The following is a 68,712-nucleotide window of genomic DNA, read 5'->3' as shown; positions in this document are numbered from 1 at the left end:
ATTATCAATATGCATGACAAACGTAATAAATTCGTTAAGACTCTTTGGTAATTCTTTAGTGGCTATTTTATCTAGTATAGTCTCTGAGAGACCCTTTTTTGAATGCTGAGATTAACCCATTGTACCTCGGAAACTAAGGTACGGAATTCAATAGCATAATCCGAGATAGACCGGTTACCTTGTCTGATGTGCATTAAGGCAGTGGAGGCGTCATCCTTTCTACCCAATGGCTCAAACGTGAGCTTGAATTCTGCAAGGAATTACTGGTAATTATGAGCAATGCTCCGATTACTCTCCCACAACGGATTAGCCCAGACAAGGGCCTTGCCCTTTAATTGATTCATTAGATAACCAATTTTTGCTCTGTCCCTGGGGAACGACCCTGGTGAGGCCTCAAAATGGTACTCCACCTGATTAAGAAAACCCCTGCATTCCTGGATATTGCCATCAAACTGTAGGGATGGCGATAAGGAGATGCTAGGAGTCCTATACAGTGGGTGGAGGTACACAGGGTAGAGGTGCTATAGGAGGAGACACTGCAGGCTGCAGATGCGCCATTCTAGCGAGAAGCGTACTGAAAGCCTGAGCAAATTGATCCATGCGGTGATCATTCTCTAATTTCCTCTTGCAAGCAGCTATGTGCTGACACAGTTCCATTGCGTAGACTATCCCGTACCCTCTGCTTGGGATGCAAAGGAGTTAAGCCGTGAGGAACCCCTAGGCACCCTATATGAAGCCCACATGGTCCAGTCCACCATCACTGACAACCGGAAAAAAACATTGTCAGTTGGTGATGGTCAATGGGAAAACTGCCCAGGGCCTTAGAGACAGTGGTGCTACCATCACCTTAGTCCGGGGGGGCTATTTATTGGATTCCCACTGCCCAAGACAATTTAGACTGGGGTGCTGGAGCTGGCAATGTACATGTGGGAGTCATGAAGGAGTTGCCCGTAGAGGTTGTATTGGGTAATGACATTGGACCGCTAAACTCCGCTTTTGTACCCGCATCTACTCACAAGGCTCAAGCCGTGACAACCAGAGCCAAACGCCATGCTGCCATGAGTCATCCACCTACTACTGAGACCCAGGTAAGCCAACCTACCCCACCCCTGACTGTAGAGCCGCTTCCCTGGGATACCCCGGAGGATTTTGGGAGGGAAGTAGTGGGGGACCACTCACTAAGAAAGTACAGGGAAAAGGCTAGGGTACTCCAAGGGGGGCTAGGAGGGTTAGTTAGGAACAGTTAGTTTGGGAAAACGGGCGCTTTTATAGGCTCACGGAGACCCGGGTCAATGCACCCGGGCCCGACAAAAACGTCAGCTGGTAATCCCGAAATTCCGGCATGAGTTATTATGTATTGGGCATGATGTCCCATTAGCAGGCCATTTGGGGATAAGCCGGACATTACACCGGGTAACCCAGAACTTTTTCTGGCCTGGGGTATCCGATGTTATTGCCAGACCTGTGAGGTTTGCCAAAGATGGATAAAAAGGGGGACAACCGTAAAGCTAAAATGGTCCCGATGCCCATCATTGAAGAACCCTTTACGAGGGTAGCGGTAGATCTTATAGGACCCCTGGCCCAGCCTAGCCGCTCCGGTAAACACTATATTCTTAACGCAGTGGACTACGCTACCCGCTACCCGGAGGCAGTAGCTGTCTCCAACATTCACGCAGAGACAGTGGCTGATGCCCTGGTCAAGATTTTCTCTCGAGTGTGATTTCCCAAAGAGATCTTATCAGACCGGGGTACGCAGTTCACTGCCGAGTTAACTGTCATGCCTTAACTATGGTATCCTCTTACTTCCTGGTTCCACTGAGCTTAGCCACACCCCTTTATGACACGGTCTCCCTATTTAATCCGACCGCACCAGCTGATCGACGCTGGATTATTGAACTACGTTCCGTACTCACGAACCGGCTACAACATCGTTGTGAAAGCCCTCTGTTACCGGACCGGACTGGAAGACTTCAAGTTCCCTTCACCTCTCCTCATCCACGACTAAAGCTGAACTCTCTCCTTCCAGGATAACCGCCTCTGAGGAGATCTCGGGAACCAGTGTTCTATGTGCCGGAAGCTAAGTAAAACCTCTGTGATAAGTGTTGCATCTCAAAGCTGTTATTTCCCGTCTCCAAAGTCCTTCGATAAAACAAACCCGTTACAGCTAACTTCAACTCATACTTTATCTCAGTTAGCTGCATCTGTCTTGCTTCAGTTAAAGTCTATGGAACAGCTATTGTAACTTCTTATCACCTAATTCATTTATAATACTAAGAGACTCTTTCTGATTCAGTGTCTGCTAATTACTACCGTTTACTACTTAAAGCTACAGTGCCTGTAATTGTGGACTTCAGTTATCGTTTACTACTTAAAGCTACAGTGCCTATAATTGTGGACTTCAGTTATCGTTTACTACTTAAAGCTACAGTGCCTGTAATTGTGGACTTCAGTTATCGTTTACTACTTAAAGCTACAGTGACTATAATTGTGGACTTCAGTTATCGTTTATTAATTAAAGCTACAGTACCTGTAATTGGACTTAAAGTCAATACCTTTTACTTTTTATAATAAATATTCAAACTATAAGAAATCTGCAGTTGTGTTCCTTCATAACAAATGTTTAGACGTGACATTAACTCAGCAACTATGGAAGGTCTGCGGGATTAAACCCCTGACAAGCTCCTCGTACCACCCTCAGACTAACGGTCTCTGTGAGCACTTCAACGGAACATTCACGGGAGCCTACAGAGACTGGGAGCGATTCCTGACGCACCTCCTCTTTGCGTACAGGGAGGTGCCCCAGAAATCCACAGGATTCTCACCCTTTGAGCTATTATACGGAGGCGCCTGATCGTGCCCTATGTGCTGGAGCTAAGGGACCGCTTGGAGGAGTTGGCTCAGGCAGTAAGGGAAAACCTCCAGGCGGCCCAACAGCATCAGAAAGTATGGTACGATCGGAGGGCCAGGTACTGGAGCTTTCAGATTGGGCAGAAGGTCATGGTCCTAAGGTCAGTCCGAACTGATAAGCTCCAGGCTGCCTGGCAGGGCCCGTATAAGGTTACAAGCCAGGTGTGCGATACCACCTACACTATAGCCAGCTGTGAGAATGAGGATGTGAAACGGACGTTTCACATCAACATGCTCAAAGCATATATGAAAGGGCAGAGGAGGTGATGGCTATATGTGCCCCAGCAGGAGAGGACACAGAGGCCACGTTCTCCCAGGAACTCGGGTACATCCAGTTAGCGATCCACAAGGTGGACACGCCAGGGCAGACTCCTTTGAGACAACCCCCGTACCGCATTCCTGAAGCCATTAGGGACGGAATGCGGAAGAAGATAGAAGAGATGCTTCAGCTAGGAGTGATAGAACACTCCGAAAGTCCTTGGGCCTCACCTGTAGTCTTGGTACCAAATGAGGACGGCACGACCCGCATTTGTGTCGACTACAGACGGCTCAACGACAAGACGGTGACAGACGCCTATCCAATGCCCTGGATGGACGAGCTGCTCGACCGCATATCTAAGGGGAAGTATCTGACCACGATTGACCTCTGCAAGGGATACTGGCAGATCCCCTTGGTGGAAGATGCGGTCCCCAAGTCAGCCTTCATTACCCCGTTCGGCCTACACCAATTAACGGTTATGCCGTTCGGGATGAAGAATGCGCCTGCCACCTTCCAACGGATGGTGGACCGCCTATTAGATGGTCTCCAGGATTATGCGTGTGCCTACCTGGACGACATCGCTATCTATAGCGATACCTGGTAGGCTCACCTAGAACTCGTAGGGTCAGTGTTAGATAGGATTAGGGGGGCCGGCTTGACCTTGAAGCCTGACAAGTGCCACATTGGCGTGGCGGAGGTACAATATTTGGGCTACCGAGTTGGGTGTGGTAAGCAACTGCCAGAGCCCGCTAAGATCGAGGCCATTGCTAATTGGCCTACTCCCTGTACCAAGACACAAGTCATGGCCTTCCTAGGGACAGCCGGCTATTACAGGCGTTTTGTACCCAACTATAGTGCCCTGGCCAAACCCCTGACCGACTTCACCAAAAAGAAATTACCCCGACAGGTCCTGTGCTCCCCGGAGAGTGAGGTGGCTTTCCAAGCTCTAAAACAAGCCCTTGTCAATTCCCCTGTGTTAGCTTCCCCAGATCCTAACAAATGCTTTATCGTCCATACAGACACTTCAATGTTTGGACTGGGGGCAGTTTTGAGCCAGGTTGGAGAGGAGGAGGGGAGCACCTGGTAGCCTATCTGAGATGGAAACTTTTGCCTAGGGAGGAGAAGGAGCCTGCCTGGCCTTGGTCTGTGTCAGGATCGGGACAGGGATCCAACACGCAGAATACAAACAGGAGCTAGGTACGTATACCAGACCTTAGAATGGCCGGACTAACGTAAGGAGAAAGCAAAGAATGGTCAGAGACAAGCCGAGGTCGAGGGAACGAGAGAACAGGTAAGCGAGAGACGAGCCGAGGTCAAAGGACACGAGAGATAAGCAGGAACGAAAGTACAAGCCGAGTCAGAACCAAAGAGACAATAGTAATAAGAGCACTGAGTGACCAGACAAGCTAGAACCACGACAGGGCAATGAACCATTACACACATCCCTATTTTATACCTAGCTCTTTGATTGATGACTCTGCCCCTGCCGAGCCCTGATTCGTTGTTCGGAACTAGATTGACAGGTCGGGACGTGATTGCCGTCATGACGTCGACTCCTGAGTGCCGCGTCATAAAAGGAAGCGGGGCTATCGCGGCCGGCGTGTAAACGGTTATGAGAGCTGTGAGGATTGGATGAATCTGTCCCCCTGAGAGGACGGCCGCCAGAAAGTCCAACCTCCTCCGAGATAGAGACTTCAGGTACCCTGACAGTACCCCCCCTCTCAGAAACGCCCACCGGGCGGAAGGAACCGGGGCGAGACGGAAAACGAGCATGAAATGCCCTGAGGAGACGAGGGGCATGCACATCTTCCCGGACCACCCAAGACCTTTCCTCAGGACCATAACCTTTCCAGTCAACAAGATATTGCACCCTCCCCCGAGAAACCCGAGAATCGAGAATGGACTTGACTTCATACTCCTCCTGACCCTCAACCTGGACAGAACGAGGGGAGGACACAGCGGAGGAAAATCTGTTACAAACCAAAGGTTTCAATAAGGAAACATGAAAGGAATTCGGGATGCGCAGGGCAGGCGGAAGAGCCGGGTTAATACGAGACAGAACCCTGTAAGGACCTATGTAACGAGGAGCAAATTTCATGGAGGGAACCTTCAAGCGGATGTTTCTGGAACTCAGCCATACTCTATCACCCGGGGAAAAAACGGAGCCACCCGTCTGCGTTTGTCAGCGTGTCGTTTGGACACCGTGGAATTATGAAGAAGAATACGTCGAGTCTGATCCCACAACTTCCTCAGATTGGCAACATGAACATCAACCGACGGTATCCCTTGGGAAGGGGAAACCGACGGAAGAACGGAAGGATGAAAGCCATAATTCATGAAGAAGGGGCTAGAACGAGTAGAATCGCAAACGAAATTGTTGTGCGCAAACTCCGCCCAAGGAATCAGACCGACCCAATCGTCCTGGTGTTCAGAAACAAAACAACGCAAAAATTGTTCAACCTTTTGGTTGGTGCGTTCGGCAGGTCCGTTGGACTGGGGATGATAGGCAGAAGAAAAATTAAATTTGATGCCCAATTGAGAACAGAAGGACCTCCAAAACCGGGAAACAAATTGGGGCCCTCTATCAGAAACAATTTCAGAAGGAATACCATGTAAACGAAAAATCTCCCTCGCGAAAATCGCAGCCAATTCGGGAGAATAGGGCAATTTAGGCAGGGGTACAAAATGAGCCATTTTAGTAAACCTGTCAATCACCGTGAGGATAACAGTATGTTTTTTAGAAACAGGCAAATCGACAATGAAGTCCATAGCCAAACAAGACCATGGTTTCTCGGGAATTTCTAGGGGGTGCAAAAGCCCACATGGAAGCATATGAGGTTGTTTAGTCCTCATACAGACCTCACATGCCCCGACGAAGTCCTCAACATCCTTACGTAACGAAGGCCACCAGAAATCTTTAGAAATCAGAGAACACGACTTGCGTATGCCAGGGTGTCCGGCAAATTTACTGTTATGAAAACACTGCAACAGTTCCAGTTGGAGTTCAGGAGGAATGAAGTACCGATCCCCAGGAACAAGTCTGGGAGCCAGATGCTGTACTTTCTTGATCTCAGCAAGCAACGGGGAGTGAATCTTGATGCTTGTGTTGGCAACAATATTACACTTGGGAACTACAGAAGAAAAAAACCATGTAAGACATAGTAGAAGGTTCATGTTGGCGGGACAATGCATCAGCCTTAGAGTTCTTAGAACCAGGTCTATAAGTGAGCACGTAGTTGAAATGAGTAAGGAACAAAGACCAACGAGCCTGCCTGGCGGACAAGCGCTTGGCTTCCCCTATATAAGACAAATTCTTGTGATCCGTCAAAATAGTAACCGGGTGTAAAGTCCCTTCCAACAAATGTCTCCATTCCTTTAAAGCCATAATGACCGCTAATAGTTCCCTGTCACCAATATCATATCTGCTTTCAGGCCCAGACAATTTCTTGGAAAAAAAACCACATGGGTGTAGCGGTTTATTCAAACCTAGCCTTTGGGACAAGATAGCGCCTATACCCGTCTCTGAGGCGTCTACCTCGATTAAAAAAGGCAAGGAGGTGTCAGGATGAACTAATATTGGTGCTGAGGCAAACTGTTCCTTGAGTGTACTGAAAGCAACAAGCGCCTCAGAAGACCAGGTCTTGGTATCAGCACCCTGTCTAGTCATATTGGTAATAGGAGCAATAATAGAAGAATACCCCTTAATGAAGCGCCTATAATAATTGGAGAATCCGATAAACCTCTGAATGGCCTTGAGTCTCTTGGGCAATGGCCAATCCAAAATAGATTGGAGTTTAACCGGGTCCATCCTAAACCCGTCTCCAGAAATAACGTAACCAAGAAAGTTTATCTGAGATTGGTCAAAGCTACACTTCTCCAATTTGCAGTACAAACCATGTTGTAGAAGCTTACGCAATACCCTTCTGACTTGCTTGTGGTGAGTCTCAGGCTCTCTAGAGTGTATTAGTATATCATCCAAATAGACTATAACACATTCATGTTGAAATTCCCTAAGAACCTCATTAATTAGGTCCTAGAATACAGCAGGAGCATTGCAAAGGCCGAAGGGCATTACCGTATACTCATAGTGACCATAGCGGGTATTGAAAGCCGTTTTCCATTCGTCACCCTGCTGGATTCTCACTAAGTTATAAGCTCCCCTCAGATCTAACTTGGTAAAAATCTTGGAGCCTTTCAGGCGATCAAATAGCTCAGTAATCAAGGGAATAGGATAAGCATTTCTGATCGTTATCTTATTCAAGCCCCGATAATCAATGCAAGGCCGTAAAGTGCCGTCTTTCTTATCTACAAAAAAGAAACCGGCCCCGGCTGGAGAAGAGGATCTCCTAATAAATCCCTTGTCTAGGTTCTCCCGTATGTATTCCTCTAAGACTAAGTTCTCCTTAGTGGATAGAGGATATACAGTACCCCTCGGAGGCATAGTACCAGGCAGGAGTCTAATCTTACAGTCAAAGGACCTGTGTGGGGGTAAAGTATCAGCCCTCTTTTTATCAAAGACTGCCTTTAAATCCAGGTACTGAGATGGTATCCGTAAATCTGTGGGCTGGTTAGAGTTACTTGGTGTGTCAACTACGCAAACCGGTGAGATTTTCTGTAAACAACCTCTCTGGCAACCCTGACCCCAGGAGACTATCTCACCTTGTTCCCAATCAATAATAGGGTTATGCTTCTTAAGCCAGGGGTACCCCAAGACTATTGGAACTGAAGGAGATGAGATAAGCATGAGAGATATACCCTCCTCGTGTAAAATACCAATGGTCAACTTAACTGGTATAGTCTCACGAAAAATAACAGGGTCTGATAATGGCCTACCATCTATGGCCTCAACGGCCAAGGGTGTATCCCTTAGCTGAGATGGGATAGAGTGGTTCGTGACAAAGGCTTGGTCAATAAAGCTTTCAGCTGCTCCGGAATCTATTAATGCCATAGCATTAAGTACTCCCTTTTCCCAATTCAAAGAAACAGGTAACAGAAGCCTATGATCCTTGTAATCATATGTAGAGGACAAAATAGAAACACCCAATGCCTGTCCTCTTGAGAAACTTAGGTGCGAGCGTTTCCCGGACGGTTAGGGCAATTTAGGCGTAGGTGACCTCTTACTCCACAATACATACACAGACCCTCCCTTCTCTTGTATTGTCTTTCACTTTCTGAGAGACAAGTGTTACCTATTTGCATAGGTTCTGGGAGAGCTAGAGTTGTAGATTCAGAATTCTGAAATGCGGGAGCTAGTCTTAAGGAAGGTCTATGAATTCTATCTCGAGTGTTCTGACTCTGTCTCATGCGTTCATCTATTCGAGAAATAAATGAAATTAATTCTTCCAAATTTTCAGGAAGATCTCTTGTGGCAACCTCGTCTAAGATCTCATCTGATAATCCATTCAGAAATACGTCCATATAGGCTTGTTCATTCCACTTGACCTCTGCCGCCAAGGATCTGAACTCTAACGCATAATCCACAAGGGTTAGACTATGCTGTCTAAGACGTAATAGTAGTCTAGCTGCACTGGCCTTTCTTCCTGGAGGGTCAAAAGTCCTCCTAAAAGTAGTGACAAATGCATTATAATTATAGACTACTGGATTATCATTTTCCCACAGAGGGTTAGCCCATCTAAGAGCTTTGTCAATGAGTAACGAGATTATGAATCCAACCTTCGCCCTGTCTGTAGGGTAGGCGCGGGGTTGTAATTCAAAATGAATCCCTATCTGGTTTAGGAAACCTCAACAGGTATCCGGTGAACCGCCATACCGTAAAGGGGAAGTGACACGGGAAGAGGCTCCCACTGTGGCTACCTCTAGGCCTGTATTAACAAGAGAGATGGGTGGTGTACGCATCTCCTCTGATTGATTACTAGGATGGGATAGTAATGCTTGCAGCGCCAGAGCCATCTGGTCCATTCTATGGTCCATGGCTTCAAATCTCGAGTCAGGAGAACCAATCTGAGCGTTTGTACCTGCAGGATCCATTGGCCCTGTTGTACTGTCAGGATCGGGACAGGGATCCAACACGCAGAATACAAACAGGAGCTAGGTACAAATACCGGACCTTAGAATGGCCGGACTAACGTAAGGAGAAAGCAAAGAATGGTCAGAGACAAGCCGAGGTCGAGGGAACGAGAGAACAGGTAAGCGAGAGACGAGCCGAGGTCAAAGGACACGAGAGATAAGCAGGAACGAAAGTAAAAGCCGAGTCAGAACCAAAGAGACAATAGTAATAAGAGCACTGAGACAAGCTAGAACCACGACAGGGCAATGAACCATTACACACATCCCTATTTTATACCTAGCTCTTTGATTGATGACTCTGCCCCTGCCGAGCCCTGATTCGTTGTTCGGAACTAGATTGAGGTCGGGACGTGATTGCCGTCATGACGTCGGCTCCTGAGTGCCGCGTCATAAAAGGAAGCGGGGCTATCGCGGCCGGCGTGTAAACGGTTATGAGAGCTGTGAGGATTGGGTGAATCAGTCCCCCTGAGAGGACGGCCACCAGAAAGTCCAACCTCCTCCGAGGTAGAGACTTCAGGTACCCTGACAGTCTGGGCCCTCAAGAAACTGACTCCTTATCTGTATGACCATGCCTTCACTCTCCTCACTGACCACAACCCCCTAGTCTGGAGGGTGTCCAAGGGAAGTACCCTATACTCGGGGCGGGGCAGAATTAGGCCTTTGCGTATAGATTCTTTGAGGCCTGTTACAAATGCCCCAGATAGCATTTGGGTATGGGCCTTATTGTACATACTGCAACCCAGATCGGAAAAGACTTGGGATAACCTGGTGCGGTATTTCTCCACAGCTTCTGTCTTATCTTGGGTGACATCGTTAATACAGGTAGCCTGGTCAGCTAATCTATCTTCAGCTCACTCTCGGGCTGGTCACAGAATTCAGAGCCTGAGGGAAAATCGGTATCGCTAGTGAGTCGTCACTGGAGAGGCTTTTCTCCATAATGGGCCAATAAGCATCCCTACTTTTATTTTGCAGAGACTAAGTCACGCCATGCGGCAGAATAGGTCTTTTGGATTTGGGCAATCCATCGGTAAAAGGGCATTGGTTGTTTCTCTGGGTCAGGTAGAGAGCCCACCAGATTATTAGAGATTAGGTTAGGATACAGACTGTGATATTAATTATTAGAGGTTAGGTTAGGATACAGACTGTGAAACACTGCTCAAAAAAAAAGGGAACACAAAAATAACATATCCTACATCTGAATGAATTAAATATTCTTCTGAAATACTTTGTTCTTACATAGTTGAATGTGCTGACAACAAAATCACACAAAAATAAAAAAAATGGAAATCAAATTTTTTAACCCATGGAGGTCTGGATTTGGAGTCACACTCAAAATTAAAGTGGAAAAACACACTACAGGCTGATCCAGCTTTGATGTAATGTCCTTAAAACAAGTCAAAATGAGGCTCAGTAGTGTGTGTGGCCTCCACGTGCCTGTATGACCTCCCTACAACGCCTGTGCATGCTCCTGATGAGGTGGCGGATGGTCTCCTGAGGGATCTCCTCCCAGACCTGGACTAAAGCATCTGCCAACTCCTGGACAGTCTGTGGTGCAACATGACGTTGGTGGATGGAGCAAGACATGATGTCCCAGATGTGCTCAATTGGATTCAGGTCTGAGGAACGGGCGGGCCAGTCCATAGCATCAATGCCTTCGTCTTGCAGGAACTGCTGACACACTCCAGCCACATGAGGTCTAGCATTGTCTTGCATTAGGAGAAAACCAGGGCCAACCGCACCAGCATATGGTCTCACAAGGGGTCTGAGGATCTCATCTCGGTACCTAATGGCAGTCAGGCTACCTCTGGCGAGCACATGGAGGGCTGTGCAGCCCCCCAAAGAAATGCCACCCCACACCATTACTGACCCACTGCCAAACCAGTCATGCTGGAGATGTTGCAGGCAGCAGAACGTTCTCCACAGCGTCTCCAGACTCTGTCCCGTCTGTCACATGTACTCAATGTGAACCTGCTTTCATCTGTGAGGAGCACAGGGCACCAGTGGCGAATTTGCCAATCTTGGTGTTCTCTGGAAAATGCCAAACATCCTGCACAGTGTTGGGCTGTAAGCACAACCCCCACCTGTGGACGTCGGGCCCTCATGGAGTCTGTTTCTGACCGTTTGAGCAGACACATGCACATTTGTGGCCTGCTGGAGGTCATTTTGCAGGGCTCTGGCAGTGCTCCTCCTGTTCCTCCTTGCACAAAGGCGGAGGTAGCGGCCCTGCTGCTGGGTTGTTGCCCTCCTACGGCCTCCTCCACGTCTCCTGATGTACTGGCCTGTCTCCTGGTAGCGCCTCCATGCTCTGGACACTACGCTGACAGACACAGCAAACCTTCTTGCCGCAGCTCGCATTGATGTGCCATCCTGGATGAGCTGCACTACCTGAGCCACTTGTGTGGGTTGTAGACTCCGTCTCATGCTACCACTAGAGTGAAAGCACCGCCAGCATTCAAAAGTGACCAAAACATCAGCCAGGAAGCATAGGAACTGAGAAGTGGTCTGTGGTCACCACCTGCAGAACCACTCCTTTATTGGGGTGACTAGGGGTCCACAAACCCCTAGTCACCCCCCTCCCCCAAAATATTAACCCCTACCTACCCTCCTCACTCTAAAAATAATGAGGGGGGGGGACCTTTAACTAAGTACCTGTAAAAATAAAATAAAACTTACCATTTGATGTTTTCTTTCTTCTAAAATTTTCTTTTGTCAGCCCCAAAAAAGGCCAAATAAAAATCCATAATAACCGACACACTTTAAAAAAAAACACAAAAAAAAGAGCACAAAAAACAAAAATCCATCTTCACCCATGGAGGGCTCCACACAGACTGAGCTCTGCAGGGCATAACAACACTCTGATTGGTGGATTGAAAGTAACCAGTCAGAGTGTTATGAGTCAAATTACACAGCGTGGGAAAATTCCAAAGAACTTTCCCACGCTGTGTAAAATGACACAGAGCACTCTGATTGGTGGATTTCAAGCTAACCAATCAGAGTGCTGTGACAGGTAAATGTAGAGACTTACCTGTCAGTCTCTTCATTTACCTGTCAGAGCACTCTGATTGGATGGCTTAAACCCACCAATCAGAGTGCTCCGAGCCTAATTGCAAGGCAGGGCAAGGCTTTATGAGTGGTTGTGCGGTGGTTGTGGTGTCCAGTGCGGTGCTTGTGGTCCTCGGCGCAAGCTAGGAAGCGTCCATCAACGGAAGGTACTCGGTCGGAGTAAGGGGAGTTCCGCTACAGTCGGTTTTTATTTGGCCTTTTTGGTGGCTGAAAAAAGAAGATTTTAGAAGACAGAAAACATCAATTGGTAAGTTTTTTGTTTTTTTTTACAGGTACTTAGCTAATGGTCCCCCCTCATTATTTTTAGGGTGAGGGGGGTAGATATGGTTAATTCTTCTGGGGTGGGGGGTGACTAGGGGTTTGGGGACCCCTAGTCACCTGAGGGAGGGGGGGTTCATTTTTTTATTTAGGGCCCCCACCCGCCGCTCAGGGGTGGGGGTCAGGGGGGAGGACAATAGGTCTTCCCCCCTAAATGGTATTTAGGGCCCCCACCCACCGCTCAGAGGTGGGGGTCAGGGGGGAGGACATTAGGTCCCCCCTTTATTGGTATTTTGGGCCCCCACCCACCGCTCAGGTTATAGGTCCACCCCCCCATAATTTTACTTTAGGGCCCGACCTGCCACTCGGGGGGGGGGGGGGAAGGACAATAGGTCCACCCTCTCATTATTTTACTTTAGGGCCCCCACCCGCCTATAACTGAACATTCCTCAAGGACCATGTGGGAAAGACCTCTTCCTTCTGTGGAGTGTTGATCATTATTTAATGTGAAGTTTGCAATATATATATATATATATATATATATCTAATATGAATGTACATTTAGCTGTATAAAATAGGTGTATGAAATATTGCAGGCCCTTTTGCTTAGATTTGAAAAAGTTAAATTTTCAATGACATTTCCAGAAGGTTAACAGCTAAAAGGTTGAAGTTAAATTAGAACAAACACATGTGTTGTCAGTCAAATGTATACAAACCACTTCGTAAGCTAACTACAGGCAAAGCCATTTAGGGAATATCCCAAACTTAGATATGCAATACATTACATCATGTAACAAGTTAGAAAACCTTTTTGGGAAAATCACACAGGTGGGGGCTGCTTTATGGAGGACAAAATGGCTATTTAACTGAAGGAGAAAGGATAGGACGTTGTCATTCTGTAACATTCATTCACTCAGGCATACATTCATTCATTCAACCATTATTCCATTCTTACTTGCACACGGACATCATACACAAGGACATATGATGTGGTCACTATTACTTTGGTAAGATTGATTATTTACTGACTATTTTTGCATTCTGTTACATTCATCCAATACACTTTTATCTTATATTTATTTGAGTCATTGTTTCATTTATTACAATATTATTACAGTGCCTTTTGGGTCTTCAGACACTGAATCATTTTAATGATAGTCAAGTTATCATCTAGAATGATTAAAGAAAACAGTATTTATAAGTAATTTGGGAATGGAAGGGTCTACTCCGTATACAGCTATAGATTGCATAAAGACACGCTAAGCTTAGAATGACCCGGAGTGACCTTTTGTCGGTAAAGGTCCACATCATACCTGAAGCGAGCCATAACTATCAAAATTGAAGTATCACCGAAACCGACACCTTCCACCATGTATGAACCTCCAGCATCCAGGACTGTGTGGGGAAGACCTCTCCTCCAAGAGAGCACATCAGAAACAAGCTCTTAAAAGAGCTAAGTGATTCAAGCTCAGGGGAGTATGCAGAACATAGCAATCCCCAGTGTGATTATAACAGCTCCCTCCAATAAAGAGACAAGGTTACATTTTGAGGGATCAAAAAGAACTGTCTAAAACTTTATTTTACTTGGGACTAGCCCGTATGGTCATTACATTAAAACTCAATAAAATTACAAACAGTCAAATTATAGCAGGCAACATACAGTGACTTATTATAACATAATTACATATTTATAAATGGGTGGGGAAGACCATAATAAACACAAAATGTCTCTCCTGCATGCAGAATTAGCGATATGCAAATCTACCCGAATATGCAAATTACCAGTCTTGCTATTCAGGTAATGCATATTACTGTTGCTACCAACAGAGGGCACTACACAAGCTCCATAGCCAAATCCACCTAGTTGGTAGCAATCCTCAGCAGTACAGGAGAGCAGGCAATACATTTCACAGTACACACACACACTATAAACAATTACATTACACACACCCTGCACCTATAATGGGTACAGGGTGACTAAAACATAAGAGAAATAAAGCAACCTACATAAATAGTCTGTCTGAAGGTAGAATAGGGGCCTTAAAGCCAAATACATCAAAGAGTCATAGTCACAGGGGAGGAGGCTGGCAAGCAGGTCTCTCCAGGACCAAGTGGCGAAGAGCACTTCGTCACACCGCCGTTCATGGGTGGGGGCAATAGCGCCCCCCATCAGGTTAGAAGCCCCCACTCACACGGCACGTGTTCGTATTGACGAACGCCGACCACCCTGTTGATCCATTAGACTGTTGAAGTGTTTGCGGTTTTTACAAGTCAGGGAGGTTAATTGGTGCCACACTTCTGTTCTAGGTGGTCGGTCGTTCGACAGAAGATTCGGTATACGAACAGGTTTTGGCCAAATACATGTTCATTCATTTTAGGTGAATTTTTTTAAACGAACTGTCTTTTCTCAGCTGCATGAAGCAATACAAAAGGGTCTGGCAAAAGGGTCTTTTGTACACGGTTACATCTGGGGGCCCAGGTAATAACAGGGGTTCTGTTACAGTTACCATAAGTTAATGACCTGAATACCTACAAAGCACTAATTTGTCTGATCCTCCAGTTTTCTAATATTGTGGTGGAATCTCGGTAAAAATAAATTTAGTAGGCCGAGATTACCACGTGGCATGTGCATATGCTGACGTATCGGTCGGTTGGTTGCACGTGGCAAGATACGATCAGTAGTGTACGGAGCATGTGCGAGAATACAGGATGTAGTATTCCCCTCCTCCATTGTGCTGGACAGGCCATGCGGTCAAGCAGGAAGTTAATTCTTATTTGTATTGATTGGTCAAGAGAATGTGCGGGTGGAGCTTAATATGGGAGGAGTTATGTGCCTATATAAGGAGCCTGCACTATTGTCCGGGGCTCAGAACCTGTTGTATTTTGGTGACATTAGTCCCTCTGAGTCCCGATCGGTGAACCGAATAAAGAATCTCTTCCTTCCTGAAGAAACCTGTGTCCATCTCTCTGTGCTTGGCTTCCGTCAGTTTCTCCGGTATCATTTGGTGCATTGGCTGGGAAGCTCATCGTTCAACGGTAGCTGAGAAGCAGAGGCGTGAGACGGTCTATCTTTGCCCACGTTCTCTACGGCTGCACCCCTGAACTTCTGCGTGGACCTCCTTTCGTCTCGGCGCCACTGGTCTGTTGTCCAGGAGATCATCGGCCTCTATGTAGTAAGTGCTGGGGTGTCCCCGTCGATGAGTGTGAACTCAGGTTCAGGAACGAGGAGGTAAGACGACCGCTGTTTTAGACGGCGGACCCACTAGGGGTATACCGATTGTGCGGTAGGCCCATAAGGGGTTAATCTGTGTATGGAATCTGCCCCCTCTGTCGGAGGGAAGGAGCGAAGGCGCACCGCTCAATCGAACGCTCTTTAGTAAGACCGTTTGATTTGGTTTGGAGTCAGGCGGGGTTCTGTGTAAATAGCCCTAGCCGGACACCGGTGTCTTGTCTAGACTAGCGTTCTAGGGTGTACAATTTGTTCGCTAGGTCGGAGGGACCGGGAGACTAAGCGGCGTCTGTGTAAATTCGGTCCGCTAGCTCTCAACCTATCTTGGCTAAGTGGGAAGGCGTGTAAATTTGGAACCCACTAGACTATTGATAGAGTCGAAAGACTAAAAGGGTTCTGTTGTAAATTCCGCCCTCTAGTTCGCTATATGTGGTGCTTGGGCAGTGTGGCTAACCAAAACGGATGTAGATAGTTTTAGGTAGTCCATCAAGGTACTGGCCAATCGATTAGTTGAGATTGTATATGTGATAAAGATTGTTTAGTAACGTGTATATCTTGTTAGATAGCGTGAGCTCTGCCGTCTAGCGAGAGTGTTAATAGTGTGTTACTGTATTATAGTGCACGGTACCATAACCCTGTATATTTACTGATACTGTATATAAGTACTAATAATTGTCGTCTATTGCATGTCTAACACCATAACCACTAATAATTGTATTGTGACCTTAAATTGTACTTTGACCTATGCTAACCGTACTGTAACTGCTGTTGGTAAAAGACGATGTTACTTGGGTGTGTTATAGACGGGTAATTCATATATAGAGAATTATAGCGTGGGTGACGGTATAGTTTCGCCAAAGGGCATAATATTGATTACTTAGTGACTGGTGTAACAGCTGTGTGTGTACGGGAATTCCCTGAGTGTTTTTATTGTGTTACTGTGTACGTTTCACTTGGTAACTGTACCACGTGGTGCTGTTGCCGAAGGAACGGGTGTGACTGTTGCATAGAGTGTGTGTATAGCATTCGTTGTCAACGACGCTCCATTGATAAGTATGGGCGCGTCGGAGTCGACGATTTTGGATCCCTTAGGATGTATGGTAAAGAATTTTAAAAAGGGATTCACAGTATGTGATTTTGGGGTTAAAATGTCTCCTGCCCGTTTGATCACTTTGTGCACTAGGGAATGGCCTACTTTGGTTGCGGCATGGCCGCCACGTGGCAGTTTGGATCCAAATCTGGTACAGCGTGTACACGTGGCTGTATCAGGTAGGCCTGAACTTTACGGACAGTTTCCATACATTGATTGTTGGAGGCAGGCCGTAAACGACTTGCCAAGATGGGTCCGAATATGCCACGAGGAGCAATGTCGCCTCATGGTGGCCAGGACTTGTTTGTCCACTAGGACTACGGTTAAGCCCATTTTGGACACGCCCCCTGAGTCCGAGATCCCTATGCCGCCCCCTTATTTCCCTGTAGAGGAAGGTGATACAAGTACAGGAAGTTCCACACTCCCTCCCCCGTTGTCCCCATCTACTTCCACTTCCTCCGCCAGCTCAGAATCCACCCCACGCCATAATAAACCTCCCCTTCCGACACCAGCCCCCGTTAAGTCCATCTATTCCGATTTGGCGCCATTTCAAGCTTCCGGTCAGGCTTCTTCTAGCCCGGCTCGGAATATTTTATTCACTGGCCTTCCCCATGATAAAGCTTCTCTATCCGCACGTCTTATTACCCCCCGACCGGAACCTCTAACCGACGCCCCTCCACGAAGCCCTATACTAACCCGACAACTGACTGGAACCCAAAAACCTAAACATTACCAGATGCCTCTTCGTTTGAATCCTGGGTCAACCTATCTTAATGCTTTAGGTCAAATGGTGTATGCTGACCCAGTCTTCGTATATGTCCCGTTCACGACTACTGATCTCTTGAATTGGAAGACCCACAATTCCTCGTATACTGAAAAGCCACAAGCCATGACCGACCTGTTCACCTCGATAGTCCAGATGCATAATCCAACTTGGGCTGATTGCCAACAATTATTAATGACATTGTTTAACAACGAGGAGAGGACTAGGATAAATCAAGCGGCTATTAAAGCACTGGAGGAAGAAGCCCGTACTTTAAACCAAGCAAATCCAGCAGCATGGGCCGCGACTCATTATCCTAATACCGATCCCGACTGGAATGTTAATGGCGCAGATATGGTTCAACTAAAAGCCTATAGAGACGCTATAATTGCTGGCATGAAAGCCGGAGGGAAGAAAGCCATAAATATGTCGAAGACGGTTGAGGTGATTCAGAAAAGTGATGAAGCGCCTAGTGTCTTTTATGACCGATTATTGGAGGCATACCGTTTGTATACCCCCTTTAATCCGGAAGACACTGAGAATTCCCGAATGGTAAACTCTGCCTTTGTCAGCCAAGCTGAAGGGTTTGCAGGAATGTCCATCACCCAACTAATGGAGGTAGCAAATAAGGTGTACATGAATAGGGAATCAGAAAGTAAGAAAGAGGAAGAGCGCAAGATGCGTAAAAAGGCGGATATGCTAGCGGTAGCGATCGCAGGCGTAGATAGACGGGGCCCAGATAGAGGCGATAGTAGGTGGAATAGGGAACCCCTGAGTAGGAATCAGTGCGCATATTGTAGAGAAGAAGGGCATTGGAGAAGCGAGTGTCCAAAAAGAGAGCAATACGAGAGAGACCCACCCAGGGCAGGTTATGGAAACTTTAGAGGCAGAGCGAGAGGTAGAGGAGGTCCCGGAGGGAGTAATAGTAATAACAGAGGAAGTGTAAGAGAAGATAGATACTATCCCGCAGCGCAAAGGTCCCGCGATAGAGAAGATAGGGACTTTGTAGGATTGGCTGACACGGTCATGGAGAGCTATTGATACCGACCGGGCTCCATCCCCCTTGGTCGAGCGGAGCCTATGGTCGATGTATCAATAGGGGGAAAAAGGAGTGCATTCATGATCGACACTGGTGCTGAACATTCGGTGGTGACTGACCTAGTTGCTCCTCCATCTGGAAGAACTATTACCGTAATAGGAGCAACTGGAAGGAGTGCTGCAAAACCGGTTCTTAAAAGTCGACTCTGTACATTGGGAGGCCACGTAGTAAAACATCAATTCCTTTACATGCCTGAATGTCCAGTCCAATTGTTGGGACGTGATATGCTATCCAAATTACAAGCGCAGATTACGTTCCTACCAAACGGAACAACATCCTTAAAGTTTAATGGACCTTCAGGTATTATGACATTATCCGTACCAAAGGAAGAAGAGTGGCGACTTTATACAGCGTTGACTAGCCAAAACCCTAAGAGTGATGAATCCTTATTCAACATACCAGGAGTTTGGGCAGAGAACAACCCACCAGGACTGGCCCGCAATATTCCACCCATTCGAATCGAACTAAAGCTTGGGGTTTATCCAGTGAGCCTACGGCAATATCACATCCCGCAGAAGGCTAAGAAAAATATTCAATCTTATCTGGATAAGTTCATACGGTATGGTATCCTAAAATTCTGTACTTCCCCCTGGAACACCCCATTGCTGCCTGTTCAAAAGCCCGGTACAGATGAGTATCGTCCTGTGCAGGACTTGAGAGCAGTCAATGATGCGGTTGTTAGTATACACCCAGTTGTGCCCAATCCGTATAACCTGCTTGCTTTAATTCCGGGTGGGGCTACCTATTTTACAGTCTTAGACCTCAAAGATGCCTTCTTTTGCCTCCGAATTGCCGCAGAAAGCCAATGTATCTTCGCTTTCCAATGGGAAAATGCTGTAACGGGCTCGAAACGCCAGATGACTTGGACAAGACTGCCCCAAGGGTTTAAAAACTCACCGACCCTATTTGGTTCAGCTCTGAGTCAAGATCTACTGGATTTCAAGTCCATCCCAGGAGAGTGTGTACTATTACAATATGTAGACGACTTGTTGATAGCAGCAGTTACAAGAGAAATATGTCAGCAAGCAACACACGATCTACTACACATTCTCTGGAAGGCAGGATACAAGGTGTCTAGGAAGAAGGCTCAGTTGTGTCTGTCAACTGTCAAATATCTGGGATTCCATATCTCTGAAGGTCAAAGAATAATGGGGCCAGAGAGAAAAGAAGCTGTGTGCCAAATACCAACACCCAAGAATAGAAGACAAGTGCGAGAATTCTTGGGGGCAGCAGGCTTCTGTAGGATATGGATTCCCAGTTATGCGATATTGGCGAAACCTCTGTATACAGCTATCAAGGGTACAGAACACGACCCCTTCCTATGGACTCAAGAACAGCAAACGGCATTTGAAGATGTGAAGAAGGTTTTGATGAGTGCCCCAGCATTAGGTCTACCTGATCACACACGACCATTCTACCTGTATGTACACGAGCAAAGAAGAATGGCTGTGGGAGTATTGACACAGTACTTGGGATCATGGCAAAGACCTGTTGCCTATATGTCTAAGCAACTGGACGCAGTGGCCAGCGGTCTTCCACCGTGTCTAAGAGCCGTAGCTGCAGCCGCCCTGCTGGTAGCTGAAGCCGATAAACTCACTCTGGGTCAAGAACTTTATGTACGAGTTCCACATGCAGTACAGACGTTGTTGGATTACAAAGGAAATCATTGGTTTAGTAACAGCCGTATGACCAAGTATCAAGCAATGTTGTGTGAAAACCCAAGAGTGCATTTAGAGACTGTAAATACCTTAAATCCAGCTACCCTTCTGCCGCAACCTACTGAAAGTCAACACGATTGTTTGGAAGTGATGGATGAAGTATTTTCAAGTAGACCAGATCTTCGTGATTTTCCCATCCAGAACCCCGATGTCCAATATTATACAGACGGCAGTAGTTATGTGAAAGAAGGGATTCGCTATGCAGGATATGCAGTAACAACGATAGATAAGGTGATAGAAGCTCGGCCACTGTCAAAAGGAACATCAGCACAAAAGGCAGAATTGATAGCACTGACACGCGCGTTACAATTGGCTGAAGGTTTAAGAGTGAACATCTACACGGACTCCAAGTATGCGTTTTTAACCACTCATGCCCACGGAGCTTTGTATAAAGAAAGAGGACTATTGAATTCAGAGGGCAAAGAAATCAAGTACGCAGCTGAAATACTACAACTATTGGAAGCAGTATGGGAACCGAAAGAAGTCGGTATTATACATTGTCGAGCGCATCTGAGAGGAGATGGTGATGTAACCAAAGGAAATCGGATGGCAGATAGTGCCGCTGAATCAGGAAGACAGGAATATGTGGAACATATAGCTGCTCTTATTCCAACTCCACTGTCTCAATGGACTCCAGTTTATACAGCTCAAGAAGAAGAGTGGTTAAAGACTGAACCTGGAAAGTATTTGGAGAACAAATGGTATCAGTTAGAAGATGGGAGAATAGTTATTCCAGCATCACTAGCGGTAGAAATTGTCCAAAACTATCACAACGGGACGCATTCTGGAAGAGATAGTACAGAAGAATCTCTCAGAAAACATTTCTACATACCAAGATTGTCCAACTTAACTCAGGCCATTGTACGAAGATGTGTAACGTGTGCTAAAAATAATGCAAGGCAAGGACCAGTAAAGCCACCAGGAGTTCAGTACGATATATGGGGGGACTCCCTATGTCCGATCTACAAATTGACTATACAGTAATGCCTAAATCTGGTGGACATCGCTACCTACTAGTAGTTGTGTGCACCTATTCAGGCTGGGTAGAAGCATGTCCTACTCGTACAGAGAAAGCAGGAGAAGTTGTGAGATTCCTGCTACGAGAAATAATACCCCAATACGGACTACCCTGCTCTATAGGATCGGACAATGGTCCAGCTTTTGTTCATCAGTGCCTACAACAACTGACTCATATGCTTGGTATAAAGTGGAGACTTCATACGGCATATAGACCTCAGAGTTCTGGTAAAGTAAAGAGAATGAATAGAACTATTAAGAACCAGTTGGCAAAAATGTGTCAGGAAACCCAACTTAAGTGGAACGTCCTTTTGCCTATAGCTCTGTTGCGAATTTGCAGTACACCTACCAGAAGGATGGGTCTCTCTCCTTTTGAAATCATGTATGGGCGTCCACCTCCCGTACTTGGTAACTTAAGGGGGGATTTGAGTCAGTTGGGAGAAGGAATTACCCGGCAGCAGGTTGTAGAGTTGGGTAAGACTATGGAGGAGGTACAGAAATGGGTATAAGATAGATTACCTGTGAATATTTATCCCCCTGTTCATAGTTACCACCCAGGAGACCAAGTGTGGATTAAAGAGTGGAATAATGTACCGTTAGGGCCCAAGTGGAGAGGTCCTTATGTTGTTCTTTTGTCTACCCGTACAGCGATAAAAGTGGCTGAAGTGACTCCGTGGATTCATCACTCGAGGGTTAAACCAGCAGCGGTAGATTCTTGGCAAGCTACATCAGATCCAGAGAATCCCTGCAAGATCCGGTTAAAGCGCACGACTCAGTCGGAGTGATGAGGAACCTTGTGGATTACAAATTTTATTGTTTCAGAGATTGGTAAGTGAGTATTTAGACGGCCATAATAAAGCCTGTCTGCTCACCAACGTGTAATTTAAAAGTCAGGAAAGTCTCGAAGGGACCCCTGTGAAGACGAGCAGAACTCCATTCCCTGCAGCCCTTACCACCTGGAAGCTGAGGTGCCATCGCACGGACGAAGACTGAGGATGCAGCCGACGAAAGATGTATTTGTGATAATGTTTATTTATATGTATTTTTATATTCAGGAAGGTAGAGGTACCGACACTCCTATTTATTTATTTATTATTTATTAAAAATTCTTAAGAAACGCAGTCTTGTTACCCATAGGGTCTCGATGCGCATACCAGCAATAAAAACAGATAAAACAATATCCAGCAAACAACAGCATTAAAATCGAGTGCATTTAAGCCAGGGTTAAAATTTTCATGTAATCCCGTACGCCTGAGCAAATAAGACTGTTTTTAAGCTCCGGCGGAACTTCAGTAGATCATTCTCAAGTCTTAATGTCAGGGGCAGGGAGTTCCAAAGTTGCGCTCCCTGAACATCACTCGTCCTCCCTCCGCACTTTTTCTTTTTGAAATTTGGAATCTTCAATAAGTCCAAATCAGCCGATCTCAAGGATCGACTGGGAGCATAGCGTGTGAATTTATCCTTCAGATAGTCTGGTCCCATGCCATGGATAGCCTTGTATACCAAACAACCAGTTTTAAACAGAACTCGTTCACGAACGGGCAGCCAGTGCAAGGCTCTTAATGATGGAGTGATATGGTCATTGCGGGCCACACCCGTAAGTAGCCTTGCAGCTGCGTTCTGTATCAATTGGAGCTTGTGTATGATGTTCTGGGGCAGTCCAAGGTACAGAGCATTGCAGTAGTCCAATCGACTACCGATGATGGCGTTGACCACCGAGATTTGATCGGAGGGGGCAATGAATCTAAAAGTAGACCTCAGAAGTTTCAGGTGGTAGTGGCAAGAACTTACCACCTGATTAATCTGGGGCTTCAGTGTCAACCTGGAGTCGAGGATGACTCCCAGATCTCTGACCTTGGCGGCAGGACCCAGAGATGGAGAAAACGAGTCCGGCCATGAGGGAAAGATACTATTCACCTCCTGGTTACTGAAGATGATACATTCAGTTTTGGAGCCATTGAGTTTTAAATAATTGGCTCCCATCCACGACTGGATATCCTGTAGGCAGGAGGAAAGATTGATTTGATCCTCCTTTTTCTTGGCCAGGCGAAAGTACAACTGGGTATCGTCGGCATAGATATGATAGGGAAGCATGTGGCGGCGGATGATATGGGTCAGTGGCCTCATATAGATGTTAAACAGGATTGGAGATAAAGCCGAACCCTGGGGGACTCCACACGTCAGGGCGATGTTAGAGGAGTAAAATGTTCCCAATTTTACCCTTTGAACCCTGTCGTGGAGAAATGAGGTCACCCAAGCCAGGGCCCTGTCATCCACACCAGCCACAGTGAGTAGCCTCTCTATCAATCTATCATGGTCGATGGTGTCAAAGGCCGCCGATAAATCCAGGAGTACCAGGGCAATTTCCTCCCCTCTGTCCAAGGCCCACAGGAGATCGTCGTGGACTTTAACGAGAGCAGTCTCTGTCCCTCTACCAGGTCGAAATCCCGATTGGAAGTCATCCAGAATGTAATTAGACTCCAGGTGAGGCTGAATTTGGCAAACCGCCGCTCTCTCGATGATCTTGGCCAAAAAAGGCAAGGTTGAGATAGGTCGATTGTTGCTCAACTCGGAACGTGGCACAGTTGGTTTCTTCAGCAGTGGGATAACCACAGCCTGCTTCAGAATGCCAGGAACAACTCCGGTGGCAAATGACATACTAACAATGTCTGCAATATAGGGGGCCAAAACATCAGCGGCATCCTTCACCAGCTGTGCAGTGCAGGGATCAAGCGATGAGGACGATGCCCTGAGAGACTTGAGGATGATCAAAATCTCAGGCGTACTAACGGGTTTAAAATTCGAGAACATCGAGCCATCATAGGGTGAAAAAGTTTCTGTATCAGGTTCCACCACTATGTTGCTCCTAATTAGGTCAATTTTTTGTTTAAAAAAGTGAGAGAGGGATTCGCAAAACTTTTGAGATGTTTCTTCTTGGGGAAGCGAACAGTTAGGATTTGCTAGGAGGTTTGTTGTGCGAAAAAGCTCTGCCGCTGAGTTCTTCGCTTTTGTAATCTTATCTGTAAAATATTGTTTTTTCGTATTTTTAATACTAGATTTATATAATTTTAAGGATTTTAAATATTCCAATTTGAGGTCGGCATTATAATCTTTTCTCCACCGTTTTTCAGCTGCTCGACATCGCCATTTCATCTCCCTGGTCACCTGATTAAACCAGGGAGGGTTTTTATCTACTTGTCTTACTAGACAAGTTTTTTTCATGGGGGCTAAAAGTTCTACTGATTCTACAATCACTGAATTGAACAGTAAGATTTTCTCTTCTACTGTGTGGGAAGCATAAAATTTAGTGGAGTCCATTTTGCTGGAAAAAGTTGTACTAAGAAGAGGTCCGGTGACTTTAGAAATATCTCGAGACCAAGAGCAGATATTATTTCTTTTTGGGATGTGGGGGATTTTCTTCATTTCAACACCTACTACCTCAAACTTGATCAGATTATGATCACTCCAAGCCGTGGGTTGAGGAGTAGTAGTCGAAGAAATCAACCCATCAACCCAAATCAAACCATCCTAGCTGTGAGGTATGCATTAAGACTACAAGAACAGGTAATCGTATTTCCCAGACCCTAATTTGGCATTCGCAATATGAGTGTAAAGGTGATGTGTCTAGGTGTAGATACTTAAATGAGAGTCAATTTGGTTGACTCTCAGGAATGGAGATCCTCAGGGGACCCTAATAAACAAAACGGTGTTAGAATCCGTACATTCTTCGGGTGTACTGCTATTTGATGCATGTAAAGCAATATCAAGTGGTAGAAAGCCGTGGAATGTATGTGGGGATCTTAGATGGGAGAGAACGTATGGGTCTAATGACAAATATATATGTCCCAGTAGTAAAAATAAGTATGTGAGTCCTAGATGCCCAAATAGGGATTATAATTTTTGCCCATATTGGTCTTGTGTGGGGTGGGCAACTTGGGGACAGACAGCAGACAAGGACATGATTGTGACTAAGTTGCCTACCAATCCATACTGTAAGTCTATGGAATGCAATCCAGTCCATATTCTTATAAATAATCCTGACCACTTCTTAGATAGATATGGTAATTTATTTGGGTTTCAAATATACGGGACGGGTTTAGACCCTGGGACAGTATTGTTTATAGGGATAGAGACCGATACGGTAACCTCCCAAACTCATCAGGTATTCCATTCGTTTTATGAAGAGATGAGTATAGATAATAAGATCCCCCATAACGCTAAAAACCTGTTCATAGATTTAGCTGAAAGTATTGCCGGTAGTCTTAATGTTACCAACTGCTATGTGTGTGGAGGTACTAACATGGGAGACCAATGGCCTTGGGAAGCAAAGGAGGTAATGTCCGGTTCTGAGGCAGTTGAACAATTAATATCCTCACAAGCCGATTATCAGATGAGTGTTAGAGGTAAATCTGAGTGGAGATTAAAGACCTCCATCATAGGTTATGTTTGCATAGCAAGGAAAGGAATGATGTTTAATACTTCTGTAGGAGAGTTAACTTGTCTAGGGCAAAAAGCTTATGATGATGATACAAAGAATACAACTTGGTGGTCGGCTTCAAATGTCTCAGAACCATCTAACCCGTTTGCAAGATATGCCAATTTAAAGGACGTATGGTTTGACTTATCTATCACATCTAGTTGGAAAGCCCCAGCAAATTTGTACTGGATCTGTGGTAAGAAGGCCTATTCGGAGTTGCCACAGGACTGGGAAGGGGCATGTGTGTTGGGTATGCTCAAACCATCCTTCTTCTTGTTACCTATTGAAACAGGTGAGACTTTGGGTGTTAAAGTGTATGATGTGAATCATAGGAAGAAAAGAGGACCCATAGAGATAGGCGCCTGGGAAGATGATGAATGGCCTCCCCAGCGTATTATAGATTATTATGGGCCAGCCACGTGGGCAGAGGATGGTACTTTCGGATATAGAACTCCAATTTATATGCTCAACCGCATTATAAGGTTACAGGCGGTGGTTGAGATAATTACTAATGAGACCTCACAAGCGCTCAATCTTCTAGCGAAGCATAATACCAGGATGAGGACAGCAGTGTACCAAAATAGATTAGCCTTGGATTACCTATTGGCAGTAGAGGGAGGTGTATGTGGGAAGTTTAACCTGAGCAATTGCTGTCTTCAAATAGATGACGAAGGGCAAGCAATAGCTGAGCTTACTAGCCATATGGTTAAACTAACGCATGTGCCTACTCAGGTATGGAAATGGTACAATCCAAGTAGTTGGTTTGGTAACTGGTATGAGCAGTTTGGAGGGCTTAAGGCATTGGTAGGCAGAGTCATACTGATTTTAATGTTGTGTCTGCTCCTGCCTTGTCTTATTCCCTTAGTAGTTAGGTCTGTGCAAAGCCTGATAGAAAATATAGCAGAAAGGAAGGCTGCAGCACAAATAATGGCCATATATAAATATGAGGCTCTAAATCAGGGAGAACCAATGCAGGAAGAGGAGTGTTGAGGGATTCACATCATAAGAAAAGTCTGGTCTGGTTCATGGTAACCTGAGGTGTATGCAAACCAAGGTTAAGTGATGCCTCAAGTAATTGTGAAATATCAAGAGGCATCAAAGGGGGGAATGTGGTGGAATCTCGGTAAAAATAAATTTAGTAGGCCGAGATTACCACGTGGCATGTGTACGTGCATATGCTGACGTATCGGTCGGTTGGTTGCACGTGGCAAGATACGATCAGTAGTGTACGGAGCATGTGCGAGAATACAGGATGTAGTATTCCCCTCCTCCATTGTGCTGGACAGGCCATGAGGTCAAGCAGGAAGTTAATTCTTATTTGTATTGATTGGTCAAGAGAATGTGCGGGTGGAGCTTAATATGGGAGGAGTTATGTGCCTATATAAGGAGCCTGCACTATTGTCCGGGGCTCAGAACCTGTTGTATTTTGGTGACATTAGTCCCTCTGAGTCCCGATCGGTGAACCGAATAAAGAATCTCTTCCTTCCTGAAGAAACCTGTGTCCATCTCTCTGTGCTTGGCTTCCGTCAGTTTCTCCGGTATCAATATCATTGCTCATTTAATTCACTCTCTGATAAAATATACATTCTTACAAATGTTGCTGCCATATGCAAACCATGGAGCAAACAACCAATATCACTGAGGATTATATTAAACAGAATAAAGATCAAAAACTGACCCCTTAAGAACTAGCATATGTCCTTTCAATGTCCCCAATTGATTAAGACAGTGTGCTGCTAATCCTTAAGCCAGCTTTAAATTGACTTAGCAAATCTTAACAAGTCTAGTCCAATGTGATACAATTTTTGAAGAGGGTTAATTTGGACACTAAGGGGTGCCTCTTCTACTACACCCTTGTCTATCAATTTAGTTACATAGTCAATGAAAACAATCAGGACCAAGTAAGTGCATGGACTCACTAGTACTACTAAGATTTTACCCCCCTTCCTCTCAGTGAGTCAGTAGTGGGTGGGTGGACATGACATGTGGAAATAGACATAACATGGGGGTGGGGAATGGACATGAAATATGGGGGGGACATGAAGTATGGGGGAATGGACATGAAGTATGGGGGGGACATGAAATGTGGAAATAGACATGAAATGGGGATGGGGAATGGACATGAAGTATGGGGGAATGGACATGAAGTATGGGGGGGACATGAAATGTGGAAATAGACATGAAATGGGGGTGGGGAATGGACATGAAATATGGGGGGGACATGAAGTATGGGGGGGACATGAAGTATGGGGGGGGGCATGAAGTATGGGGGAATGGACATGAAGTATGGGGGGGGACATGAAGTATGGGGGAATGGACATGAAGTATGGGGGAATGGACATGAAGTATGGGGGAATGGACATGAAGTATGGGGGGACATGAAGTATGGGGGGGACATGAAGTATGGGGGAATGGACATGAAGTATGGGGGGGCATGAAGTATGGGGGAATGGACATGAAGTATGGGGGGGACATGAAGTATGGGGGAATGGACATGAAGTATGAGGGGGGTATGAAATATGGGGGGATGAACATGAAGTATGGGGGGGGACATGAAATATAGGGGGGAATGGACGCTGAAACCCACTCTATGCCGCTGTGTCCGGTGTGAAGAGGGGGTCTGGGAGGGGCAAGGAAGTGCCCTTGAATGGCATTTTCAAAATGTGGTCACCCTATTTGGAGCAGATGATCCGATGGGCAGTGGACGATGGGAAATGGCTTATGAGAAGTTACATGATGGGGATTGGGTTGGATAATGGGGATTGGATTCAGTCATTGGGATGGAGTTGCATGATGGGGATTGGGTTGGATGATGGGGATTGGATTCAGTCATTGGGATGGAGTTGCATGATGGGGATTGGGTTGGATGATGGGGATTGGATTCAGTCATTGGGATGTAGTTGCATGATGGGGATTGGGTTGGATGATGGTGATTGGATTCAGTCATTGGGATGGAGTTGCATGATGGGGATTGGGTTGGATGATGGGGATTGGATTCAGTCATTGGGATGTAGTTGCATGATGGGGATTGGGTTGGATGATGGGGATTGGATTCAGTCATTGGGATGGAGTTGCATGATGGGGATTGGGTTGGATGATGGGGATTGGATTCAGTCATTGGGATGTAGTTGCATGATGGGGATTGGGTTGGATGATGGGGATTGGATTCAGTCATTGGGATGGAGTTGCATGATGGGGATTGGGTTGGATGATGGGGATTGGATTCAGTCATTGGGATGTAGTTGCATGATGGGGATTGGGTTGGATGATGGGGATTGGATTCAGTCATTGGGATGGAGTTACATGATGGGGATTGGGTTGGATGATGGGGATTGGATTCAGTCATTGGGATGGAGTTACATGATGGGGATTGGGTTGGATAATGGGGATTGGATTCAGTCATTGGGATGGAGTTGCATGATGGGGATTGGGTTGGATGATGGGGATTGGATTCAGTGATTGGGATGGAGTTGCATGATGGGGATTGGGTTGGATGATGGGGATTGGATTCAGTCATTGGGATGTAGTTGCATGATGGGGATTGGGTTGGATGATGGGGATTGGATTCAGTCATTGGGATGGAGTTACATGATGGGGATTGGGTTGGATGATGGGGATTGGATTCAGTCATTGGGATGGAGTTACATGATGGGGATTGGGTTGGATGATGGGGATTGGATTCAGTCATTGGGATGGAGTTACATGATGGGGATTGGGTTGGATGATGGGGATTGGATTCAGTCATTGGGATGGAGTTACATGATGGGGATTGGGTTGGATGATGGGGATTGGATTCAGTCATTGGGATGGAGTTACATGATGGGGATTGGGTTGGATGATGGGGATTGGATTCAGTGATTGGGATGGAGTTGCATGATGGGGATTGGGTTGGATGATGGGGATTAGATTCAGTCATTGGGATGTAGTTGCATGATGGGGATTGGGTTGGATGATGGGGATTGGATTCAGTCATTGGGATGGAGTTACATGATGGGGATTGGGTTGGATGATGGGGATTGGATTCAGTCATTGGGATGGAGTTACATGATGGGGATTGGGTTGGATGATGGGGATTGGATTCAGTCATTGGGATGGAGTTACATGATGGGGATTGGGTTGGATGATGGGGATTGGATTCAGTCATTGGGATGGAGTTACATGATGGGGATTGGGTTGGATGATGGGGATTGGATTCAGTCATTGAGATGGAGTTACATGATGGGGATTGGGTTGGATGATGGGGATTGGATTCAGTCACATGATGGGGATTTGGTTGCATGATGGGGATTTGTTTGGATGATGGGGATTTGGTTGGATGGTAGGAATGGTTATGATGATGGGAATTGCAGTGCTCAGACTTGGATTATGAAAGCGTGCACTTCAATCCCTATAATCCTCCCAGAAATCTTTCTATATATAAACTGCCATCACTAGTGCAGTCAACACTGCACATTGGAACGCAAACACCGGAAACAGAATGGAACGCAAACACCGGAAATAGACTGGATCGCAAACACCGGAAACGGAATGGAACGCAAACACCGGAAACGGAATGGAACGCAAACACCGGAAACAGAATGGAACGCAAACACCGGAAATAGACTGGATCGCAAACACCGGAAACGGAATGGAACGCAAACACCGGAAACGGAATGGAACGCAAACACCGGAAATAGACTGAAACGCAAACACCGGAAACCGAATGGAACGCAAACACCGGAAATAGAATGGGACGCAAACACCGGAAACGGAATGGAACGCACGCAAACAGCGGAAACGGAATTGAGCGCAAACACCGGACATGAACGAATATGACCTCTAACCAAGACTGTCCTGTGGAATTTCACAACAACCAATGAGACGCTGAAACGCATATTGATACTGCGTGGAACGCAAATCCCGGAAGTGCTGAGAAACCTCCTTTGTTTTGGGGGTCGGAGGCTCAGAACTGGACGGTCGCTGGCCCGGGGCCCGAGCCGGGTGGACAGGTTGGTGTATGGCCGGTTTGTCAACACACACACTGACTGAATGAGGTCAGAACAGCCGGGGGCGGGGGGAGATCACTTACCCACAAAGATCACTTACCCACAAAGATCGCTTACCCACAAAGATCACTTACCTAGAGGGATCACTTACCTAGAGGGATCACTTACCCACAAAGATCACTTACCTAGAGGGATCACTTACCTAGAGGGATCACTTACCCACAAAGATCACTTACCTAGAGGGATCACTTACCTAGAGGGATCACTTACCCACAAAGATCACTTACCTAGAGTGATCACTTACCTAGAGGGATCACTTACCCACAAAGATCACTTACCTAGAGGGATCACTTACCCACAAAGATCACTTACCCACAAAGATCACTTACCTAGAGGGATCACTTACCCACAAAGATCACTTACCCACAAAGATCACTTACCTAGAGGGATCACTTACCCACAAAGATCGCTTACCCACAAAGATCACTTACCTAGAGTGATCACTTACCTAGAGGGATCACTTACCCACAAAGATCGCTTACCCACAAAGATCACTTACCTAGAGGGATCACTTACCTAGAGGGATCACTTACCCACAAAGATCACTTACCTAGAGGGATCACTTACCTAGAGGGATCACTTACCCACAAAGATCACTTACCTAGAGGGATCACTTACCTAGAGGGATCACTTACCCACAAAGATCACTTACCTAGAGTGATCACTTACCTAGAGGGATCACTTACCCACAAAGATCACTTACCTAGAGGGATCACTTACCCACAAAGATCACTTACCCACAAAGATCACTTACCTAGAGGGATCACTTACCCACAAAGATCACTTACCCACAAAGATCACTTACCTAGAGGGATCACTTACCCACAAAGATCGCTTACCCACAAAGATCACTTACCTAGAGTGATCACTTACCTAGAGGGATCACTTACCCACAAAGATCGCTTACCCACAAAGATCGCTTACCCACAAAGATCACTTACCTAGAGGGATCACTTACCTAGAGGGATCACTTACCCACAAAGATCACTTACCTAGAGTGATCACTTACCTAGAGGGATCACTTACCCACAAAGATCACTTACCTAGAGGGATCACTTACCCACAAAGATCACTTACCCACAAAGATCACTTACCTAGAGTGATCACTTACCCACAAAGATCACTTACCCACAAAGATCACTTACCTAGAGGGATCACTTACCCACAAAGATCACTTACCCACAAAGATCACTTACCCACAAAGATCACTTACCCACAAAGATCACTTACCCAGAGAGATCACTTACCCAGAGAGATCACTTATCGACAAAGATCACTTACCTAGAGGGATCACTTACCGACAAAGATCACTTACCGACAAAGATCACTTACCGACAAAGATCACTTACCCACAAAGACCCGCAGGATCCCCTCTCTCCCACCCCCCCCCCCCCCCCCTTATTAAATGTCTATCCTTCTCCTTTCTCTTCTCTCTTTCTTCTTGACTATGCTTTTCTCCCACACTATCTATGGGAACCGGCGTAAGATGGATATATAAAGCGACACTAAAAGGCTGATACAGCTAGAGAGATCTAAAAGTGAGGTAACTTATCCTATACAGTAGCAAATGTGTGCTCTGTTTTGTTCCTCTTTATAAAAAACAAAAACCCTTGGCAGTCAGTTATAAGAATAGTGAAAGAAAGAACTGTTACAATGGGAAAAATTGCATAACATTGGAACTGTCAGAAATGTACAATGGGCTTTTGCACAAGCCGAATTGCTATTAACTTGCATACTATTTACTGCCAAGTCAAAAAAATAAATAATAAAAAAAAAAAACACATTTGTAATAAAACGACATTGCTTTACTTGAACTTTTTGTTTAAAGGGACCTACTACCACCAGGTATGCTCCTATGCCAACTACCACCTTGGATGGTGGGAGGAGTTTACTGTTTTTGATTCGAGTCTGGTGAAATATATAAAATTTGTCACTTTGTGGAAACCCTTTTTAGATGACTTCTTGGTAGTCTGGACCGGTACAAGAGATCTCTTCTGATTCTCAACTCTAATGACATCAATCTGAAACTCACATTTGAGATCGGTGGTAACCATATCAACTTCTTGGCTATCACTATCAACATTGACAGAGATGGCAGATTAGCAAACACATTATTTTGTAAACCTACTGCGACCAACAACTTCCTTAATTGGCAAAGCTATCACCCTTCCATGTTGAAAAGGGGGATACCAGTGGGACAGGATCTCAGACTGAGAAGACATTTTTTTTCTCTATTGATGATTTTAAAATCAAAGCTAAGACACCGAATGAAAAATTCAAGGATAAGGAATATTCCAATAGGTGCTTAAAAACTGCCTTCAAACGTGCCTTATTGACAGATAGAGCTGACTTTCGAGAGACGAGACTGAGATACGACCAGTAAAAGAACATATAAAATGCATTGTTACTTTGGATGCTGGCTGGGAAGTGGTAAAAAGTATCATGGAGACATTTTAGTGACTCCTGCATCAGGACAAACATTTGCACCTTGTTCTCATTCCATATGTCTCAATAATGGCAAAGACATGGCCGCAAATAGGACATTTTGGTTTCTGTCTGAGATCTCTTGTCATGGGCACATATAAATGTGGGGCATGTAGAGCCTGTAGATATAGTTAAAACCTTTTTAAACAATTAGCGAATGCTGGCAATAGTGAAATATTCACTACCCGTTTGGTTTTAACTCCCAAACATCTAATGTAGTATATCTACTCACATGTAGTTGTACAAAGAAATACCTGGGTAAATCATGTTGACCCTTTACATTTAGAATCCTTGAACATGTCAATTCTGTCAGTGTGTCAAGACATGTAGATACCCCCATATCTAGACACGGGGGTTCTTCAGACAGAACGTGTTTTTCTGGGATGGAGAAAGTTACCTTGGATCAAAGGAAAGGTAAGTTTGACAAAAGATTACACCAGAGAGTGCTTTTGGATCTATAGGTTAAAGAGACCCTCACTACGTGGACTCTATGAAAGGCTTTTCATATACGTCTTTTATTTCAAATTGATTGATATACATACTGGAGAAACATTCACTATACTTTCCTCCTTCAAATTGAATTAATAATACTGTAGATATTAATATATGGACATTTTGTATTAAACACTCATTTTTTCCTCTTTCATTTAGCTCATTTAGTGTAACTGTGTTTTTTTTTTTCAGTGATCACAGGTTTTGAAGGATTTCTCCCATAAGATATCATCAATATATATAAAGAGAATATTTACCAGTAGTCCAGCTTTATTTTAAGTTAATGCTATCTGCTGAAAGAAAGCCTCTGCAGTTCATTGTACACATGCCCCCACACTTGTGTTTGATACATAAAGCAAGGCTTTTATTTTCTTTTTAGGCTGTTATACCTATGGAGAACAACCTGTTTATCAAAGGCCCCCACAGGGTCAGTCATCATTGCAACAACCCAATGACTGAAAGGATATTAACGCTCACCCTGGAGATCATCTACCTGCTGACTGGAGAGGTGAGGGATTCTGGGTAATGTCATTATGGAGATCATCTACCTGCTGACTGGAGAGGTGAGGGATTCTGGGTAATGTCATTATGGAGATCATCTACCTGCTGGCTGGAGAGGTGAGGGATTCTGGGTAATGTCATTATGGAGATCATCTACCTGCTGACTGGAGAGGTGAGGGATTCTGGGTAATGTCATTATGGAGATCATCTACCTGCTGACTGGAGAGGTGAGGGATTCTGGGTAATGTCATTATGGAGATCATCTACCTGCTGGCTGGAGAGGTGAGGGATTCTGGGTAATGTCATTATGGAGATCATCTACCTGCTGACTGGAGAGGTGAGGGATTCTGGGTAATGTCATTATGGAGATCATCTACCTGCTGACTGGAGAGGTGAGGGATTCTGGGTAATGTCAGTATGGAGATCATCTACCTGCTGACTGGAGAGGTGAGGGATTCTGGGTAATGTCAGTATGGAGATCATCTACCTGCTGACTGGAGAGGTGAGGGATGCTGGGTAATGTCATTATGGAGATCATCTACCTGCTGACTGGAGAGGTGAGGGATTCTGGGTAATGTCAGTATGGAGATCATCTACCTGCTGACTGGAGAGGTGAGGGATTCTGGGTAATGTCATTATGGAGATCATCTACCTGCTGACTGGAGAGGTGAGGGATTCTGGGTAATGTCATTATGGAGATCATCTACCTGCTGACTGGAGAGGTGAGGGATTCTGGGTAATGTCATTATGGAGATCATCTACCTGCTGGCTGGAGAGGTGAGGGATTCTGGGTAATGTCATTATGGAGATCATCTACCTGCTGACTGGAGAGGTGAGGGATGCTGGGTAATGTCATTATGGAGATCATCTACCTGCTGACTGGAGAGGTGAGGGATTCTGGGTAATGTCAGTATGGAGATCATCTACCTGCTGACTGGAGAGGTGAGGGATGCTGGGTAATGTCATTATGGAGATCATCTACCTGCTGACTGGAGAGGTGAGGGATTCTGGGTAATGTCAGTATGGAGATCATCTACCTGCTGACTGGAGAGGTGAGGGATTCTGGGTAATGTCATTATGGAGATCATCTACCTGCTGACTGGAGAGGTGAGGGATTCTGGGTAATGTCATTATGGAGATCATCTACCTGCTGACTGGAGAGGTGAGGGATTCTGGGTAATGTCATTATGGAGATCATCTACCTGCTGGCTGGAGAGGTGAGGGATTCTGGGTAATGTCACCATGGAGATCATCTACCTGCTGACTGGAGAGGTGAGGGATGCTGGGTAATGTCAGTATGGAGATCATCTACCTGCTGACTGGAGAGGTGAGGGATGCTGGGTAATGTCATTATGGAGATCATCTACCTGCTGGCTGGAGAGGTGAGGGATTCTGGGTAATGTCAGTATGGAGATCATCTACCTGCTGGCTGGAGAGGTGAGGGATTCTGGGTAATGTCACCATGGAGATCATCTACCTGCTGACTGGAGAGGTGAGGGATTCTGGGTAATGTCAGTATGGAGATCATCTACCTGCTGACTGGAGAGGTGAGGGATTCTGGGTAATGTCAGTATGGAGATCATCTACCTGCTGACTGGAGAGGTGAGGGATTCTGGGCAATGTCATTATGGAGATCATCTACCTGCTGACTGGAAAGGTGAGGGATTCTGGGTAATGTCATTATGGAGATCATCTACCTGCTGACTGGAGAGGTGAGGGATTCTGGGTAATGTCATTATGGAGATCATCTACCTGCTGGCTGGAGAGGTGAGGGATTCTGGGTAATGTCAGTACGGAGATCATCTACCTGCTGACTGGAGAGGTGAGGGATTCTGGGTAATGTCATTATGGAGATCATCTACCTGCTGGCTGGAGAGGTGAGGGATTCTGGGTAATGTCATTATGGAGATCATCTACCTGCTGACTGGAGAGGTGAATGGTGTTCTTGTATAAGTAAGTTTATGAGAGCACACGTATGTGAAGTGTCCTGTTCTTCTTCATGTCTCTCTCTCACTATATAGGATTATATTGTTATGAAGAAGTCTGGTGACCATGTCTCACCCGGGAGCAGCCATCATAATGTGTCAGAAGGTTTCTCCCGAACCCAGATTCTCCGCACGGTGTCTCCTCTTCGCTCCCTGATCCATGAGAGAAACCATGATCAAAAGATCCTGGAATTGACCAATCAGATCATCCACCTGCTGACTGGAGAGGTGAGGCTGCTGGTAATGGGACATTATATAGTATAACCAAGGGATGTGTCTGGATGGTGACTGTATCATTGTGTGTTTCAGGTTCCTATTAGATGTGAGGATGTCACTGTCTATTTCTCCGTGGAGGAGTGGGAGTATGTAGAAGGACACAGGGATCTCTACAAGGACATCATAACCGAGAAACACCAGCCCCTCAGCTCACTGGGTAAGCTTTGCCATGTTTATGTTGTAGAAAGAATGGCATTGTGTATAATAAATAATACTGCATGGGAGACCAGTGACGTCTTTATAGTAAATGCACACATGAACCTGTAGTGAATAGCATTTAAATATAGCAAAAATTATTGTAGCGGTTAACCCAGTGAGTAGAGGGGTTCCCACCGCTAGAGGGTGTCCTTCTCCCAATGAGCGAGGGGTATTCTCAGCATCCAGCAGTCATGCAAGTTGAGAAGCTCTTAAAAGAGCTAGTGTTATAGCTGTATAGCAGTTTCCTCCAATAAGAGACAAGACTCTAGATCAGTGGTAGTCAACCTTTTTTTACCTACCGCCCACTAATGCATCTTTTTGGTTGAAATAATTTCTTTACCGCCCACCAGTTTTCGCGCAAATGCAGAATATTTTTTTAGAAAGGAGGGTGTTTAAAAAAAAAAAAATGTACGTACATTTATCTTTTTATTTCTACTTAATGCAGGTTTATAAGGTTTTAACTTTATAAAGTTTAATGAGAAAACAATAAAGTAAATTGAAATTACCTTTACTAGTGATTAATGAGATCCTTGAGGTTGATGCTGCGAGACTAAATATTTGATATCTGGTTCGATTTTCGTAAGGAACAAACGAAGGTCTCTTTCAGTGATATTCAGACGACTTCTCTGTTTGCGCATATGATTTCTCATTTGTGCGTCAGCTCATCTCCTCTCCCTCCTCAATTCTCCTCCCCACCTTTTTTTCCCTTTTTTCTAGTTTTTTAACCTTCCTTGTAGCAATGCCCAGTATGAAGGCTGAGCTAGGTAGCCCACTATAACAGACAGGCACACATACAGACACACATACAGACACACACATACAGGCACACATACAGACACCCACACACACACAGACACATACAGACACACATACACGCACACACACACACATACAGACACACACAACACATACATACACACATGACACACATACAGACACACATACAAAGACACATACAGACACACACATACACATACACACACAAGACACACATACAAGACACATACACACACACACACATACAGACACACACAAGACACATACATGCACACACACAAGACATACATAGACACCCACACATGCAGACACACACATTATATTTAAGTCACCCTCCTGTTTCCTACATTTAAGGTGCAGGAGGGTGACTTATTTTTATTATTTCACTTTTGATAGGCTGTGTATTGCGTCATCGAAAGATGGCACTCCTCTGGTCATTTTTATTTTCAATGACTGTGTTTTTGTATGGCTTTTAAGGCTTCTGGTTATTGTCTGTCCCAAAGTGCAGACGGGCTTTTACTGCAGATGGAGGCACAGAGGTTATCTATGACAAATAAATGTTCTAAGATGTAATTTCTAGCAAAGCAGACATATCCAAGAGGTTTATATCAGAATGGCGTTGACAATATGGCTGGAATAATTCACATTTTTAGGTTGTGAAAACTTCTAGACGAGGCATGCGTTTGTGATTATTTCAAATGGAAATTCATTGGAATTTCTTAATTTAAAACAGAAACAGACATATACACACACACAGACATACAAGACACACATACACACATACATACACACACAAAGACACAGACAAGCACACAGACAGGCACACATACACACACACACAAGACACATACATACAAACAGACAGGCACACATACAAACAGACACACACAGACATGCACACACACATGCAGACACACATACAATGACACATACAAAGACACACATACATACAGACACACATATATACAGACAGACACATACACACACACAAGACATACATACAAAGACACATACAGACAGACACACACACACGACATACAAAGACACACACACACACAAGACATACCTACAAAGACACACACACACATTATATTTAAGTCACCCTCCTGTTTCCTACCTTTAAGGTGCAGGAGGGTGACTTTCCCTGGGGTCCAGTGGTGGCTCAGGTGGATGGGAGTCAGAGTTCCCACTCTGACTCCCTGGTGTTCCTCCCGCGCGGCTCTCAGTTTTAGCTGGGAGGAGTGACCGGGGAATCACTTCCTCCCAGCTCTGTGATGTCATCACAGGGGGCCCGGTCGCGCTGTTAAAGCGCCCAGCGCTGACCGGGCCCCCTCACAATCCACATCCATCGGGTGGCCCTGACAGCATGGGCCACCCGATGGACACCTCCATATGCGGCCCCGGCGGTTTGCCGCGCGGGCCGGGGCCGCAAATGGTCACGGCGGTACCCAGTCGCACGGGTACCGCCGGCTGGAACCCGCCGGGCGTCAAAACCTGGAAATCCCTACCGCCCACCTGGAATCCTAAAACGCCTACTAGTGGGCGGTAGGGACCAGGTTGACGACCCATGCTCTAGATTGAGGGTGAAGTAGAACTTTTTAATGAGCACACAAGCCTTTCTTTTATACAAGTTTTCCAACAAGGTTACCACCCACGTGGACCTTGTTGAGCGCTGAGAACATAAACTTAACAACCAATAGCGTACAATCACACAGTTACTCACTCCCATTTATTCCTGTAAATTCCTCCCCTCTGCTTGGGAGATAATGAGTTAATTGCTGTGTCAACTCAATTATCTCCAAGCGAAAAATATACTTTTTACACACTTTCTGTAACTTTAAAACTATACATACAATTCCAATAAATAATAAATAAAGTTGCATTTTATGAACCAGCATAATCAGGGCACAAACATTTCCAAATTTCAGACAAATTAGTCCAGTGGTTCAGGAGTTAGCTGAAAGTCTGATTTGACATTTTCACGCCCACAGCAGTTCCACAGATTCAGGCTGTGTGGGTGGTCTATTTGTTCCTTCACATAAAATACCAATTGCACGAACGGTTCAGTTCGTGTCTACTGTCAATGGATGCACGGAAGGTAGAAGTTCGTGGAAAGTGTAGCCGAAAATAGTTCCACGCGTTCTAAGTTCAAACACCGCTGAGCGCGTTCGGCTAAACAAAATGGCGGCCGCCACGTGTTCGTACAGCCGAACCCCGACCGCCCTGTTGATCAATTAGAATTGTTACGATTGCCTCCGGTCTAGCAGCAGGTTGGATTGCTTGGATGTCCTGGTTCCCGAAGTTGGAGAGTCGAACACGGCTTCAAACGGTAGAAACCTGTAAGCGTAGAATATCCCACTAGCTATAGTAAAGCTAGGATTCCCGGTTCCCTACAACACGAGTCGAGGCTGCGAGTTGAGGGTAAAACAAACTGGCTTTAATGGCACAAAGGCATCACTATTTATGCAAAATCCCAGGTCCAGGGACAACCCCCTCTGGACCTGATGTAATACAGTGACAATACGAGCAGTTGACCAATAGTAATACAATGTATCATTTGAAATTGTTACCGCCCAGCTTGGAGATAATGAGTCCAACGGTTGGGACAATGTAATTATCTCCAAGTGCCCAAAATCCCACATTTTATTACAACACATAAAACTGTATAAAATTACATAACTTTAATACAGACAGACATATTTCCCATTCTACCGTTCATTATGTAGCCCAGTTCTGAGCGCAGCAGATGGATGAATAGCGCTCAGATCTCACAAATGATATGGCTAGGTTCCTTGATATAAAGTCCATTCGTGTCTTTTGTCCCGAACACAAGATGGCGGACATTTTTAGGTTGATAGATGGCCAGCGGACATGGACCTAAAACCCCTGGAACGAGTAACGGCTGAACAATTCCGCGAATCCCGCTCACAGGCTGGTTGTCTTACCGAACAACATGAAATGGGGTACTTAACTTGCGGTTAACCGCAGCTTCAACGTTCTAATTGGGAACACACGCCAGGATCCGGGTGGGCCTCGTTCAGGAGTCTTTCGTGAGTTCAGTTCGGTGAATTATTACACGAATTAGGCCACCCGGAGATAGTCAATTTTGCTTGTGGTTAACCACAGACCGCAGCTTCCCAGCGGTCAATTAGCAGCATGCTTCGTTCGTGGGGTGGTTGGCTGTTCGGTACTTTCAAATGTGACCTGGGTTAAGTGGCGGCATACGCCAAGGGCTGGGGGGTCCGTCGTTCGTATACACTAATAAATAGTTATATCTGGTCGGGGAATGTATTCACACGGTCTGAATACCGAACAGGGTATTGGGAAACAAAAAGAAGTACTTCTGCAACAGTTTGTAGGGTTCTTGTAACAAGAATGTTTAGGTGTTTGTGGTTTTAGAGGTGTTAATCGGGTCAGGGAGGTTAATGGGTGCCACACTCCTGTTCTGGGTGGTCGGTGGTTCGGCAGAAAATTTGTGATACAAACGGATCTTGGCAAAATACAGGTCCATTCATTTTAGACGAATGGTTTAAACAAATAGTTTTTTTTTTGTTTTTTTTTTTACCAGTTACACGAATCAAAGACTGTCACAATTATGTTTTAGGAGTTGTTTTGGGGGCAAAGTGACATAACTGGTGCCGTTACCATGGAAACCAATGGAATGTTCCCCATGATTCCTTCAGTTCTATAACTTGGGTCATAAATGAGAGCTGATAGCAGAGCTCATAATGTCCACTGGTGAGTAAGTATAGCCTTGTAAAGTATACGTTCCATGTGCCATTGGCCCTCCAGGCTTGCAGTGGTAACTCCTGGCTACACTCCTAAGATTTCAGTGCTTGTAGTTTGTTTTTACTGAAGTGAGAATCCAAAGTCAATTTCAAATTCAAAGTCCGACGAGCCAAGCTGAAAACATAACTTCCTTCCACTTTGATTGAATAATAAGGTCAAACAATTCCAAATGAATCCAATCAGGACATTTATAAAGTATACTTGAGAAAACAAATGGCATTCAAAGCATATTCATTCCAACAAACATCAATAGAAATTGCATTTCATATTTATCTTGTAAAGAAAATAAAAAAACATTGTTTATGCGTTAATTATACAAGAACTTGGTAGTAAATGTCCCCATTCATTCAATGGACTGGGTTGTGAAAAATATAAAATATGATTTTTAAACTTTATTCATTTTTAATATGAAAAATATTTTATATCAAACATTTCAACAAATTGTATTTAAACAAAAGAAAATATGTAATATTGTGATTTAATTACCTGTGCACTATCCCAAATCCCATTACACATATTTATATAAATGGAGGTTTTTAGTACCACTCCAATGGCCATTAAATTGTAAGCTCACCTGCTACGTCAAGCCAAAACCTCTCAGGCGAGTCCTACGCTAACAATTTACCTTGCTTCTTTCAGCTTAAAGGGAAAATATCTTACACCTTATTTATTTATTTTTTCTTAGATATTTTATTTTTGTTGTGCAAGTGAGTACAAAGCTGTCATGGTAGGAAGGGGTGCTGCCCTGAGACAGCAATGTCCCTTAAAGAGCAGGAACCCAATATGCAGAGAGTAATGACAGGCAACGCATTGCAAACACTGCTTGGCAGGCTAGTCTGGAGATCGGTAAGTCTGTTTGGCAGAGCCGTATTGCAGCATGGTCTCAAAGCTCCCCTCCAGCTCCTGGCCCCAGCAGAGGGTCCCATGAATCGCGCAGCTCCACACACTCCCTCCCTGTCGGGTGTAATCAATAGAATCAACGCTGGACTCGCCGTGAGGTCTGCTGCTTCGGCAAGTGGTGTGGCTCACTCTTATAAGGACTCTGTGGTGCAAGAGCGGTTTGCGGACTATGGGAGGAGAGGAGGGGGGAACACTATGGGATGAGGGGGGAACACTAGGGGATGAGGGGGGGGAACACTGTGGGAGGGGGGAACACTGTGGGAGAAGGCGAGGGGGGAACACTGTGGGAGGGGGGAACACTGTGGGAGGAGGGGAGGGGGGAACACTGTGGGAGGAGGGGAGGGGGGGAACACTGTGGGAGGAGGGGAGGGGGGGAACACTGTGGGAGGAGGGGAGGGGGGGGGAACACTGTGGGAGGAGGGGAGGGGGGGGAACACTGGGAGGAGGGGAGGGGGGGGAACTCTGGGAGGAGGGGAGGGGGGGGAACACTGTGGGAGGAGGGGAGGGGGGGAACACTGTGGGAGGAGGGGAGGGGGGGAACACTGTGGGAGGAGGGGAGGGGGGGGAACACTGTGGGAGGAGGGGAGGGGGGGGAACACTGTGGGAGGAGGGGAGGGGGGGGAACACTGTGGGAGGAGGGGAGGGGGGGGGAACACTGTGGGAGGAGGGGAGGGGGGGGAACACTGTGGGAGGAGGGGAGGGGGGGGGACACTGTGGGAGGAGGGGAGGGGGGGGGGACACTGTGGGAGGAGGGGAGGGGGAACACTGTGGGAGGAGGGGAGGGGGAACACTGTGGGAGGAGGGGAGGGGGAACACTGTGGGAGGAGGGGAGGGGGGGGAACACTGTGGGAGGAGGGGAGGGGGAACACTGTGGGAGGAGGGGAGGGGGGGGAACACTGTGGGAGGAGGGGAGGGGGGGGAACACTGTGGGAGGAGGGGAGGGGGGGGACACTGTGGGAGGAGGGGAGGGGGGGAACACTGTGGGAGGAGGGGAGGGGGGGACACTGTGGGAGGAGGGGAGGGGGGGACACTGTGGGAGGAGGGGAGGGGGGGACACTATTGGAGGGGGGGAACACTATGGGAGGAGGGGAGGGGGGGAACACTATGGGAGGAGGGGAGGGGGGAACACTATGGGAGAAGGGGAGGGGGAGAACACTATGGGAGGGGGGGAACACTATGGGGGGAGGGGAGAGAGGGAACACTATGGGGGGAGGGGAGGGGGGAACACTATTGGGGGAGGGGAGGGAGGAACACTATGGGAGGGGGGGAACACTATGGGAGGAGGGGAGGGGGGGGGAACACTATGGGAGGAGGGGAGGGGAGGGGGAACACTATGGGATGAGAACACTATTGGACAAGGGGAGGAGGGGGTTAAAGAACACTTGGACAAGGGGATGGAGGTTAAATAACACTATGGGACAGCGGAGGAGGGGTTAAAAATAACTATGGGACAGAGGAAGGGGGGGTTAAAAATCACTATGGGATAGGGGAGGGGGGTTAAAGATCATTATGGGACAGGAGAGGGGAGTGGATGGTAAAAAACACTATGGGATAGTTTGTTCAAAATATTTTTTTTTCTGGGTTTCCTCCTCTAAAAACTAGGTGCGTCTTATGGTGTGGTGCGTCTTATGGTGCGAAAAATAAGGTAACTCCTAAATGGCAGAGAATTGAGCAGTGAGACTGCATGGGGCATGATCTATACACCAAAACTGCTTCATCTGCAATGTGGAAAATACTTCTTTGGCTCCATTAGCTTTGCACAAGCACAAGCTCATCCCTTCATTTACTTAAATTAAGCCATGTTTTCATTCCTCTCTCCAAAATGGAGACTCTCCCTCATCACTGTCCCGCATGCAGTCTCTGGTCCCATATGTGTAATTGTCCCATTTGTTTTTCTGTAGGCAGAAGATGTGTCTGAAACTGCAGCTGTTTGTAAACATATAGGGGATAGGGCCATCTTCTACAACAGCTTATTTGCTCTAATAAAAAACAGATTATAATATGCATTAAAAGTATTAATTACTCCACAAAGGTCACTCTTTCAGTCCTGCGTGCAGTCCAGCTAGAATGCTTTGTTGAATTATGAAAAAATGTGTTGATGCATTACTGGGGCTTATGGAGAAGCAAGCCTCCTCGCTACTCACTATAGACACGGTCACAAAACACCATGAAAGAACTATTGTCACCTTCTCTGATGTCTTCCAACCTTACCCAGCAGATGAACCTTACCTGAGTGCCCAGGATATCAGCCACCTGATTTCAGTAGTAACCTAGTAGAGACCAGGTTGAGACATGGAAGTCCTAGCAAGCTGTATGGAACTAAAAAACAGTTCAAACTTAGTCATGGCTGGTCAAAACTTAAACCAGGTGGCAATTGGACACTGTATGAGGAATCAGGGCACTCTTTAGACAGTGGGCAGCTGAGGGTGTGAGCTTGTTGGAGATGTACTGGTTGTGGGGGTTCTGTGTTGGGGAAGGGGGTTTTGGGGCACCGATTTCTTGGTGCCGTGTCTGAAGTGGACTCAGGGGGAAGGACATTGCGTTAGCTCTGGACCTGATCATATTTGCCCAAGACCTGACTCAGATGGCGCCAATGAGGGTTCACCCTTCATTATTGTAGCTTCAATATACATTTGATCTGTGTAAATATGTGTGATTTTGTAAAAGAAAGAGTGCTTTTTTTACCGTCACTAAGTCTAGTGTATGGGGATACGGGCTTTAATTACTGCTATGCCGATACAACTTAACTAAAGGAGGGAGACAAAGTGACAGAGAGGAAAAACAATAAAAAATAATAAAAACAATAAAAAAGGCTGCGCCACAATCAGTAATAAAAAGTCCAGTTCAAAGGCAAAAGTCCAAATATATTATCCTTACAAATGGTCTTTAGTGATGAGGTCTTCTACTATTGCAGTGGATCCACTTTATATGAAAGATAAAAAGAGAGAAGGACAACCAATGGTGCAGTATGTAAAATTCAAGTATAGACGTAAAGGAGTAATAATATAAAACTCACATTTGCCAGAGCTAATAACCAGCTCTGGGGTGAAGCGTATTCAGCGGTTTAATCCCCGCTTGTGGGATATAAATGGATTCCTCTCCGTCACTGTTGTCCAATTCTCGGATAAAAAGAGACAACCAATAGTGCTCACTGTATGGTAATATTGATAAAAAAAATAAAAGAATGTACTTACAAGACAAGAGCAGACCAACTGCTCTGTGATGACAGCGTGGGTGGATTTATCCCCACCTAAGGATTTCTTTAGGTACAGGAAACTTCCAAAGATGTATTTCAGAGGTTTTACATAAAACCAATAAAAGGTGAATAAGATAATACATAAAAAGCCATGGTAAAAAAAGGTTATGTGTCTATAAAAAAGGTAATTGGCACAATAAAATGACCAAAAATACTTTAATATATATAAAAGAACACAATATTAGATATCCATAACGCGTTTCGTCAAAAATACTTTTTCAAATGGAATAACAGTGATACCTGGCTAGTAGGTGTTAAATAAGAACAGAATTAATTTGAATTTGGCGCCAAAAATTGGAACATCCAATCAGAAATGAGAACAGAATTAAAACAGAATTAAAACATAAAATACATAAATAACTCAATGGATACATAGATAATACTACTATTAGATGATTCTGATACATAGAAATCTAAAACGAGGGTGAGAAAGTGTGTTTTGGAGTGATTTAAAATAGTTTACTTCAGAAGTAAACCGCAATGCAGCATGGGAGTTGTAGTAAAAATAGCCTTTTTTATTGTTTTTCTTTTTTATTATTTTTTTATTTTTTATTGTTTTTCTAGTCTTATTTTAAAGGGTTTGAGGGATTCCTTTTAAGGTTGCTGCCTATAAGTTAAGTAAGCGCTGTCTCATTCTTCCATTTTTTTCAAAGTGACAGAGAGACCTGTATTGGAGCCCCTGTATCCCGACTGGATACCTCCGCTAGTTTCTCCTCTCAGCTGGAATTAGGAACCATTAGTGTTTATAGCCCCTTTTCCCCAGACAATGACACAAAATGCTGGGAAAAACAACTTGTTTTATTGCACACAATGCAGGCTTTTGTGCACAGACCACCAGCATGGGGTCTCCATTCACTATACAGTAGAACCCACCCAGGCGTCTCTGTGTCTGGGAGATAACTATGTCAATGCTTGATAAATTAATTATCTCCTAGATACAGAGAGCCTAATATACAAAAAAAAACAAAATAGGTTTATAACATCCCTGAACCAAAACATGTTATACATCCCCAGGTAGTTGAAGCGCCCGGTCAGGCCAAAAAGTGCCCTGATCTGTGGAGGAACCTAGCTGAAAATATTTGCAGGTGTTTACATTTATTTACTGCTGCTTAAATGGTACTCTGGTGGGTCATGGTCGGGGGCTCTCCCTGGCTCATAGGACACGATAGTTCCCCTTGATGTCCTCTAGCTCCCCTCCAAATAGCGCTCTCATTGGACGTTGAGAAAGGGGTGAAAACCATGATGGATACTAACTGGGCCGAGGTGATGTTCGTGTCCGAGCTGGAGTTTCATGAGAACCATAGATAAGTCCCGCTGAAGAGTCTGGGCTACTACGGCTCAGTGTATGGGCTGTGGACGAGGCAGAGAGACGCACTTGCTGGAAACACATGGAGGTGGAAACTGGGAGCCAGGGGAGTGTTATAGCCTTTTAATTATGTTTGATGGCATCTGCCACACAGCTCCCCCTTAACCATTAGCCAGCATACACAGTCTGATCACCACGGACTGGCTTAGGGGTGTCCTGATGATCACAGATCACTTTTCAAGTTTAGTCTGGCGTGGTAACCCGTCAGCATTGCCATAGTGTTTGCTGGGGAGGTAATGAATAGTAAAGTCTTATGGCTGAAGTACCATTGTGGGTTGTGATCCGTGAGCAAAATAGACTGTTTTGAAAAAACAGGAAAGTTATGTAGTTACAACATTGTGGGAAGTCACCTTGCCCAGTAGAGGCCTTTCCAGCTCCTCTCCAAGGATCATCTGAGCCTCTTGTGCTGACCGAGCAGCTGGTGCCTGCATTCTCGAGCGGGCCTCCAGTGTTGCCCAGAAACGCTCGAAGATTGCATCCAAGGTTGCCATGGGTCAGAGAGGTAAGTAGGTCAGGTGTAGCTGGTCCCGCAGAGCCAGACCATGTGCGTCGGCCATCTTGCGAATCTGACTATATTTAATTCTAAAGTTCTAAATTACACATTACTATGCAGTTTATGATCAAAGGGAGAAAAACAGGAAATAAGGCCAACAGCAGAAACATACAGAATATAGCACTAACACTTGTTCTAGAACACAATGTTCTATAGCTCTTGACTAGGGGTATATTCACTAAGCAGTGGATATAGATAAAGTATATTATTGCAAATAGCTGACATGCTCCAAGTAAGCTAATTTTAAATAGACTGTGCATCCTGTCATCTGTAGCTTGAGCCTTGGGTCAGTACAGGCAAAGTGTATTATTTCCAACAATTATATACTTTTTTTTTATTTTTTATAATAAAGTACTATTTTCTATTCTTGATAAGTGGTTTACAGATAAATGGTAGTCTTAGTGACTCAAACTTAGTGTGTCTCCCTCTCTTTTTCTATTTTTCAAAGTAAACTGTTGTCTGTAGATGTAGGGCTGCAGCTTCTTTATGGCCCACACCACCGCAAAGCATTCCTTTTCAATGGCGGCGTAGCTCACCTCCTGGGTTAGTAGTTTTCGGCTGAGGTAAGCTACCAGTTGTTCTCCGCCATCGTCCCCGACCTGGCTCAGCATTACTCCCAATCCAAACACAGAAGCATCTATGTGGATAAGAAAATATTTAGTTGAATTGGGAGCTGCTAGAACCTGCCAACGCAACCTTGAGATGTTAGAATGCTTGCTCGCACTCCAGGTCCATACTACTTAACGTGGAAGTTTTTTTTTGTTTAGGTCAGTGAGGGGTTTCGCTAGGGTACTAAAGTTCTGGACAAACTTCCAATAATACCCGGCTGTCCCTAGAAAAAACAATCACCTGGACCTTAGTGCAGGTAGTTGGCCAGGTGGCTACGGACTCTGTCTTGGCTGGTTTTGGTTTATTTTTCACACAAGCCAACCAGTGTCCTAGATATTGGACCTCTGCCATTCCTATATTGCATTTGCTGGATTTTAAGGTCAACCCTGCCTCTCAGATTCTATCTAACAATGTTCCTACATGGACTAAATGTTACTCCCAAGTGTTGCTAAACACCACAATGTAGTACAGGAATGCACAAGCATAGTCCAGGAGACCATCTAGGAGCCAGTCTGCCATCCGTTTTAATGTGGCCGGAGCATTCTTCATCCCGAACAGCATGACTCAAAATTGGTATACGCCAAATGGGGTGATGACTGGCAACTTCATTATGGCATCCTTGGCTAGGAGAATTTACACAAATCAATTGTAGTGAGGTACTGGCTGCGAGCCATACGATCCAGTAGCTTGTCAATGCGGGGCATAGGGTAGGCATCCATCACTGTCTTGTCATTCAGCCTCCATAGTCTACACAGAAGCAGGCCATCCTGTCCTGCTTCAACACTAGTGCTGTGGGGGAGGCCCAAGATAACACACAGTCGGAGCATCTCCTGTATCATATCTTCCCGAATGGACATGGGAATTCGGTAAGGGGGTTGGCAAAGGGGTAGCTATTCAGGAGTTTCTACTCTGTGGATTGCCAGGATAGTGTAGCCAGGTACATTAGAGAACATGGCCCCCTTGGCCTCTTGTATGTTCTTTACCTGGGTACTCTCGCTGGCTCTTAACAGGTCTTCCAGTCGGCCCTCCTCTATTGACCCTACCCTAGCGCCTTCTTCTAGGGGGTCAGGCAGGAGAAGATTATCTAAATCTTTTAATGCAGAGGCGCATATGGCTACCACCTCCTCCATCTGCTCGTGGTAGGAATTGAGCATGTTAACATGTAACATGCGACGCACCCCCTCCCCGGAGCATGGACCGATAACAGGTGGTATCACATTTCTGCTCCAGGCAACCTGCGCCTTGTCATTGTGCACGGGCTCTAGTACCAAGACTTTCTGCCCAATCTGAAAGCTGCAGTCTTGGCTTCCCTACTGTACCAGGTGCGCTGATGTTCCTGGGCCACACCGAGGCACATGCTGGAAGCAGGGAGGCAGGGAAGTGTTATTGCCTTTAATGAAGTTTCAACAAGACCCTACTCTGGTCAAGATTCTGTAACATGTAGTTTTTCGGGGGAAACCTGGGAATGGAAACATTCTTGCAGTTATGAAATGGTTATCTAAATTGCTATCCCATTAGGTAAAGAGATGCAGATAATTAACTAAATATAATGTGAGTGCAGACTATCAACAATGTTGTTAATGTTCTTCTGTTTTGTATAGGGGAGACATCAACTTTGACTTCAGTTCCACAAGAAGAATCTGCTGTTGTCCAGAAAACAAACAGTAAAAGTAGAACCGAAGCAAAGTGTTTCAGAAAGAAAAATCTTAACAAAAGATTATGCAAAACTCTGGGAAAAGTTTACAAAAGTTCTATCTTCAGTGGAAGTAAATCTGAGGATATTTGTACAGCTACAGACTATTTACAGAGAGTGGATGCATGCACTCACATTAAGGAGAAAGCAGCCTTAAGTACAGAAAAAAATCTCCCAAATGTTCCTAAATCCTCAGAACATCCACAGACTGACTATCCATCTACTCATATTAAGGAAGAACCAGCCTCATGTAATGAAGGACATCTCACAGACATTTCTACACCATCAGAACATCCACAGACAGAATATCCATCTATTCACATTAAGGATGAAGCAGCCTTATGTGAAGAAGGAAATCTCACAGATGTTTATGGACCAAGAGAACATCCACAGGGCCCCTATACATCTGTGCATCTTAATGGGGAAATGGTTTCACATCAGGAAGGAAGTATTACGGGGATGTATACACGAATAGATCCTATACATGTAAAATATACATCTACTTACACTAATGAAGAGACACCCTGTTTTGAAGGAGATCCTCCATACACTGATCCATATGAACCCCCGGGATATCATTATAAGAAGGCAACTTCTGGAGAAATGGCTAATATCACTATTGATATACCAACGCCATATATATCTACTTATATTAAGGAAGAACCGGCCTCATATGAAGAAGTCTGCAACAATATTGTAATGCATACGCAAGCAGAATATGCATCTTTTTCTAGTTTCAGTGACACGCCATCGGACCACGAGCTGAATGTTCAGTCAGGGAATAGGCATGTTTGTTCTGCATGCGGGAAAGACTTCCTCTATAAATCTAAACTTATTCGACACCAGAGGCTTCATACGGGAGAGAAACCGTTTGCATGTCCTGTGTGTGGGAAATGCTTCACACAAGCTTCCAGCCTCTCAACCCATCGACGACGTCACACGGGCGAAAAGCCATTTGTTTGCTTCGAATGTGGCAAATGTTATACTGACAACAAAAACCTAATTAAGCATTTTAAAATCCACTCACAAGAGAAAATGTTTGTGTGCTCGGAATGCGGTAGATGCTTTCTGTCAGTATCAGAGCTGGTGTCGCATCAGAGAATTCACATAAAGGAGAAACCATTTTCATGTTCTGTGTGTGGGAAATGCTTTACGTGTAAAGCACATGTTGCCAGACATCAGATAATCCACACAGGGGAGAGGCCATTTTCCTGCAACAATTGCGGGAAATGCTTTGCAAGGAATGCAACACTGGCTGCACATCAGAGAATTCACACAGGAGAGAAACCATTTCCTTGCACCGAATGTGGGAAATATTTCCGATATAAGAGCCATTTTAACAGACATATGAGAATACACAGTAGAGACTATCGGATTAAAAGTACTTTGTGAATTCAATGTGCAATGTAAATATAAGCTGTTTTCGTTTTTACTTTTTTATTATTATTAAGGGAAAAATTAAGAAAAAAATTGTCTTTTAAATAATATGTATTGATACATTATGTTTGTTTATGTACTAGTACCAACATTCCTTATATATGTCAGCCTGGGACATCGTTAGTCCTCAGGGAAATCTGTGCTTGAACATTGTCTGTTTTTTATTTCGAATTGCCCAAAGATTAATCCAATAGATTTATTCCTGAATGCAACTGGAAGATTTAACTTAAATATCAAAAAAGTCTAATCATTTGTTTTACCTGCTTTTACACTTTGCAGTTACCTGTGGGATTTAATTTGTTCTAAAGTATTTCAGATAAACAAATGGCTGTTAAGCTTTAGCTGCTATAAATGCTCCTGTGAAATGCATTGGCCCACGGAGCTGAACTTTCACTGTTTTAACAACCACCCCACTGCCCAGGTTTAAAACATTGCTTGGCATGTGAATTATGTCTGTATGTTATGTGAATTATTTTCTATTATTTTACCTAAAGGGATACTTTAAGCACCATAACCACTAAAACGTGCTGTAGTTGTTATGGTGTCTGGTTCCTGTTTATGAATGGTTTAATACTTGCCTAACTATTTTGAGTGTTCACAGTCCTTCCAGTCTGAGTTAATATTCTAAAGCAGAAATTCAATGGCTCAATTTGTACCAACTCATACAAAGTTTGGACATTACTATTCATAGGATAGGAGGGTCAGCTGACATCCCTCCGCCAATGGATACAAACAAAGCTTGGTATGTGTTGGTCTGATAATGCAGAAGCTCAGAACAAAAGGACAGTGTACACCCTACATCGCAGGATAACTGTAGTTGTTATGGTGCAAACAGTGTCTTTTTAATATAAGAATGTTTCACAAATTGAATGTGTTCTTGAGAATTTTCCTGCAGTGGTTTAATTAGCACTACCTGGCGCTAAATTTAATTCAAATACTAGAGAATCAACTACTATCAATCAACACACAGATTACTAAGATCCCAGTAGAATAATATATCTTGTTTAGCCATATGTTAGCTTTTCAGCAACGTATTGTTCTCTGAAAACATTGCATAATTTCCACATCATTCTCTAAAGATCAATAAACTTCTATATTGTATAATTACTAAGAACAAATATGTGAGCAATCAGTTTATTATACGGCAGAGGAATTCTGGTAAAATACTGCAAAAGGAAATCAACCGTATTCTATTGCAAAATCAACAAAAAGCACCATAACCGCTGCAGTGCACTGTAGTGGTTGTGGTGTCAGGAGTACCCTGGTGCCTCAATCATAAGAAGTCAAGTAGTAACGAGAACAGTTGCTTGTGCACTATCCCAAATCACTATGCACATTTAAATAAATGGAGGTTATTTAGTAACTCTAGTGGCCATTAGATTGTAAACTCACCTGCCATGTCAAGGCATACCTCTTGGGTGAGTACTACGCTAATAATTCACCTTGCTTCTTTCAGCTTTGGTTAAAACAAATCGCTAACTAGACATAGAGGGGTATTTTTCTAAACCCCTAAATACTAATTAACCTTAATAGGGAACACATGAGGTAGTTCCCTATTAAATGGGAGTTTGAGCACAGGTCTTATTTTTGTGTATTTGTATTTACTTTTTGTATCACACAGCCACATGTTACAATGCTGACGCCCATCCCATGTGTTCCCTATTAAGGGATACTAAGTATGTAGGGGTTTACAAAAAACACCCCTTTCTGTCTCATTAGAGATTTTCTTTGCCGGAAGCTGAAGTAGTTTTAGTGTAGGACCCACCTAAGAGGTTTGTCTTTGTAATGGATCCCCTATACTCAGACTGAGTATATGCGTTATGAAGCTCCCAAGTCCCAATAGTGATTATAGCCCAGGTTTCCCCAAGCATTAGCCTAGACTTGATCAAGGGGTAAAACGAATCTGTTTACTCAATGGCCCACTATTATACAGTACAGAGACACAGTAAACACGCCCAGGACAACCCCATAAACATACCCGCAAAATGTCCCCAAAATCCAGTATCACCATGACTAAGCAATAGAGTACAAATATCAAAAACACACAAAAGTACATATTTCCAGCATAGGAACCCCCACAGACTATACATCTCCGGATAGCCTGGATCTGAGCGCCCAACATATCCAAAAAGCGCTCAGTTCCCACAAACACAGCTGAAACGGCATCGAGGTAAAGTTCTGACTGCCCGCACACGAGGCGCCTGCCCAAAACCGTTCCAGGGATTCAGTGGTAGCGGCCGGTCACCTTCGGGAGTTCCATACGAAAGAAATACCGAACGCACACTCTGGCTTGTTGGTCATGTAGCACTTGTTGGTAGCGTTTGATCGCATGGTTCATACGAACAAACCTACCGAACGGCGCTGTCCTGACGTGTGGGAAAGAAGCACGCGTTCGTCAAATTTCAGCGGTGTTCGGGAGTTTGTGTCCGATTTTAGTTCCATGAACTTGACGCCCAAACACAGCTGCCTGCATTCTCGCCAACAAGATGGCCGCCAACACAGTTCCCACGTGTTTGTGCATACGATCAGCGGCCACCCAGCAGCACAATTAGAACACACAATGTTAAAACAAATATGTGCACAATGTGGAAAAAAGTCAATAAGAAGCTCTAACACCCCAAAGTGGTGACCCCTATACCACTTTAGAAACAACAATATACATACACAAACGAGATGGAGCTTCTTAAAATGGCAGTATAACGAATATTCTGAAAAATAGAATGTATACCGTCGTGCAATACAGTAATGCAAATAAAAATAGGAATCTACACACAATAAATTTTCACTCACAAGCCAGGAGTCATAATCTCATATGACTCGGATGGTGTGCGCCTTTGGACCATTACAGGATGTCCAGATCCTTATTTCATGCAGGATTCTGTTTGTAGTCACCTTTACCCAGCTCACAGACAAAAAATGCCAGGTCAGTGGTATATTTCCAAAAGGATGGTGCTTTATTTCCAAATAAAAAACTTTAGATAAAAAGTAACGGATTAAAATATAACAAATCAGCTGTAGATAGGGCTATATAGTCCTTAAAAATCGCCAACCTTTATCGAGCTTTGAGAGTTCCTTCAAGACAAAATCAGAACTTTCCCAAGTATTAGCCCAAGTATTTCTTTTGGATGAATTATTGGCTCAAACAATTCACGTTATACACTTGCACTCATATCTGCCCACACATTCCATTCTTGCAACGACATTCAACAGAAGAATCCTCAATTTATAACACTTATATACCTTGGCCAGAGAGGGAGCTCCGATAAACCTTCAGAAATCTTGCTTTGTAACTTGCAATAAAGTTATTACATTTATTACAGGCCTACTCGTACGTTGGTTTCGGCACACCTCAACCAACTTTGCATCTCCTTTTACATTCTATTACGTATTAGAAAATGCCAGCACAAATATATATTTACTTGTCTTTGGGTTGGTGCATTCAGGGGGGCTGCTGTAGACATCATGTCTTATCTCAGATTTTATCTCTGCCAAATGTTTACATAAGTCTGTCTTAGCCTTGTAATACAAAATGGAATCACCTCTGTTCTGATGGTGACTTACAGTAAACACTTTTAATTTCTATCTTAACACAAAATGTCTGACATTATAAATATACTGACAGTCTGCATGGGTCAGTGTGTGTGTGTGTGTGGGTCTGTTTGCGTATAGGTCAGCATGTGTCTTTTGAGTCAGTGTGTATGTGCATGGGTCAGTGCGTGTGTGGAGGGGGGTGTCACGGTTCCCACCGTAACATCCGGAGTGCCAAACGAGGTTGCCCCAGGAGTGCACAGTAGCGGATTTGAACCTGGGTACTTTGCAGTCCTATGTTACCTCTGAGCCACCATTCAGCTTTAGTAATGCCAGTATCTAGCTCTGTCTTGTATCCAGCACTGGGGGCTGGACATGCATTGGAATTAAGATGAAGATGATGGTCTCATTAACCAAGGTATAAAACACTGACTCTCCCAGAAGGCAGTGTCAGTTCCTTGACTCTGGTTCCGTATTGCTGTTTGTGTTCCAGTGTGCTCCTGTTGATTCCTGTCCTTGGCTTGTTACTCGGTATATCCTGACTTCTGGAATCCTCTGACCTCGGCTTTCTTCTCGTTAATACTGATTTCTGGCACCCTCTGACCTCTGGCTTACCCACGACGATTCTCCTGCTTTATCCGTTTCTGTACTGCGACTTGGAGAATTATCCTGCACAGCCCCTGTGCACCGACTCACAGGCCAGGTGAATTCTTACCTGACCACCTCGGCCTGTGTTTACTTGCAAGGGTGAGCATATATCTCTGTCTGCCGGACTCACAACTCAGGTAAGCCCTGACAGGGGGTCAGTGTGAGCGTATGTGTGTGGGTCAGTGTGTGTCTGTATGGGTCAGCTTGTATGTGTGTGGGGCGGCAAACAATTTTTCACCTAGTGTGGCAAAAATCCTTGCACCGTCCCTCTTGGACAGGGAATAGTGAACCCGGATTGGGCAAGCAAGCATTACATTGTGCAAAAGGAATTAGCTTATTGGTCAAGATTCCTGTCATCATTCACGTAATGTTTCCTCCCTCTCTCTTGTTTTGACACTTTTCCGGAATTCCGAAGCACTTCGGCACTTCGGACATTCTTAAGACATTTGTTTAAGAAGACATTTTCTTCTATTATTTTGTTGGGTCCGAGGGTATCATTAGACCAAACAAATCTATATTTATTTTTCAATAGCTAGTTTGAACCGAAATGTTGTTTATTAAAGCTGTTGTTTTGTTAAAATTTAGCTTATAACCGGACACCTCAGAGAATTATTCTATGACCATAACCTTTTCTGCCAAAGAATTGTTGGGATCTTCTAAGGTCATTATCACATAATTTGCATAAAGGTTCAGTTTCAGTTCACCAGAATTTGTTCTGAAACATTTAAACCTATTACTATCTCTAATCTGAGAAGCCAGTGGTTCTAGTGACATTATATATTGTGGGGATATTTATGGGATAATAATAGTAAACAGTTGAGAATTGCCCACTATTTCAATTCTCAGATCCCAAAGATCGTTATCGTGTAAGTGAAATGTATTCCATATAAATAAAATCACAATTTGTTATAACAATAGATACAATTTATTGTGACAATTTAAATAATAATATGTAACATGCGTAATAATAATCAATGAATATTCAGTATAACATGAGTATGCAATACAAATGGCAATACATTCCAATGGTTAACACAGCAATTGTCAAACAAGATTTATGACGGTGTTTCACAGAGCTTGCAGCGTAAGGCCTTAAAACTTAGCTAACAGAATAACCCTTTCCATGCTGGCTAGACCTCCTAGGTAATTAAGATCTATTTTCATGTAATTTTAAATAAAATAATATTTAAACCAGCTCATTAGTCATTTCCTGGAACCATCCAATAAGAGTAATCTACCATGTTCTATAAGCAGAATTTTTACTTGCCTAAACAGATATTTTATCTTATTTTAGATCAAATCAATACACCTGGATAAATATCACGATATGCTAACGTGATAAATCACATAAATACATAATTATTCTAATTCCATCTGCAGAATGGAATGGTTATAACTATATACTTCTTAGTTAACTAAGATTTCTAAATATCGAAATTTAATCGTGATTTATCCAGTCATATATCATGCTATTAGAAAATTTTTAATTAATTTAGATTAATTAAATGAAACCAGTATAATTACCAGTTGAGTAGACATTCTCATCAGATGTTCTCAGGTAGCTAAGTGTCAAGGAATGTTTGTCATGGGTCTCTTTCTCGCTCTGACTCACTTGCTTCTTTCTGACTCCTTGTCTTTCTTCTCCCCTTGCATACTCCTTTCTTTCCTTGTTTCCTCCTCTGCTACTCCCTCCCTTCCCTTTGTCTTAACTTTTTTTTTAAAGGGAAAATTCTCTGTTCGTCACTAGGTGGTAGACCAATAGAAAACTGGAGGTGTGGTTACCTTCCAGATAGCAATTTAAGTATTTGGTCTATAGTGGGCAGTCTCGTCCCACTAAACATACCTATCCAGGAAAGAGTTAACTTTTCCTGGTGGCTATTTTGACGTCATTTAGCTTATCTTTATGGTTATCTATAACTTAAGTTTTCTGTCAGTTCAAAGAGTTTCTTTGAATTTTCTTCAGACAGTGTGTCTCCAATTCCTGCTGTAATTTCTAATATGACAGTTCGTAAACTAAGTTTCACCTCTAAATTACAATGGGACCTTATACAATATCAAAAGTAAAATGAATTATTTAATCTTCTCTGTCACAAATGTCTGGGTTTAGAATTTATTCTATTCCATTAGCATTTAGACAGTCTGTCCATCCCCCGTTCTCATTTCTTATCACTTGATTTGTATATACAAACATTCCTAAGCTCCCAGCTCAGTAGTTAGCATTACAGAAAGGATAGAAATCTTGTGTCTTTTGTTAGCTTGAAAATAACAAAATGGAGTCTGCTCTGTTCAGAGTGACTCTGACAATATACATTTTAATTTCTATCATAGCACAAAATGTCTGCCGATATAAATACCCTGACAATATAGAATCAGGGAGAGCGGGTAATCCTGACTGGTTCCATTTGCCAGATTGAACCAGTCAGAGCTGAAGCCCCCAACCCTGGCAGTTGGAGCTGAATACAAGGCCATAATGGCCTCCAACATCCACCCATTCAAACCAAATTTCCTTAAAACTTCCCTGAGGAAACCGCACCCGACCCTGTAGAATGCCTTTTCAGCATCCAAAGACAGGGTCAGGTGGGGTCTACCCTCTGATTGCACTGCATCCAAAATATCTGTCAATCTCCTGATATTAATTATGGATGATCTTCCAGGGACGAAGCCCACCTGGTCCAGATGGGTCAGTGTGCGGATAACCTGCTTTAACCGTTCTGCCAGTACTGCAGAATATATATATATATATATATTTTTTTTTTGTAAATCTTTCTTTTATTATGGCATATGCGTTATGGGGTACAAAAGAGAGAGGAGGCATTGTGGGGTAACATGAGTTAATGATAACAAGATGGTGTGCAATGCACCTCAAAGAAAGATTGCCATGGTTTTTTGTTTTTTTTGCAAAACCGTCATGTAAACATACAAGCTTGGTTGATAAAATAACAGGAGATGTAACAGGTTATACGCGGACAAATGCACATTTTCATTGCAGAATATATTTTAATATCAGTATTAATGAGTGAGATAGGTCGATAATTACTAATCAATTCAGGGTCTTTCCCTTCTTTCGTTATTGTTATTATATTTGCTTGCAAGGTACATCTTTCCCTTCCGCTATCACATTGAATGCATTAGTCAGGGATCCCTTTATAAAATATTTCATTATTTTGTAAAACAGATTATTAAATCTATCCGGGCCTGGTGATTTCCCCTCCTTCATTTTGTCTATGGCCATTTCCGCCTCATTCTCTGAGATCTTTAGATTTAATATTTTAGATTCGGTATTTTTATTGTACGAAAGGAGACGGGCCACACCATCTAAACAGATGGAACTATTTTGGGCAGGAGCCTCGTGGGCGGCCGGGCAGGGAAGGGATGTTCAGCTATCTCCAGAACCCCTGAACGGATTCGTATGATTTTTGAGTATGTTTGTCTCCTAATTATGCTTGTTCAGAAAATGTAACTTTTATTGAAATTAAATGTGTCGTTTTGGTGTTATAAAAATTGGGTAAAAAGTATATTTTTTCGCTCGGAGATAATTGAGCTAATACAGCAATTAACTCAATTATCTCCCAAGCAGTGGGGAGGAATGCACAGTAATGAATGGGAGTGTTCAACTGTGTAACTGTAAATGATTGGTTGTTAAGTTTGTGTCTTTGGGGGCCAACAAGGTCCACGTGGGTGGTAACCTTGTGGGAAAATGTGTATTAAAGAAATGCTTGTGTGGTCATTAAAACAGTTCTGCTTAACCCAGAATACGTAGCCTCGTCTCGTTATTGAAGGGAACCTGCATCCAGCTAAAAAAACTAGCTCTTGTAAGAGCTCTACCTCTCTCTCTACACTGATCCAGCTGATGGGATATCAGGAACTCTGCAGCACAGCCTCTCGCCAGGAAAAGGATGTCTCCAACGGCATACACCCCTCCAACAACCTGGGTGGCCGTTACACTAGTGTCTGTGTCCCTAGTCTCCCAGAGTCCCCTAGTCTCTCAGTGTCCCCATGTCTCTCCCAGTGTCTCAGTGTTCCCATATCTCACAGTGTACCAATGTCTCTAAGTGTCCCCTAGTGTCCTAGGGACACTGGGAGCCATGGGGACACTGAGACACTAGGGGACTCCCAGTGTCCCCATGTCTCCCAGCCAGTGTCCCTAGTATCTCAGTATCCCCATGTCTCCCAGTGTCCCTGGTGTCTCTCAATGTCAGTAGTGTGCCAGTGCTTCCTAGTCTCTCAAAGTCTCTCAGTGTCCCAATGTCTTCCAGTGTCCCCATGTCTCCTAGTTTCTCAGTGTCCCCTAGTATAAAAGAAAAAATCTCAGGCACTTACTGTGATAGATTTAAGCAGATTTATTGGACACCGCAACATTTTGACATGTACGCAGGTCTTTATCAAGTCTCCAGTGTCCACTATATATCACAGTGTCTCAGTGCCCCATGTCTCCCAGTGTCCCCTCGTGTCTCAAAGTCACCCAGTGTCCCCATTTCTCCATGTCTCCCACTGTCCCCAAGAGTATCAGTGTTCCCATGTCTCCCAGTGTCCCAATGTCTCTCAATGTCCCCTATTGTCCTAGTGACATGGGAACAGTGGGAGACATGGGGACACAGACACTAAGGGACTGGGAGACATGGGGACACAGACATGCCCCCTTTTTGTCTATGTTCGCCCCTTTCGGCAGTTCTGGTTATGTGATTTGTGTTGGTGGCCCACCCTTTTACGCCATCCATAGACTTCCTGCTTTACTGGACACTGCTGTTAGGGGGTATGGTTTTACTTGAAAGATGAAAGCGTGAGATTAGTATAGGGCATGTGTTTTCTCATAGCTGCATCTTTTGAGTTTCCCTCCGCACCATCTCCATCAGATACACGACGCTTAGGAGGTAGGACTGTTTTAGCGTTTTTGGTCAATAAGATTTTGTAATTTGGCCCTGTAATTTGGCCCTGTTGTAACTGTACCACAACCCTATGTTTCCTGCTTTAAACTGCCAACTTCTCTATTTCACTCCGTCTACAGAAATATTGCAGTTATTTCTGATTTTAAGTACATGTACTAATTGCTATTGGTTGATAATGCTGTTAATATATACACTATTAGGGGCGGAGCTTGCCAACCGACCGAGCAAGACGCACATGGTGGGAGCTCCCACATCCGAGGCCCTGATTCAGGGCATCACGCCCGACCACCGCTTCGTGCCCGCAGCGGACGACTACCCTCACACCCAGGAGGTGATGCGGAGTCCGGCGATACCCGATTCGGGGCTACCCGCCACTAAGTTGCCCGCTATTCAATCCGCGGCCTGCACGGGTGGGAGCCGCGGAGAGACGGCCGCTCTCCCGGTTCTCGGGCTGAAGAGGGGATGCTCACACATCGCTCCCCCCCCCCCCCTGGACCGGTGGGGGATATCCCGGTCCCCACCAGCATGGGACACAATACACGGAGGCATCATGGCAGATAACCTCCAAGCAGAGTAAAGGCGGCGGTGCCCAAGATGGCGGACAAGCGTGCCACTACATGTGGCCTGATGCAGCCACAAAGCAGCAACGAAAGACACACAGCAAAGGAATTAAAAAAGGCAAAGCATGGAACAGGCAACACCCTTGCCACCCCACCCAGGCACACCCGGGAGTTCTTTGACAGACTCTGCTCTTACCTCTGGTCAAAACTCCGTTACAGGGTCCGGGCCTTCACACAAGCAGTTCAAGAGGCGGCAGCATGGATCCGACCAGCTACCCGGCGGCACCTGAGTGGGTACCCACAACAAGCCCCCAGAAGGGGACGAAGACTGAAATCAAAGCAGCAAGTGGCGAAGACTCGCCCCTCAGGCACCAGCTACCACCCTCTTAAGAATTCACATCCAGCGGTGAAAGTCCCCGGACGACCGACTGCCCACACCCAGCAATGCCCCGACGCTAGCAGACAAACTGGGGGACCAGCTCATGAGACTGCTCGCAGCCGAAATTGTACAGCCGCGGCGCGGGAGATGACCCCCACGTCGAAAGCCCCGGACTACACTCAGACCTATGCTAACAGCCTGCCGACCACTGGTATAGGGTAAAAGGGGACATTTGTATCGAGGTGGCATACTATAATGACAATATGCGCGACTACTAAACTACCTAGCTCTTACTTTATAACATGCTATTTTATTGAATGTTGCAATGTCACAGTTGATCACTACTGCTTATGGCGCCTACAGATGGGAGCAAATGGGACAAATTTGCATTGTGATAGTTTTGTGATTTATATTTTCTTTATCTCGACTTAAAGCGACTAAAATGTTTAAGCCTACATATTTGGCCAACACACTGCTGTCCCCTGGTGGACAAAATCTAGGAAACCTATAGAAATCTGTGTTCCATGTTGTCCTCAGTACCTGTTTAAACGACAAAATAAGCTTAATGTTTTATTTACTTTACTAACCAAGCTTGTATACACGTAACCATTTTATCACGATTTAAAACAAAAAAATATGGCAATCTTTCTTTGGAGTGCACTACATGTCTTACTGTTGCAATTACCTTATGTTACCCCACAATGCCTCCTCTTTCTCTTCTGTACCCCATAACGCATGTGCCATAATAAAAGAAAGATTTACAAAAAAAAAAAAATATATACACTATTAGACAACTGTGCCCTATATCTATAATGTACCATGTAACACATTTTTCAAATGCTTATTGATACTACATCTGTGTGGTGGTATCCCAGAAGCTGGAGAGATAATGGACAGAAGAAACATCTTCTTTGTTGGTGCAAAAGTCCATGGGTTCAGCTATCCTGAGGTGTTTTCAGCCTAACACACCCCTATTAATAATCACCCTGTGTGGCGGACCTTATAAATTTCCCTGGGGTTGCCCAGACCTATCTCCAAATTTCCTGAACTCATGTGTATCCCCCTGTTCCTGGAACAAACGGAACATGTGTGGTCCCCCTTTTTATTAGCTTAGAACACTGACCACCCCTGGCTGTTAACCGCAATTAACTTGAGTGCTTTCCCTGGGTGGCCGCCATTTATATAACCGAATGCACGTGGTCTAGTGCATGGGGCCATTTTGTCTCCTGAACACAGAGGTACTTGGTTGTCAAGCGCGTGGAACTCATTTTGGATACATGATCTCACAAACCCCAGCAAAGATTGTACCGCTGTCCGTCCAACTTCCTGACCAGCTAGACGAACGACGTTCGGGAGATAGGTGTCACGATTCCGGGAACCCAACACGCTAACACACACACACACACACAGAAAAGGCGCCGTACCGGACCTTAGAGTGGCCGGGCTAAGCACACACAGAATAGTCAGGAGACAAGCCGAGTCAGGGGAACCAGAAAACAGGATAACGATAAACAAGCCGAGGTCAAAGGGTAGGAGAAAGTCACAAAGTCAGTTTAACAAGCCAGAGAGTACGTAACCAGAAATCACAAGTTCAGAATCAATACTATACAGCAAAGACCACAACAGGGCAGGGAGGAACAGGAAAGGTGAGTATAAATACCCTAGGTTAAATTCTGATTGGATAACTTCCAATCAGAATTAACAATCACACGTGGGAGATATCTAAGCCTCCCACTGTGATTGTGGTACTGTTGCTTTAACGCCGGGTCACTCACGTGACCCCGGCGTTTGCATAAATCAACGACCTTCCAGCGTGCAGCGTTATACATGCTGCCGCTGGGAGGCGTGACAGATGCGAGCGGTGAGCGGCGGAGAGGAGACGCCGCTCGCCGACAGGTAGGAGGAGGGGAGACCGCGGGCGGCGATGGACTGAGGGTGAGTGCTGCGAGTTGCGAGCAGCCTCCCCTACTAGCCGCCCGCGGACCCCTGACAATAGGAACTACCGATTGGGGGGAGCATTTGCTACCTAAAAGCCTGGGGGAGCGTTTGTCGGTGTTCGCATGGGAACCCCCAAAAGGTCAAAACTTTACCTGAATGGCGATTCTGTTCTACCAAATGGATCTGAGCACTATTTGGACAACTTGAGCACACAGATCCGGGCATTTTCAGGGAAATAAGATTTGTGGGGTTTCTGTATATGTTTTGGGGGTATTTGTGTGAAATTGTATGATTTCCTGTAGCTGAGAGATAATTTAGTTAGCCCTCTATTGACTCAATTATCTCCCAGATATGAGAGACACCTGGGAGGGGGTTGTACTGTTTTCTATGGAGACCCCATGCTGGGGGTGTTACAAACTGCCATTTGTAATTGGCCCTTTAAATTACAAATTGCCCTACTGCCCTGGGTTGTGGACAGGCCTATTTGCCAGCCTCCTTCCTCATGACTATGGCCCCTGGGAGATTGTGCCCCATAAAACTTATGGACTTTTATTGGGTGTGTATGGCCCTTTAAGAACCGTCTGGGAACATATTGTGACTTTGGTGAACAATGCCCCTTTAAGACTATGTCCCCAGACCTGTAAAATAACTTGTTCCTGGCTTTCTCCCACTTGGTTCAGTAAATGAGGCTTACTGAACCAAGTACCACGCAGGCGGACCACCCAGAAGTGGAAGTGTGCCATCAATTTACCTCCCAAGCTGGGAGCCTGCTGTAGGTAAATTGCCGACCGCCGGGTGGCCGCAGTTCGTGCAAACGAACACGTGGCAGCGGCCATCTTTGTTCATTCGAATGAGGTCAGCGGTATGTGTAGCCAAACCCATGGAACTGAAATCGGCTACACATATTTTTACGAACACCGCTGACCCGTACCTTCTCCTACACTCCGTTTTCAGCTTCAAAGACTAAGTCCTGTTCGACAGTTTGAACTCACTGCTATACTAAGCCGAATGCACGAACGGCCTCGTTCGTGCATTCCAATGGGACTTAGTCATTTTTCAGTGTGAAATTGACCGACCGCACAGCCCAAATCTATGGAACTGTTTTGGGCAGGAAAATGTGCTTGCGGTCAGTCATAAAGAACTTCCGTCTATCTTTTTATCTACTGGTTGGATGTCTGATTTTTTATAGTGTTTTATGAAGATTGGACGTATATTTGTAAAGTTACAATGTATGTATAAAAACTGTATTTTTCCTGTCTGTGATAATTATGTTAAGTGTTGTGTACCATAATCATATCACAGACAGAGGGGGAGGATTTTGTGTGTAATTGCTGGGAGTGTTTTCTGTAATGTACGTGTGTTATTAGTTGTTCTGTAAAACCCTGTGGGTGGTCCTATGTAAACCTGCATAAAAGAAGGCCCTTTGGTGCCAAATAAAACAGAATGACTTGACCCTCTAACTTGCAGCCTTGACTCATGTTTGTAGGGGACAGCTATAATCACTACAGGGATTGCTATGCTCTTCATACTCCCTTAGCTACTGAGCTTTTGTAAGAGCTCTTGTTCCTGATCCTGCTTCGCTCTACAGAAGGAAGAGGTTCACCTACTGGAACCTGGAGCCTAATCGTAGGTCCAGGGTGGATAGCAGATGGCGAGATCCTAGCCCAGCAGCGGCGGTTTGTGAAAACCAGTACTTATGGTGTCTACGCAGTAGTTATGGTGTCTACGGTGCTGATGGTCCTTTGGTGAGTGCTAGGAGCATCCTTTTCTACGGTCCAACTTCCAGCCAGCCTGGAGGCAACCGTAACAGGGGGTCTGTGCATAAAAAGCCGAGTGTAGCACAATAAACCTCAGTTGACTCCCAGAACTGTGTGTCGTCCAGTTACTGAGGGAATGGGCTATAATCACTAAACAGAGCTTTCTTCCAGCTCCAGAGGATTCCAGCAGAGATATTCGATCTCAGGATTGCAGCTCCGTCATACCCTGTTACTGAGAAAAGGGGTGAATGGAACATGCTGGGGTAGAACAACTAAACAGCCTTTTAGTCCCTTTTACTTACCCTTACATTTGGAGTATTTGTTAATCAAATAGTGTTTTGGCAGATTCTCTAAAGGGGTCTTTTAGTATTACACCTAATAATCATTTTTTGTTCTTTTATTCTTATATTAGGTAAGATTTACTTAAAATAGCTTTGGAGACATATTAAATATGTTTCTTGGGACCCGTTTTTTATCTCTCTAACAGAGAATCTGCTATTATAATATTATTGTGGTTACACATTGTATACAAGTGGGTTGTAGTGTTGTGCAGAGAGGCTTGAAGACTATGGTGAGGCCTAATAGAAAGCAGTTGTTGTTGGGGGATTCCATCATAAGAGGTGTGGAGATGGACAATGGTGGTCTTGTGAGGTGTCTTCCCGGAGCTACTGCTCACAGAGACAGGAGACGTATCTGTAATATTGTTAAGCGAGCAAAGCAGGAAGGGGAATTGGATGTACTTGTCCATTTAGGGACAAATGACTTGGCTTGCAATGAGGTTTCAGAGGTTAAGGAAGTTTTTGGTGTTTTTGCCAATGATATACGGCAGGTTGCTTCCACATTGTCATTCTCTGAAGTTCTGCCTGTGCATAACACTCAGAATGACAGGCGGATGCGTATTAGGGACTTTAACTTGTGGCTTGGTGAATGGTGTCGGGAGCAAGGATTTGGCTTTATTGCTCATGGTAGCTCTGTTTGGAATGGAAATAAACTGTACAAAAAAGATGGTTTGCATAATTCTCAAAAGGGAACAAATGTTCTCAGTGAGCAGTTCAGAGGTTTTGCTAGGATGTATTTAAACTAGGAGGGGGCAAAAGGGTGATAAAACATAAATAAATTATGCCCCTAATCGCTATACCGCGAGCAGGGGCATGTCTAGTAAACAGGCTGCTCACTTAAAAAAAAAAAAAAACAACATGTACCCACCATCCCGAGACCCCACCCGTGCCATGCGAGTGGGGGCTTCTAACCTGGTTATTATGGCTTTTTATGTGGCCTTTTTGGGGGCTGAAAAAATAAGATTTTAGAAGAAAGAAAATATCAAATGGTAAGTTTTATTTATTTTTTAACAGATTTAGCTAATGGTCCCCCCTCACTATTTTTAGGGTGAAGGGGGTAGGTAGGGGTTAATTTTTGTTGGGGGGAGGAGGGTGACTAGGGGTTTGGGGACCCATAGTCACCTGGGGAGGGAGGGTTCATTGTTTATTTAGGGCCCCCACCCGCCGCTCAGGGGTGAGGGCTAGGGAGAGGACAATAGGTCCCCCCCCTATTGGTATTTAGGGCCCCCACCCACCACTCAGGGGTGGGGGCCAGGGGGGAGGACATTAGGTCCCCCCCTCTTTCCAATTTAGGGCCCCCACCCACCGCTCAGGGGGGAGGACATTAGACACCCCCCCTATTTAGACCATTAGCTAAATCTGTTAAAAAAAATAAATAAAACTTACCATTTGATGTTTTCTTTCTTCTAAAATCTTATTTTTTCAGCCCCCAAAAAGGCCACATAAAAAGCCATAATAACCAGGTTAGAAGCCCCCACTCGCATGGCACGGGTGGGGTCTCGGGATGGGGGGGATGGCTGCTCACTGTTTACTAGAGATGCCCCTACTCGCGGTATAGCAAGTAGGTGCATAATTTACTAATACTATGTAATCTTTACTTTGTATTAGTAAATTTGGCTGAAAGACCAATTTAGGTATTTCAGCCTTTTGGTTCATAACTCCCTAATACCGTGGGAATTAGGGAGTTATCTACCAAGCGGCTGGAAGAGAAGTTTTGAAATTCCGAAGTGCTGAAGTGTCGAAGTGCCGAATTTTCGAAGTCCTGAGGTCCCGAAGTTCCAAAATTACTGAATTTCCGAAGTGTCGAAGTGCCGAAGTTCCAAAGTGTCGAATTCCTGAATTTCGGAATGCCGAACCGAAAATTTTTCCCATGCACATGCCTACTAATAGGAAATTGTTGGGGTTACCGCAGTTACTTACAGGCCGCCGGAAAAACATGCCCAGTGTGAGAAGCACACGGCTGCAGAGAGCAGCCACATCTCGTCCATCTTGCTGGGTATTAACGGTAACCGAGCCAGGGTCTGAGACAGGCATCCAGGGTAACGCTCAAGCTCTGAGTGAGGCCACCGGGATAGCCGACACGCAAGGGCGGTGTCGAAGGGGTGCGTACCGAGGACCCTGCATGACAAGCCGGGGTCTAGGGCCCTGCCTAACAGAACGCAGAATACTTAAGCGTGCAAAACCACTGCAGACCTCAGGTCTGAGAGGACATGGCTAGCAGCACTAGTTAATATATATGAAGCTGTGGGAGCAGGGACGTACCCAGCATGCTGATTACAGATGTGAATTAAGTAGCTGGACTCGTGACAGAAAAAGGTGTTTGGAGCATCGAGGCTGTGCAGCCACATCAGCACGTCCGGAGCAGAGCCCAGGAAAAAGGACCGCGGACAGAACGAAAATGGCATGCCAGACGAGGAGAGGAGAACCGCGAGGGAAGCGGATGGCGACCAGAAATAGCGACATGCGAATCGCTAAAGGCACGTACGGGACGGAGGAAGGTGGAGATTTTAGGAGTTATATAAGGGTTGTTGTCATAAGCTTGGCTAATATAGCTTGGTTGCTTCATCTAAGTGTTGCTTCTAAGTGTGTGTGGTTGGAGATATTCTGGAGAGTTTTACAGAAGCTTCAACTGTCTAAGAGTTGTGCTAAGAGTTTTCTTTTTTTTTTGTTATTCTTTTTTTTTTTAATTCTTTATTTTTTTGAGTGCAGTGTTAATTGTACATTGCAACATTGTCACATGGCATTATAGAAAGAGTAACAATACCTATTAATATGTCGGTTAGCATAATCATGGTATGCTGCACTTTTTTTTTTTAACATGAGTAATAGCAAATAACAAACAGGCGTATTAACAAACAAAACAGTGAAAGTAATCGTATCCAGTCCGAGCTGGAATAGTGTGTCTGATATTTGAAGGTAGAACTTAAAATATACATGCGCAAGCTTTGTGTTTGTAATTTAGTTTCAGTTAATAGCAAGATGTAAGTGAGTAGCATACCCCCTTCTTCTTCTTTTTCCCCTTCTTCTTATTACTCCCGCCTTCTTCTTACTCCCCCTTCTTCTTCTTACCCCCTCTCTTCTTCTTACTCCCCTCTCTCTTCTTCTTACCCTCCTCTTCTTCTTCTTACCCCCCCTTCTTCTTCTTACCCCTTCTTCTTCTTACTCCCCCCTCTTTTTCTTACTCCCCCCTCTTCTTCTTACCCCCTTCTTCTAATCCAACCTTCTTCTTCTTACCCCCCTTCTTCTTACTCCCCTCTGTTCTTCTTACTCCTCCTTCTTCTTCTTACTCCCCCCTCTTTTTCTTACTCCCCCTTCTTCTTACCCCCTTCTTCTTCTTACTCCCCCTCTTTTTCTTACTCCCCCCTTCTTCTTCTTATCCCCCTCTTTTTCTTATCTCCCCTCCTTCTAAC

General features: G+C 44.8%; 1 protein-coding gene across 1 annotated transcript; it reads left to right on the top strand.

Moving 5' to 3' along the window:
• Positions 1-30,778: 30,778 nt before the first annotated feature.
• Positions 30,779-52,734, top strand: LOC134575193 (oocyte zinc finger protein XlCOF7.1-like). The gene is made up of 5 exons (XM_063434435.1): positions 30,779-30,895; positions 34,308-34,436; positions 36,451-36,642; positions 36,724-36,847; positions 49,740-52,734. The coding sequence occupies exons 2-5, from the start codon at positions 34,320-34,322 to the stop codon at positions 51,221-51,223; spliced, it is 1,917 nt and encodes a 638-aa protein (XP_063290505.1). The 5' UTR covers positions 30,779-30,895; positions 34,308-34,319; the 3' UTR covers positions 51,224-52,734.
• The last annotated feature ends 15,978 nt before the right edge of the window (positions 52,735-68,712 follow it).

This window comes from Pelobates fuscus, chromosome 10, assembly GCF_036172605.1.
Source record: "Pelobates fuscus isolate aPelFus1 chromosome 10, aPelFus1.pri, whole genome shotgun sequence".
Taxonomy (NCBI): Eukaryota; Metazoa; Chordata; class Amphibia; order Anura; family Pelobatidae; genus Pelobates; species Pelobates fuscus.
The sequence above is the reverse complement of the archived record's forward strand: the minus strand, read 5'-3'. Positions and strand labels throughout refer to the sequence as shown.

Coding starts and splice junctions, on each gene's coding strand:
- LOC134575193 (XM_063434435.1), top strand. CDS start 34,320: ATGGAGAACAACCTGTTTATCAAAGGCCCCCACAGGGTCAGTCATCAT. Junction 34,437..36,450: donor TCTACCTGCTGACTGGAGAG/GTGAGGGATTCT, acceptor CTCACTATATAG/GATTATATTGTTATGAAGAA. Junction 36,643..36,723: donor TCCACCTGCTGACTGGAGAG/GTGAGGCTGCTG, acceptor TGTGTGTTTCAG/GTTCCTATTAGATGTGAGGA.